General features: G+C 37.2%; 1 protein-coding gene across 1 annotated transcript; it reads left to right on the top strand.

The window, feature by feature from the left end:
* The first annotated feature begins 20,146 nt into the window (after positions 1-20,146).
* LOC120589801 (zinc finger protein 557-like) lies at positions 20,147-41,233 on the top strand. The gene is made up of 6 exons (XM_039847414.1): positions 20,147-20,596; positions 21,376-21,500; positions 23,514-23,602; positions 25,605-25,752; positions 26,043-26,142; positions 38,641-41,233. The coding sequence occupies exons 2-6, from the start codon at positions 21,410-21,412 to the stop codon at positions 38,669-38,671; spliced, it is 459 nt and encodes a 152-aa protein (XP_039703348.1). The 5' UTR covers positions 20,147-20,596; positions 21,376-21,409; the 3' UTR covers positions 38,672-41,233.
* Positions 41,234-63,247: the final 22,014 nt, after the last annotated feature.

The raw sequence follows: 63,247 nt of genomic DNA, 5'->3' as shown, positions 1-63,247 counted from the left end.
CTTTCTGCTAGTGTTCACCTGGTGTTGTCGAAAGGATGCCTATTTGATATCAAGGAGGAATTAGCCTCCCTGGGCCACCTTCTAATACTAGGTTTAGGGTTATAATATGCCGTGCCATCATGCCATTCCACTAGTCCTGAGCTCTCTCTTACTTCCCAGTCCACCTTCCTGTTTCTATTTGTCAGAGTTCTTGTTTGTTATTTCTACCATTTGTAGTGAACTCAGCAGGAAGGAATAGGGAGAGATCAGTCTGTGTCCTCTATGGACCCATTTATACTTAAAAAAATGAATGAGAGATCAAGAAGATATAATGACTGACAGATAAATGAATAATTGTAGTAGAAAAGTTTCACATAATCCTCTGAGAAACTGATGTATCAAGGAGAAAAAAGAAAGAAAAGCTATCAAGGTTTTAATAACAGACTTAAAAGGTTCAAGATAATCTAACCACAACTTGAAATTCAACAGAGAATATATATTATTTTCTAGCTCATGCCTTATTCAGAAAAATTGACCATATGCAGAAATGCTTCAATGCATTTCAAATAAATATCATACATCTATGTTACTACATATATTATAGATTATTGAAATATAATGCATGCTACATTTTTCATTTAACATTTTCTAGTAGCCATATTTAAAGTTTTTTTAAAAGCAAAATTCATTAAATAAAAATATTTAACTCAACATATCCAATTTATTTTTATTTTAACTTCTAATCAATATCAAACTTATTAATAATTTTATATTTTTGTACTGTCTTTAAAATCTGTTGTGTGTTTTACAGTGAGAGCGTGTCTCAATTCAGACTAGGCATATTTCACATATTCAGTATCCACATATGGCTATTGGCTACCATATTGTACAGCACAGATCTATGTTTTTAGACTATATGCAATAAAATCGGGATAAAAAATAAAAAGAGCCAAAGACTTCTATTTCTGAATAGTAAAAGCAACAAAACAAAAACTCAGTATCAAATAAATTTTGGATTAAAAAGAAAATAATGAAAGAAATAAGGAAATAATTGGAATTGAATCAAAATGAAAAAAAATTCATTCAAAATTTGTAGGACACAGCTAGAAGAATACTTAGAGGAAAAATTATCATTTTAAAAATTGGAAACAAATGAGCTAAGTAATCCAATCGAGGAGCTAAAAAGAGGAAAAAATTAAGACAAAGAAATAAGAAATATAGAAATAATAAAGGGAAAAAAATCAATGAAGTGGTAATGTCCCATCAAGATGGTGGAGTAGGTAAATGCTGTGCTTGCCTCCTTCCATGACCACATTAACATTACAACTAAATTATAGAACAATTAACCTGGAGAACCTACAAAAGACTAGCTGAACATAACTCCTATAACTAAGGACATAAAGAAGAGGGCACATTGAGACTGGTAGGAGGGCAAAGCCATGAAATGGCATGGCCCTGCACCCACATATGGCGGTTGAGCATTGGAGGCTACTTGGCTGCAGAGGACCCATTGGAAAGGCGAGGGGTCCCAGTTCCACACCAGGCTCCCTAACCCAGGTTCTGAATGCGGGGAAGAGAAGTCCTCACAAATTCTGGCTGTAAAAATCAGTGGGAATTCTGACCGTGAGGGTGAGACAAAAAGCAGCTGGAAACCCAAATATCCCCTTAAAGGGACAATGTACATACTCGCTCACCCATAGGCAATTGCCCTGGGGTCTGGTGGAAAGACAACAGCTTGGGAAATGCCAGAAACATACAGAAAAAGACTGAGTTGTGTGGCTTCAGGCTGAGGGCTGGAGGGACAGCTGCCATTATCCCTGTGTTGAGTCTTCCTCCTGGGCAGTCTACAGGCAGGTGCCATCTTGCCTGTGTTGAGCCCTCCCCTCAGCATGACCAAATTTGAGTTTGCACTGGCCTGGAGAAATCTGCTCGCTTGCCCTGGTGACTAACTGGGACCCAGCCCAACCCATTTCACAAATTGTTGGAGGCATATTTGTGGCTAGGCAACCAGCTCTGCCCTCTCAGCAGGAGACTCTTTCAACAATTAACAGGCCTCAGGTGGCAGGCAACCAACCCTGGCTCAAGCTGCAGTATTTCTTAAAACAAATCTCAGTTTTCTGTAGTCCTGAGGAGGGTGGCAGATAGCCTTGGTGTGATCTGAGACTTTTGCGAGTGGCCACAGGCTCAGCACTGGCATGGAATCCGAATTGGCACTAATCTAGGGAAGATGACTTACCCCAACCTGGTGACTTCCTGGGATCCTGCCTCACCCAAATCCCATACTGCCTGAGGCTCTCTCATCTACTGAACCTTATAAGCAGTGGGCAGGCAGCCTCAGGCCTTGGAGTGACCTGAGCCTGTAGCTAAGCTGTCTCAGGTCCAGTACTGGTGGCACTTGGCCTCAATTTGTAGCATGGCCTCTCCCACACGCCTTCAGGTCCAGCACAGGCAGACCAATCACAGGTCACTCTGTAGTCCCTACTAGGTAACTGCAGATGGGTGACAAGTAGTGGCTGACTTTGGCTGCATAGGAGCCCCTCCTAAGAGGCCCCCAAACCAAAACACTCAGAGGCTGGCATCAGAACACAACAGAGTGTGATTAGCACCACAGATGGCACACCTGTGGTCTCAGGGTGGTCTCAACAGGGACACAAGCCCACTCAGGTGAATCCCACTCCATGGGTCAACTCCACACAATAGCTCATACCCTGTGGGTGTGGCTAATCCTCACTGCCAGTCTGCCTGAGAGTCAGTCCCACCCACTGAAGTGCCAATTGCAATCAAGGCTTACCTACAGTAGGAGAACACACACAACCCACACAAGGGATACTACTGAAGCACCTGACACAAGTGATCAAGGAAACTGCGCCACTGGGCCACACAAGGCACCTACTACATAAGGCCATCTGCCAAGCCTGGGAGACATAGCACATCTACCTAATACACAGAAACAAACACAGAGAGGTAGTCAAAGTAAGAACACTAAGAAAAATGAAATGACAGGAGAAAACTCCAGAAAAAGGACTAAATGAAACAGAGATAAACAATCTACCAGAATCAGAATTCAAAACGCTGATTGCAAGGGTGTTCAATGAACTCAGGGTGCTCAGTGAGCAGATGAGCTCAATGAGAATTTCAACTCCACACAACAGCTCAAAAAAGAGATAGTAAGCATAAAAAAAAGGACATAGAAACCATTAAAAAAAAGCAGTCAGAAATAAAGACCACAATAACTGCAATGAAGAATACACTAGAAGGAATAAACAGTAGATTAGATGAAGCAGAGGATCAAATCAGCAATTTGCAATACAAAGTAGTGGAAAACAATCAGAACAGCAAAAAGAAAAAGAATAATAAAAAAAAAAATTTAGGGACCCCTGGGACAACATCAAGCTTAAAAACATTCTCATCATAGGGGTACCAGAAGGAGAAGAGAGAGAGTAAGTAATTGATAACCCTATTTGAAGAAATAATGATTGAAAACTTCCCTAACATACAAGCCCAGAAAGTACAGAGAGTCCCAAACAAGATGAACCTGAACAGGGCCACACCAAGACACATCATCATTAAAATGCCAAAGTTTAAAGGCAAAGAATCCTAAAAACAAAAGAAAGGCAGCTAGTGACTCACAAGGGAGCTTTTAAGACTGTCAACTGATTTCTCAGCAGAAACCTTGTACGCCAAAAGAGATTGGCATGAAATATTTAAAGTGATGAAAAACAAGGACCTATAACCAAGACTACTCTATCTAGCAAGGCTATCAATTAAAATTGAAAGTGAGATAAAGAGCTTCCCAGACAGGAAAATGCTAAGAAAATTCACCAATATTACAAGAAATGTTAAAAGAACTTTTTAAAAAGGAACAAGAGAGAAAAACATAAATATGAATAATAAAATAGTAATAACTATGTACCTATCAATAATCATTTTAAATGTAAATGGATTAAATACTCCAATGAAAAGATAGGGTAGCTGAATGGACAAGAAAACAAGGCTCATAAATATGCTGTCTATAAAAGACCCACCTCAGAGCAAAGATAGACACAGATTGAAAGTAAAGGGACGGAAAAAGATATTTCATGCAATGGAATGAAAAAAAAAAGCTAGGATAGCAATACTTATATTAGACAAAATAGACTTTAAAACAAAGGCTATAGTAAGAAACAGAAGGATATTACATAATGATAAAGGGATCAATCCAACAAAAGGGTATAACCCTAGTAAACATTTATGCACCCAACACAGGTGCATCTTAAGATATAAAGCAAATATTGACTGACATAAGGGAAAGACTGACAGCAATCAAATCTTAGTAGGAAACTTTAACACCCAATTGACACCAATAGACAGATATTTCAGATAGAAAAACAACAAGGAAACTGTGGCCTTATATGACACACAAGACCAGATGGATTTAAGTGTTACTTTTAGAACATTTTACTCCAAAGCAGCAGGATATACATTCTTTTCAGGTGCTCATGGCATATTTTCCAAGACAGACCACACATTAGGCCACAAAACAATCCTCAATAAGTTTAAGAAGATTAAAATCATATCAAGTATCTCCTCTGACCACAATGGTATGAAGCTAGAAATTGATTATAAGAAAAAAACTGAAAAATACAGTAACATATGGAAGCTAAGTAACATGCTACTAAACGATGAATGGGTTAACAATGAGATCAAGGAATAAATCAAAAGATAAGTTGAGACAAATAAAAAAGATAACACAAAGACTCAAAATCTATGGATACAGTGAAGGCAGTCCTAAGAGGGAAATTCATAGCAATATGGGCCTACCTCAAGAAACAAGAAAAATTTCAAATAAACAATCTAAACTTACACTTAAAGGAAGTAGGAAAAGAACAACAAACAAAGCCCAAAGTGAGTGGAAAGAGGAAATAATAAAGACCAGGTTAGAAATATATGAAATAGAGTTTAATAAAAACAATAAAAAATATCAATGAAACCAAGAGCTGGTTCTTTGAAAAGATATACAAATTGATAAATCTTTAACTAGACTCATCAGGGAAAAAAGAGAGAGGACCCAAATAAATAAAGTCAGAAAGAGGAGAAGTAACTACAAACTCCACAGAAATACAAAGGATTATATAAAAAAAATAGTACAAGCAATTATATGCCAACAAATTGGATGATCTGGAAAAAATGGACAAATTCCATGAAACTTACTCTCCCAAGACTGAGTGAAGAAGAAACAGAAAATCTGAACTGACCTATTACTACTAACAAATTCAAATCCATAATCAAAAAACTCCCAACAAAAAAAGTCCTGGACCAGATGGCCTTATAGGTGAATTTTACCAAACATTCAAAGAAGAATTAATACTTAATCTTCTCAAACTATTCCAAAAAATTCAAAAGGAGAGAAGGCCCAAGCCTTTTTTTTGAGGCCACCATTACCCCGATTCCAAAACCAGACAAAGACATTACAAAAAAATGTCATAGGCAGATACCCCTGATGAACAAATACACAAAATCCTCAACAAAATATCAGCAAACTGAATTCAGCGATACAGTGAAAGGATCATATACCATGATCAAGTAGGATTTATTTCTGGGATGCAAGGTCAGTTCAATATTCACGAATCTATTAATAGGATACACCACATTAACAAATTAAAAGATAAAAATCATATAATCATATCAATAGATTCAGAAAAAGTATTTGACAAAATCCAGTATTATTTTATGATAAAAAATCTCAGCACAGTGGAAATAGAGGGAACATAACTCAATACAATTAAAGGTCATATATGACAAACCCACAGCTAACATCATACTCAACAGAGAAAAGCTAAAAGCATTTGCCTTAAGATCAAGAATGAGAAAATGTTGTTTACTTTCACCACTATTATTCAACATAGTATTGGAAGTCCTAGCCACAGCAATCAGACATGAAAAAGAAATAAAAGTCATCGAAATTGGAAAGGAAGAAGTGACACTCTCATTATCTGCAGACGACATGATACTATATATGGAGAACCCTAAAAGTTCCACCAAAAAACTGTTAGAACTGATAAATGAATTCAGTCAAGTAGCAAGATACAAAATTAATATTCAGAATTAATATTATTGGTTAATAATATTGGTTGCATTTTTATATACTAATAATAAACTATCAGAAAGAGAAATTAAGAAAATAATTTCATTTACGATTTCAGCAAAACCAATAAAATACCTGAAAATAAATATAACCAAGGAGGTAAAAGATCTGTACTCGGACAATTATGTCATTGAAGAAAGAAATTGAAGAAGATACAAATAAATGGACGTATATACTGTGCTCATGGATAGGAAGAATTAACAATGTTAAAATGTCCATATCACCCAAAGCAATATACAGATTCAATGTAATCCCTATCAAAATAACAGTGGCATTTTTTTCAGAGAACTAGAACAAATCATCCAAAAATTTATATGGAGCCTTAAAAGACCCTGATATCCATGGCAATCTTGAAAAAGAACAAAGTTGGAGGTATCACACTATCTGATATCAAACTATACTACAAGGTTATAGTAATCAAAATGGCATGGTACTGCCATAAAAATAGACATATAGATCAATGCAATATAATAGCCCAGATATAAATCCATGCCTATATGGTCATTTAATCTATGACAGAAGGGTCGAGAATGTAAAATGGGGGCAAAGATAGTCTCTTCGATAAATGGTGTTGGGAAAACTGGACAGATACATGCAAAATAATGAAACTGGACCACCTTCTTACACCATATACAAGAATAAATTCAAAATGGATTAAAGACTTAATGTAAGATTCAAAACCATAAAACTTCTAGAAAAAAACATAAGCAGTAAACTCTCTGACATTGCTCTTAGTAATATTTTTTTCTGATATGTCTTCTTGGGCAAGAGAAACAAACAAAAAAATAAACAAATGGGACTACATCAAACTAAAAACTTTTGCACAACAAAATAAACCATCAGCAAAATGAAAAGACAACCTACTAAATGGGGGGAGACATTTGCCTATTGTCCATATAAGGGGTTAATATCCAAAATTTATAAAGAACACATACAACTCAACACCAAAAAAAGAAACAATCCAATTTAAAAAATGGGCAGAGGACCTGATAGGCATTTCTCCAAAGAGGACATATAAATGGCCAATAGACATATGAAAAGATGCTCAACATCACTAATCATCAGAGAGATGCAAATTAGAACCACAATGAAATATCACCTCACATCTGTCAGAATGGCTACGATCAATAAGTCAAAAAATAAATAAATAAATGAAAGAAGTGTTGGTGAAGATATGAAGAAAACAGAACCCTTGTGCACTGTTGGTGGAATTGAAAATTGGTAGAGCCACTATGGAAAACAGTTTGGAGGTTCCTCAGAAAATTAAAACCAGAACTACCTTATGAGTCAGCAATTGTACTTCTGGGTATTTACCTGAAGAAAACCTAGACACTAATTCCAAAAGCTATATGCATCCCTATGCTCACTGCAACATTTTTTACAATAGCCAAAATATGGAAGTAACCTAAGTGCCCATCAACAGACAACTGGATAAAGAAGGAGTGGTATGTATATACAATGAAATATTACTCAGCCATAAAAAATGAAATCTTACCATTTGCAATGACATGGCTGGATCTAGAGGGTATTATGCAAAGTGAAATAAATTAGAGAAACACAAATACCATTCGATTTCACTTATATGTAGAATCTAAAGAGCAAAATAAATGAACAAACAAAATGAAAACAGACACATATAGAGAGAACGAACTTGCGATTGCCAGATGGGAGGAGGTTTGGAGGGCTGAGTGAAAAAAGTGAAGGGAATAAAAAGTAGAAATTGGTAGTTATAAAACAGTCATGGGGATGTCTGGTACAGCATAGTCAATAATATAGTCAATAATATTGAAATAACTATGTAGAGTGCCAAGTGGGTAGTAGACTAATTGGGGTGATCACTTTGTAAGTTATATAAATGCCTAACCATTATGCTGTACACTTGAAACTAATATAAAATAATATTGAATGTCAACTCTAATTGAAATAAAAAATTTAAAAAAATCAATGAAGTAGTGTACACAAAAAGCAATAGAGAAGATTATCAAAACCAAAAGCTGGTTCAATTAATAGGTTAATAAGATAAACAACCCTCAAGTGAAAATAATGAACTTTAAAAAGAGAACAGATGAAGATATACAAAATACAGATTGCATACGCAGAAAAAATAGGGGTACAATGGAGATTATTAAACAGTAATATATTTGAAAACATAAAGGAGACAAATTTAGAAAAATAAAAAATGAGGAAAAAATGGTATAAAATGAAATTGAAAACTTCACTAGATCAATTACCATAAAGGAAATTGAGATAATAGACCACACTCCAAATTCTACCAAACTTTCAAGGAACAAATCTTCTCTATCTTAGATAAAATCAGAAAAATAAAAATAAAAAGCTGCAAATTTTGTTTCAGTAATTTAGCATGATCTTGGTTTTAAAATGGATAAAGACATTTCATGGAATAAGAAAATGAAAATTGTAGACCAATTTTATTATGGACATAGGTACAAAAATCCTAAATAAAATATTAGTCAACTAAATTTAACTGATATCATGATCGAGTAGAGTTTGACATCAGAAAATCTAGCTACGAAATTTGCTATATTAATCGATTCTAAAAGAGAAAAATAAAATGATTAATTCAACAGGAACAGAAAAATAATCTAATAAAGGTCAATATCTATTAATAATCATGTGAAAAAAGTTCAGATAACTTTCTTAACTTGATAAAATCTATATGGCAAAAACCTAGTGCAAATGTGAATTTTACAGAAGAGTTTAGGAATATTCTCTTTAAAACTGAGAATGAGACAAGAATGTTACCACTGCTGATGTTCAGTATAGTAGAGGAGGGTCTGTCAAATAAAATAAGGTGAGAGAGAGGAAGAGAGGGAGGGGAGAGTTAAAGAAAGAAGGGAGGGAAGCGAGAGAGAGAGAGACAGAGAGAGACAGAGAGAGAGACAGAGAGACAGGGACAGAGACAGAGACAGATGGGTTTAGCATGCTGGAAGAGATAAAACTTGAATGGCAATTACTTGAGAGGCAGTATAAAGTAGTGGTTAAGAACATAGCCCCTAGAGTCAGAAGACCTGGTTTGAAAGTCAAAATCTTGGCTCTACTGTTTGCTGCATGACCTCAAGCATGTTACTTAACCCCTCTCTATACCTCAGTTCACCTATTTATAGAGAGAGTACAATAATTAATACCTACTTCATAGGGTGGTTATGAAAATTGAATAAACTATATATATGTGAGGATTGAATGAGCTCAGATTAAATGAACTCATATATTTAATTCTTTGCTGACAATATAGTATGATATGATTATCTACATAGAAAAGCTTAAAGAATCAACAAATCATTAAAACTATAAAAAACAAAGTTTAACTAGGTCCATTTACTGATTTCAATAATATTCCTCTACACCAACTAACAAAGTAATATACCATTCAAAATATGTCTTAAGCTGGGTAGTGGTGGGTACATGGGTGTTGGTTTTATTATTAAATATTATGTATTTTTTTTTTACTGCCCCACATGAAAGCTTTTATATATTTTAAAATTATTTATTTATTTATTTTATTGAAGAACTGATTTAAAAATTTTCCCCTGTCTACCTATCCCCATCCCTTCCCCCCTACACTCTGTAACCACTAGTCCATTGTCCATGTCTATGAATTTCTGTTTGTATGTCCTGTTCATTTGTTGCTTTTAGGTTTATATCTCACATATAAGTGATATCATGTGAATTTCAACTTTTTCTGTCTGGCTTATTTCACTTAGTATGATTATTTCAAGGTCCATCCATGTTGTCACAAATGGCAGAATTTCATCTCTTCTTATGGCTGAGTAATATTCCATTGTATATGTGTACTAAAGCTTCTTCAGTCAATCATCTATTGTAGGACACTTTGGTTGCTTCCATGTCCTGGCCACTGTGAATAATGCTGCTATGAACATCGGTGTGCAAATATCTTTTCGGATATGAGTTTTCAAGTCTTTAGGGTAAATACCCACTAGAGGGATTGCTGGATCATATGGTAGATCAATTCTTAGTTTTTTGAGGAACCTCCATACTGTTTTCCATAGCGGCTGTACCAATTTGCAGTCCTACCAGCAGTGTATGAGGGTTCCTTTTTCTCCGCATCTTCTCCAACATTTGTTATTACTTGTCCTGTTGATTATAGCTATTCTAACAGGTGTGAGATGGTATTTCATTGTGGTTTTGATTAGCATTTCCCTAATAGCTAGAAATGTTGAACATCTTTTCAAATATTTTTTGGCCATTTGTATGTCCTCTAGGGAGAAGTGTCTGTTCAGGTCATCAGCCAATTTTTTGATTGGTTTATTTTTTTGTTGTTGTTATTGAGTCAAATGAGTTCTTTATATATTTTGGAAATTAGGCCCTTCTTGGAGGCGTTCTTACAAATATAGTTTCCCATTTGATGGTTGTCTCTTTACCTTGTTGACCATTTCTTTTGCTGAGCAGAAGCTTTTTAATTTGATGTAGTCTCATTCATTTATTTTTGCTTTTACTTCCCTCGCCTGTGAGGTCAAATTCATAAAATCCTGTTTAAGTCCAAGGTCCTTGAGTTTAGTTCCTATGTTTTCTTCTATGCATTTTGTGTCAGGTCTTACTTTCAGGTCCTTAATCCATCTTGAGTTAATTTTGGTGTGGTGATAGACAACAGTCTAGTTTCATTCTTTTGCAGGTGGCTTTCCAGTTTTCCCACACCATTTATGGAAGAGGCTTTCCTTTCTACACTATATCTTTTTGGCTTTTTTATCGAAATATATTTGCCCATGTAAATATGGGTTTACTTCTGGACTCTTGATTCTGTTCCACTGATCTGTGTGTCTGTTTTTCTGCCAATACCATGCTGTTTTGATTACTGTTGCTTTGTAATATAATTTGAAGTCAGGCAGAGTGATGCCTCCAGCCTCGTTCTTTTTTCTCAGGATGGCTTTGGCGATTTGGGGACTTTTGTGCTTCCATACAAATCTGATGATTTTTTGTTTCATTTCTTTGAAAAATGCCGATCAGATTTTGATGGGGATTGCATTTAATCTGTATAATGCTTTAGGTAATATGTTCTTTCTAACTATGTTGATTCTTCCAATCCAAGAACATGGAATATCTTTCCATTTCTTTGTATCTTCTTCGATTTTTTTTAAACTGTGTCTTGTAGTTTTCATCATATAAGTCCTTCACATGTTTCATTAAATTTATTCCTAGGAATTTTATTTTTTATTTGCAATTGCAAAAGGAATTATTTTTTCCACTTCTTGTTCTGACACTTCATTATTAGAGTATAGGAATGCTGTGGATTTTTGACTGTTGATTTTGTATGCAGAAACTTTACTGTATTTGTTTATTGTTTCTAGTAGTGTTTCTGTGGAGTCTTTAGGGTTTTCTATATAGAGAATCACGTCATCCACAAATAGTGACAGTTTCACTTCTTCATTTCCTATTTGGATGCCTTTTATATCTTTTTCTTGCATGATTACACTCGCTAAGACCTCCAATATTATATTGAATAAGAGTAGTGATAGTAGACAGCCTTGCCTTGTTCCTGATCTTAGAGGGAAGGTTTTTAGTTTTTCACCATTAAGTATAATGTTGGCTGAGGGTTTGTCATAAATGGCTTTTGTTATGTTAAGGTACTTTCCTTCTGTGCTAGTTTTGTTAAGTGTTTTGATCATAAATGGATGCTGTATTTTGTCGAAGGCTTTTTCTGCATCTATGGATATGATTATATGATTCTTATTTTTTAATTTGTTTATGTGGTATCTCACATTAATCGATTTGCGTATGTTGAACCATCCTGTGCCTCTGGGATGAAGCCCACTTGATCGTGGTGTGTAATGTTTTTAATATGTTGTATTTGGTTCAATAGTGTCTTATTTGGAATATCTACATCTGTGTTTTTGAGAGATATTGGTCTACTGTTTTCTTTTTTTGTGTTACCATTACCAGATTTTGTTATCACAGTGATATTGGCCTCATAAAATGTGTTGGGACATGTTGCATCCTCTTTAATTTTCTGGAAGAATTTGAGGAGAATAGATATTAAATCTTCTTTGAATGTTTGGTAGAATTCACTGGTGAAGCCATCTGACCCTGGACTTTTCCTTTTTGGTAGGTTTTTGATGATTGTTTTCATTTCCATACTGCTGATCTATCTATTTAGATTTTCCATTTCCTCTTGATTCAGTCTAGGAAGGTTGTATTTTTCTAAGTACTGGTCCATTTCTACTAGGTTATTAAATTTGGTGTTATATACTTTTTCACAGTATTCTTATATTATCTTTTGTATTTCTTCAGTGTCTGTCATCATTTCTCCTCTTTCATCCTTGATTTTGTTTATTTGTGTCCTTTCTGTTTTTTCTTAGTGAGTCTAGCCAGGGTTTTGTCAATTTTATTAACCTTCTCAAAGAACCAGCTCTTTGTTGCATTTATTTTTTCTATTTATTTTTGTTTTCAATTTCATTTATTTCTGCTTTAATTTTGATAATTTCTTTTCTTCTGCTGACTTTAGGCTTCATTTGTCCTTCCTTTTCTAGTTTTTTTAAGATGAAGCATTAAGTTGTTTATTTGGGCTCATTCCTGTTTTTTGAGGTAGGCCTGTAATGATAAGAACTTTCCTCTTATGACCGCTTTTGTCATGTCCCAAAAGTTTTGATATGTTGTACTATCATTATCATTTGTTTCTATGTATCTCTTGATCAAACTTTTTATTTCTTTTCTGACCCAGTTGTTCTTCAGTATTATGTTGTTTAATCTCCATGCGTTTGTGGTTCTTCCTGTTTTCTTTTTTGCCGCTGATCTCTAGTTTTAAAGCATTATGATCAGAGAATATGGTTGGTATGATTTCAACCCTCTTATATTTTGCTGAGGCTATCTCTGTATCCCAGTATGTGTTCAATTCTTGAGAATGTTCCATGTGCACTAGAGAAGAATGTATGATCAGCTGTTTTGGGATAGAAGGCTCTATAAATGTCAATTATGTCCAGTTGGTCTAATGTGTCATTTAAGGATGTTATTTCATTATTGATTTTCTGTTTGGATGGTCTGTCTGTATCCGACAGTGGAGTATTTAGATTCCCTCCTATGATAGTGTTTTGGTCTTTCTTCCTTTAGTTCTGTTAGTAATTGCTTTACATATTTCGGGGCTCCCTGATTGGGAGCATAGATATTAATAAGTTATGTCTTCTTGGTGCATATTTACCTTTATCATCATGAAGTGTTTCTCTGTATCTTTCTTTACATTTCTTATTTTGAAACCTATTTCGCTCGATATTAGTACTGCTATTCTCGCTTTTCTCTGAATGCCATTTGCTTGAAATATTATTTTCCTTTCTTTTACTGTGAGTCCATATTTGTCTCTGGAGCTGAGATGTGTCTCCTGGAGGCAGCATATGGTTGGGTTTTGTTTTCTGATCCAATCTGCAACTCTGTGCCTTTTTATTGGTGACTTCAGTCCATTTACATTTAGGGTGATTATTGAAATATGAGGTTTTCTTATAGCTGTTTTATCTTTTGCTTTTTGGTGGCTAGTTGTTTTCATTGCTTCCTTGTCCTTGTGTTTCTGTTTTCTTTATTTTGGTTGGATTTTGTGGGTTTTCCCTCTGGTCCTTCTTGTTTTATGTCATACACTTCAGTTCTGAATATTTGGTGTATGATTACCATTACGCATATGTAAAGGATAGTTGTATATATACAGTCGTCCTTTTTTTTGCACATGCCTTTTCTTCATTCCCCTTTTTGAATTTAGATCTTTGAATCCTCCCCTTTTCAGTCATTGTTATCTTAATTTGTCCCTATGTATGCTGAATGTTCATTATTCTCTTGCTATAGCAAAGCTCTTCTTAATGTGTAAGCTTATAATGCCCTGTTCCTAGTAAAGGTTGCACTCCTCTGCTTTATCAGCCTGCTAGTCACCTTACTCCTAATTATTATTATTATTTTTTTGTCATTTTATTTTAGGTGAGCTGACTTCTTTCAGTATTTCCTGTAATGCAGGCCTTGTAGTGGAGAATTCCCTCAATTTTTGTATGTTTGGAAATGTCTCAATTTCTCCTTCATATCTAAAGGAGAGATTAGCTGGATACATTATTCTTGGCTGGTCTTTCCTTTCATTTAATAGTTTGAATATTTGATTCTACTCCTTTCTGGCTTGTGAGCTCTGTGCTGTGATGTCCGAGGATGGGTTTTCCTTTATAGGTTACTGTCTTCTTCTCCCTGGTTTCTCTGAGAAATCTTTGTTGTTGATTTTTGATAATTTTTCTACAGTGTGTCTTGGTGAAGGCCTTTTTGGGTTGAGATAATTGGGTGTTCTGTTGACTTCTTGAGTTCCAAGCTCCAGTTCATTTCTTAGTTTTGGGAAATTCTCGTTAACTATTTGTCTGAAATTGTTTTCTAGTCCCTGCTCCTTTAACTCACCTTCTGTAATTATTCTTATGTTTCTTCTCCTTATGGTATCAGCTAGTTCTTGCATTTCTCTTTCATTATTTTTCACTCTTTTGTTTCTCTCTTCTTCCTTCTGATTTATTTCTAGATTTCTGTCATCGATATCTGATTCTTTCCTCCATTTGGTCAACTCTATTTGGTCAACTTCTTTCCTCCATTTGGTCAACTCTATTTCCCAGGCTTGCTATTTATTTTTCAACTCTTGCAGTGCGTTCTTCATCTCTAGAAGTTCTATTTGATTCTTTTTGAGGGTTTCAATCTTTTCACTTTGCTCATCTAGTTGTTTTTTCTATTCCTGAAATTGTTGAAATGGCTCTTTTCGGAATTCACTGAGTTTTTTCAGAAGTATCGTCCTGAATTGTTTGTCATTTAAATTGCATATTTCTATGTCTGTAAGCTTATTTTCTGGAGATTTTTATCTTTCTTTCTGAGATGGCTTGTCACCTTGGTTGTTCATGGTGTTTAATGGACTATTTCTTTGCTGGGGCATTAAATGGAAGTGTATCCTGATATTTTTTCCAGAAAGAAGATTTATTATATAATGGGATAGAATAGTCCCTGAGATTTAGTGATTACATGGTAAAGGCTAGCAGTTAGAAAAGATGTTTTGTTGAGAGACTTTACATAAAATCAGCAGGAGAACCCCTCTATGAGAGGTCCCTAGCCTGTTGTAAAGAAGGTATATTTCTTTTGCTTTCCAGTAGGTGGCATCTAAGCCTCTTGGATCTCTGCTTTATATAAAGTCTTAATAATGTCTTTTTAAAAAATTCTAGATGTTTAATCACGGTTGCTATCCTCAGTCAGTTCCTGTCAGTTTTAGCGACAGTTTTGGTAACGTTTGCTCAGATTCCCCTGGGACTCCACGGTGTTCTGTCTTGGAGAGTATGGGGGGAGGAGCCCTCTGGGTTGGGGAATGAGGGCTGCGGCTCCACCTTGGTTTTGCAACCCTGGTTGGTAAAAATTAACTGTTGTTTCTCTGACATCTCTACTTTTCTGCCATGTTTATTTCTCTGCCTTCTGTCCTAAAGACTGGGCACTACCTCTGGCCATGTGGAGCTCACAGTACTCCCAGGCAGGGCTGTTCAGGTAAGTCGCCACACCTTTTCCCCTCCCCCTCCTCCTATAGGGAGCTATGAGGCTGTGAGATGCAGCTTCTTTGTTTCTTCCAGTCCACCACCCAAACCCTGGGTTCTGACCTATGGTAGCTCTTATGCGCAGATCCCACGCTCAGATTTGCTGGTGTGCAGTGTGGTTGTTTTTGTTGAGTTTTAGATGTTCAGCTTATTATTGTTTCAAGGAGAGAGATCCAGGGACATCTCTCACTCTGCCATGTTTCTGAGGTTACTCTCACATTATATATTCTGTTGCATGTGTGATATGTATAACATACTAAAAAAATTGTTTTACTTTATTTTTTCTTTTTATTTCTAACAACATAGAAATAATTTGTGGAAGTCAGTGTTCCTATCATTTAGATAATTCTTTGCTTGACAAACTTCATTTTCCTAACACGTTATACATTCCATTTATTTTGGGGAGTGGAACTAATTAGTGAATAGGAGGAATAAAGAGATCATGATCCAAAGATATCTATCTATATAAATATATGCATGCATATAATATGAATATTAAAATTTATTAAATAGTTTTAGATCTTCCCAGTCTAAAGATATACTACCATTTTATATTATAATTGATAGTACAAAATTCCTGCTCTTGCCTTCTGTTCACGCATTTCTCCTTTCAAGGTCACCACAAGCATTTTTGGGATTGTGAAATGAGGCTCTTGAAGCTACACTGGCATCAACCAGACTTTGGGGTCTACCTTGTTCTTCTGTTCTTGCTCTGACTCCCCTCGACAACATTTACGGCCTGCTCAAATGTTGAAGGAGACTCACCATTGCCACTACTAAAGAAAGCCATCGACTTTTCTACCTTTTGGTACCCTCGTGCTGCCAGTCTTCATAGTATTAGAAGATTCTAGGTTCATGTAGAGGTGAAAAGGATGACTTTATCCTTGCCTCTGTCAGCTGGATGTAGAGGGGTTCTCCTGCTGATTTTATGTAAAGTCTCTCAACAAAACATCTTTTCTAACTGCTAGCCTTCACCACATAATCACTAAATCTCAGGGACTTTTCTCTCCCATTATATTTTATTCGGGCTCTTCTCTCTCCAAAGCTGTTTCCTTCCCTCTACTGTTAGCAAATAAAATTTCCTATGCAAGTTAATTAGCTAATATTTATTGAACATTTACTTTATGCCAAGAATTTTTCTAAGAGCTTTAGATGATCTCATTCATTCCTAATAACAAACTCCTAAGTTAGGTACTATTGTTATGGCTATTTTACAGATAAGAAAACCAAGACATAAAAAGATTAATTAATGGTAGAACCAAGATTCAAATGCAGTCTTTCAGATTCTATAACCTTGCTCTTAATCACTCTCAATAGCCTCTCATTACAAAAAAATAGTCTCCAGGAGTGAGGCAGCTCCTGGAGGGCTCTTTATATGAGCTGTAGCTCAACCAGACTAAGTGGTTTGATAAATTAAGAGTATGTATAATTACATTTCAATCAAACAAATGATAATCCTTTCTTAATTAGGCAGAATATAGTGAACATATCATGGGATTTGTGAATTAAATGGGACTTGGCTCTTTGTTTGAAAGTCATTTTTCCTTTGGTATGATTTTGGACAATTTACTGTAACTACCTGAGCCTCCATTTTTTTTTGTCTTTAAAAAGGAGTAATAATGCCTATCTTTAAAATAGTAATATTCTTCTTTGAGTAAATAAGACAATGTATATGAAGCAACCAGTTTGGTACACAAAGCACTTGGAAGGCATCCACTAAATATTAGTTTCTTTCTTCTTTCCCTATCCAGCAAATAAGAAAAGTAAGCCATCAGATATTGTGCTTCACTATACTGCTTCCAGATAGATTCTTCTGTAATATAGAGCTCAAGATGTTAAAGATGGTCCTACTCAAGATTCTAAATGCTGTATATAATAAAATAATTTTCTGCTCTAAGCTACCAGTGAAAATTAAAACTCAATCACATGTTATGCTAGTTGCTTACTGATTGTTTTCTTCTGGGTTGGGTATGCAAAGGTGATATATAGAATACAAAAAAAAATCTACAATGAAATATAATACTTTCTTTTGGCAAAATACTACAGAGCTACTGCTACCAAGGGCTTTAAAATTTAAGTAATAATTTTTGTGTAGTTATATTAAAATATATTTACTTAATAATATTAGTACCATAATTATATTTCAAGTTCATAAATACAAATATCATTTTTAAATGATTGATATAATGCCTAATTCTTAAACTCTAAGAATAAAAATAAACATGTCTTAGTTTGTTTAGACTGCTCTAACAAAATGCAACAGATTAGGTTGCTTAGGAACAATAGAAATTTATTTCTCACAGTCTTGGGGACTGGAAGTTCATGATCAGGGTGCCAGCATGGTCAGGTTCTGGTGACAATGCTCTTCTGGGTTGCAGACTGCTGACTTCTTGCTGTGTCCTCACCTGGTGGAAGTGCAAAAATTTTACGATACCAGTCACGAGCTCAACAAAAAGTATCTAGGAGTTAACCTAATAAAGAATGCACAGGGTAATACAAATAGTGTTTACTTCATACACAATATTGGTCAAAACAGAGGAGCTTACATTTAGAATGGAGATAGGGAGACAGTAAACAAATAAACACATAAGTATATGTCAAGTATCATTAAGAAATTATAAAGCTGAATAAGGGAGATAGTGAATGACATTATAGAGCTACCTAATTTTATATAGGGTGTTGAGGAAAGACACTGGTGTTAAAGATGACATTCAAACAGAGATTTGAAAAAGACAAGGAAATGAGAGCTCTGTAGATATCTTGGGATAGAGCTTGGTAGGTTGATGAATAGCCAGGAGGTTGGAATGGTTTGAGAGAGTGGCGTTGAGGGTAAAGTAGTGGTGGAGGATAAGGGAGAGAGGTTGGAGACCAGATCCCTAGAGCAATGATTTTCAAACTGTTTTGACCATGATCCACAGAAAAAATACTCATACACACGTTTTATACTGTAACCAGTGTGCACAGAACAGAAACAAAAGTTCATTGAAACAATACTTTTTCTTGTTACATGTAATGAACTCTAGAGTTTTTTCCTTCTTTTTTGTTCTATTTCATTCTCTTATTTCATTTTTAAAATAATGGCTGATTGTGTGGCACTAAACTGATTTATATGAATCGCTAACAGTATGAACTTTGGATTTAACTCTAAGTGGGAAGCCAATCAAAAATTCTGAGCATAAGAGAGGCTTTTTTTTAACTTAACTTTTGTTAAAATTTACTCTATGAAAATTTTCAAACATACACAAAAGTAGAGGACATAGCATAATGAACTCTCATTTATCTATCAGCCGCTGTCAACAACTATCAACAATTTGCCATTCCTGTTGCACCTAACCTATCACCCCACACACTTTAAATAAAAGGTTATATACTAAGGGCTTTGAAATTTTTTTGTGCTGGGGTAGGGGTAGGAGGAGTCCAGTTGAGAGGGTTTCCCTCCTAGTCATTGAACCTCAAATTGTAGAGGCCTTAGTTAGAATTTCTTCAGAAATTCTGGCACAAAGATTTCATGGTTGAAGTCTCACTTGTTTGAAGTTTTACTATCTTTTCAGTAGCATCTTTATGGATGCCAGAGCCTTCTGGCCAGAAAAGTGCTTAGAAAGACAGGATCCAGACCACAGGGGTGAAAACTGGATAGGCTGGATTTAGACAAAATTCTCCTCCTCAGAGGTATGGTGGGTGGTGGAGGTACCAGTAAGTCTGGGGCTGTCTTAGAAGTTACGTTATGCACCTTCCGATGCCTTCTGCTTCTAGATGTGATAAAGAGACCAACAACTCAACTGTCATCAGTCTTGTCCCAGTAGATCCGAACAGAACTACACCCTGATGTGGTGGAGGGTTGGCTGCAGAATGTACCCTCAAGGAGCTAAATTAACCGAGTCTCAATAGAAGACTGTCGTGGACAGGAAAGTGGCTAGCAAAGAGGAAATAACAAGTAAGAATAACGTGACACTTTTTTGGGGCAGTGAAGTAAATAAACATTGTGGTCTAAGAAAAGTCTTAGTTCATCACCCAAGGAGGGCCCCACTTCTCCATTATCAGAACTCTACACTTCGGTGATAGGAACCCAAACAGCCATCTAAGGACCACGTACGTTCTCTGAGCTGAGGGTGCAAATGCGTAGAACCCACTGAAGACCGTGCCACAGACTGTGAGAGCTCAGGGCATCAACCGGGATTCCTGGAAAGATTCAGAACCTCAAGCGTGGGACAGTTGTGTCCGGCTCTTAGAAGCAGTACTACAGCTCCGCTTATTGTGTGGAGAGTAACCAAGGTACAAGCTCACCAGCCTAGACGAGACCTCTAGAGCAGAGGTCTCCAGACCCGGGCCCCAGCTTAAAACTTTCAACAGTCCTTGATTAAACGCCCCCAATGGCTCCTCTCCACCTTCGCTGAGACAGTCAACGTTAACCTCTCTTTTCAGGGCCACCCAAGTGCTTGTCTCTTCTAGCAGAACAAGCCGGGCTTCTCAGAAGGTCTCAACCTCAGCCCGGCCGCTGCATTTTCAAGTCCAGGCATCGGTGTGAGCTGGACTACATTTCCCTAGAGCCTCCGCGCTCACTTTCGTTTCCTGCCCCTTTGTTCGGAAGCACTCTGAGCGCGGCGTGTCTGTGTCCTCGCGGTCCTTTCTTGCTGTGACCCGCCCATTCTGGACCCGGGAGGAGCACACGCTGTTCAGGAGTGTGTGTCTGTCCAGCAGGGAATTGTCAGATTTGGGGGCTCTCCCACTGGGTCTGTCCCCGGGCCCGCTGATCTGGCCATAATCCTTTCTGCTGGACTAGGGTGATACAAGATTGTGCGCTGACACCTTGACCCTACCCCTCTGCTGTGGGTTTTGTGTGTACCTGACATTGGTGTGTGAATGTTTAATGTACGAGAAAGCCCCGGTCCTTTACTGGGAAACAGGCTGAGGGCCTGCATAACCTGAAGCGCTTAGCCGAAAGGTGAAGCAGGTGAGGCCCAAGGCTCCCAGTGCTTGGGTTACATCAGAGACCAAAGCGCATGCGCCTGTGTGTCCTTGCGACCCACAGTGTGGTGGAACCATTGTGTAGACTTCTACAGTGTTAACGTGGGAGGGTGTGGATGTAAGAGATCCATTTGTGTATATCGTGAGAAAGTGGTATTGCTTAGTGATGTGACAGACAAGTTACTGAACTTTGTGCCTCTTATTCCTTATCTGTCAGAAGAGTTTTACCATAGGTAATGGTTGTGGAGTTTAAATGTAATTTTGATATGAAATAGTTGCCATGGTACCAGGCACCAAGTAAAGGTTCAATCAGTAGTAGTGATTATTAATAGTAGGCCTCCATCTCCTCATTTGTACATAAAAAGAAACAAACCCAGGGAGGAAAAGTAACTTGTTCTTTGTCACCCAGCCAATTGGCACATTGTAGTAATTAGAACCCAGGGGCTCTCACTCTCGGCAAGGTACTTTCTGCCAAGGCTACACTTGTGTATGCGGCTGGCATCTTGGTAACAGTATCTTTACCGTTGTCTGTGATTTTTCTGTGTTCCTGAGTGTCTCTGCAGGGCCCTGGGGTAAAGGTTATATAGAGACTTGCCTGTGTTCAGGGCTTCCTGAAGACTGAGTGACTGTGGAAGTCCTTAACTTTAGTCTTAGCTCAAAAGATATTGCTCCAGATCCCTGGTTATGGTTGTGAGTGGGGTCTCAGAGGATGAAAAAAATACGATGAAAAAGGGAAAAAATTCGATCTAGAATCTCTTGTCAAAGTTTCTAGAAGGATGATGGTAATTCCCCTGAAGACATGTGGAGGACTTGGATGAGGTTGCTATACCCAAATGGTGGTTCAAAGGCTGTGATTGTGGAGGCTTGGACCCTCAAACTCCAGAACAGAGGTAAGAAATACACATAAGAAAAAGTTCTGCCATTACCTAGGCATCTACAGTGTGCACGTGCAGTCTCGTAGTCTTTTTTCCTTTTTTTTTTTTTTTTTTTTTTAACGACAGCCTTGTATATTACGTGTGGGCAGCTCTGAGAGCTTAGGCAAGTCATTAGTTACCTCATTTGTAAAAAGCGATTTATTGGAAGTATCTGTACATTGTGAGTGCTCTATAAGTAGTAGTAATTTTACTAATATCATCATTCCCTTTTTACTTGAAGCTCTAAAAAAGTAAGAAATCTTACTCTTCATACTCTGTTACACTAGATACCTCTCCAAAGGGTGAAAGAGAGGGCAAGTCAAGTTCTTTGGAAAGAGAGAAGGAAATGAGCATGGAGAAGCTGATCAATTGTTTGGCATTATAGCACAAGGGAGAGTTCAGGCGCACAGCTGGGGCCTACATCAGCAGAGTCCATGACCTTGGTCTCACTTATGGCAGGGTTGGAAACTGCTTTTTGGTTTCCTTTCTGTTCCCTCTTAAGAAGTGTCTGCCTTAAGGAGATACAAAGGGATGGCCCAGATGAGGGGGGATTTCCATAGTCTATTTGTAGTCTGGTTTTCCTCAAACATCCTGCCTCAGCCCCTTCAATTTCCCAAGGCCTTGGAACTTAGGAGTTCCTATCTCTACGTTACCCTTCAGTGATTGTCACAGTTCAGTACAGGAAGCGGGTAGGCATATAGGGAATTTTGGGCTTAGGAGTATGATCGAACATTGATTATACCTTTTGTTTTCATAAAAAAAGGATAGAAAGAAAACCCCATAAAATCTTGGTTAGTGGTGATGTGCAGAAAATAGTAATAATTAACTGATAACTAAATGACCTTTAGCGAGCGCTTATTCTTTACCCTTTATATGCATCAATGTACAATGCTTTCCCCATTTTTCAAATGAAGAAACAAGCACAGAGGAATCTTGCTAATGGCCATGCAGAGCCAGGATTTAAAAGCAGGCTGCCAGCCCCACAGCTAGTGTTCTAGTGAGAAAAGATTGTAGGAGGCATAGATTTAAAAAAAAATGTGAAGCCTTGTACTGTTTATAATGCCTGAAGGCTTGAAATACCTACTTCTTTCCTAAACAAATCTACTGGGGACTTTAAGTATTGCTTTTGGTGGGTGAGGGAGGGGAAGAATTGAACAAATAATAAACTATAGAATATTAGGAAAACAATTATCTGTAGAAAAAAATAAATATAATTCTACCACCCAGAGATGAAGAAGTGCTCAAAGGTGTTACGATCATTTTTCTTCCTATAGGCAAAAAGTCAAAATGGCAAAGTAAATCATGAACAGAAGGTTGCTTGATGGGTGTGGAATCAGACAAAGGGAGTTAAGTGTATCATTAATTTATTTCCAATACTTTGGGCCTACTGTCTTGTCAGGCACACTCTGCTAGGTGCTTAGGATGCAGATGTGAATGAAATGACATTGCAGTTTAGTGGATTGTGTGTATGTGTGTGTGTGTGGTGGAGCCAGCCTAGGATGGCTGCAGACTTAGAGTGGGCCGAGAACACTCGTGATCTGGTGGCTGAAGAGCCCTGTGACCTTGACTGTTGGGAATGGGCACTGCTGCCCTTTGCCTCTGTGGCTCGTTTTCCTTGTTCTATGAAGTTGGATGGTTTCTCCATTTGTAAATAAAGGAGTTGAGGCTAGAGGTCTTTTAAACTTCTCTCCAACCTTAATAGTATGTGTGGATTTTTTTTTTTTTTGTCACAGGGATCATTCTCAGAACAAAGGCTCAAACATATCCTGAACCCAGTTAATGATCATACCTTTCCCTGACTAAATTTCCATTTAGTATACTCTCTGAGGTTGTCTTTTGAAGCTTCATTACTGACATTTCTGTGGAATCCTTCAAACCGTGTGACAGCCAAGGTCAGAGGCACATTTTGTGATAAGTGATTATTTCTAATCTACTAGGTCTGACATACATAATGACAAACTGGATTTCTTTATTACTCTTTCCTTCTAGCTTTGCCACCTAAGGACTCTGCCCTTTTCCAAAATGGGTATCTTGAGGAGGAGATCATGGCTACTTTTCTCCAGGCAGTGAAGTCCCAGGTAAGTTGAGGATTTTCATCTCATCTCTAAAATTTCATTTTAATTCTTGAAGCAAATAAACTTTTTCTTAGCATGAAGCATGTCAGCCCTATTAGCATCACCAGTTTTAAAAGATGGGATCAGGTGGGTGGGATGGACTGTCAACATAATGATGACTGTGTGTTCCTCAGTTGTGTGGAAGTAGCATAGAATAAGGGGGCTTGTCAGCTTCTCCCATCAATTGGCAGTAGGGGAGATGGGGAATTTGAGGCCCCTTTAGCAGATCATTGAGGAGGAGGACTGATAGAGCATGGTTGGATGAGGACCAAGCTTCCATTTGTTTATTTGAGACATTTAGCTTAGATATACAAAGGCATGAGACATGTCTTGCTTCTATCTGCTTAGGAATTAATTCCCTGGGGAGAAAAGACATGTACAAAATCTGTGTGGTACAAGTCAGCAAAATTATTGAGGGTCTACTTAATAATAAAGTGTTTTTGGAAAAAAAATATATGAATTCAGAGGAGAGTGAGCAAACGTGTCTGCCTGAGAGAGATTTGGAAGGCTTTATTCATTCAACCAGCATTTTTAAGGTACTCTCAGGCTAATGGAATAGTGAGATTTGAAATGGGCCCTAAAGGATGAGTGGATTTTTGATAAGAAAGATTTGCGGAGTCATTGATATTAATGGCTTAGGATTGAGGAGAAATACTGCTTTCTCTGAGACAGAAAAAAAGGAAGTACACTGAAATCATAGGTATACTGTCTTATAAAAACTTAAGAGGCTTCTGATCTGTTTGCTTCCAGTCTGTTCTATGTACTAATAATCATAGTCAAAGTTTGTTCCTAGATAAAATTCTCAAGCTTGGGATATTTTTAGTTTCTTACTTACCATGTATCTTTCTTATTGAAAATAATCTTAAGGCCCCTGAACATTAGCCTTGGATGGGAAGGCTATATATCCTTAATCTGATCTTTTTACAGGGCTAAGTCATTTTGTTTAGCTGAGAAGTTTTAATAGGCCTTTGTTGTTCAAAGCCTTTTTTAGACTTATTTCCTATTGTATGAGTTCTAGAAAGAGTTTGCTTTTCCAATCATGCAAAGCCCCAAATTTCTGGACTCTATATTCCATTTTTATTTTGGCTTGAAAATTAACAAATTCTTTTTTGAGCTCAACTCTTTTTTTCTTTGCCAAATAGATCCAGTAGCATCCTATACAAACTAGTATTCTGGCTCTTTCCAACCTGTTCCCCTATAGCTACAAGATTGATGAGCCAATGCCACCTGTATATTTTATGTTTTTGTTATGATACCTTCCAATTCAAGGTGCTAGTTTCTGAATTATTAGTGTTGGCTAACTTATAACTGGTCTAACCAATAGATCCAATATATATAATGGCCCCAATGCAATAGAAATTTATTTCTTGTTCTTATAACCCTATGACTGGGTCAGCAGATTGATAAGGTGGCCATTCAGGGCCTTAAGCTAGTTGAAGCTCTATTGTCTTAACCACATGGCCACCGAACTCCCTTTAGGTGTCATCTTCATACCAGCTAGCCAGAAACGGAAAGCAACATGGAGGAATATATGTGAGTCAGGTTTGGAAATGGCACACCTTACTCTGCTTGCATTCCATTGGTTAGAACTCAGTCATGTGGCCACATTTAATTGTAAAGGAGATTGGGAAATGTTTGCATACCTAGAAAAGAGGAAGAGTACTTTAGTGAGCAGTTAGCAGTTTCTGGTACTCTCTTCAAACATTTAGGTTGTTTAAAACTATTTTGCTGTTTTAAGTTATAAATAGATAAGAATCTTCATTTATAACTCTTTTCCCATATTTATGACCATTTTCTTATAATTTATTTCTGGTTATAAAATTACTATGTCAAAAAGGTATACATATCTTAAGATTCTTTAACATACAATAAAATCTTGCCTTTGACACTGTGACCATATTTGGATCGATTTCCTCCCCATCCCATTAATTTCTCCTAATTCTGCCTCATTTAACCTTTTCTTTAGAACCACATGTCAGTATTTCAGGGCTTTGTGTTATTCAAGGACATGGCTGTGAACTTCACTGAGGAAGAATGGAGAGAACTGGACTCTGCTCAGAGAGTCTTATACAGGGATGTAATGCTAGAGAACTATAGAAACCTGGTCTTTTTGGGTAAGGTTGGGTCCTCTCACCTCAGGTTGGCTTTTGGGATGCCTTTGCTTTCTAAAGATTCCTTTGCTCCTATTAGGGGAAAATGAGGCTTTGGTGGTTTTTTTTTGTCCCCAGAATCGAGATATCAGAACCTTAAGCTATTTCTTACCCTGTTGGTGTAGAAAATATTCACTCACTTTTGACAATGAGTTATCCTGTCTACTCGCTAAAATGCAACAGAGTTGGATGAAAATAGGGTGATCTTTGTCTTTTGAACTTACAATCACATTCTGTTTCTTTCCCTTGTGCAGGATTTCCATTTTTGAAACCTGATATCGTCTCGCAATTGGAACAAGTGGTAAACCCACAGATGCAGGAGGGAGAAGTGCTAAGCAGCAGCTGTACATATGAGTGAGAACAAGGCAGATAACATTTTTCAAAATATGAGTTAGGGTTTCTTCCTCAAATCTTCCAGGCCTATAGAAAATGTCGAGGTCCCCTCCAGTCTCATCTTCACTTGGACATATCAGAGTCCTGATAGCCTACCTTCCTACTTCTTCCCAGACTTGAGGAAGGGATGCTTCATCCTTAAAGTTATAATCTTAATGCTTGATCCAGAGATCATTGTGCCTTGCCCTTGGCATTTTATGAAGTCATTCCCTTCTTCTGTCAGCAACTGGAGACTCTCCTTCACTCACTTTGTCTTCATTGTACCTAGTTTTTTCCTACCTAAAAAGCATGAAGAGAATGAAGAATTTGAATGTAGTTTTAAGGAATATAATTTTACATTCAATTTTAAATATTTAAAATTGATAGAATTAGCTGAGTACATGTGGGAGGTGAGGGAGTAACAGACAAAGATAATTCCCAGGTTTCTGGTTTGGATGTGTAGGTGGATGGAAGTTCTCTTCCTTGAGATGGAGAACACAGGAAAAGTAATAGAGTCGGGGAGTAGAAGATGAGTTCCATTTTCCTAAATTGTTTGAGTGTCTACAGAAGTTTAAACCAGTGGTTCTCAACCAGGGACGATTTTGTCCCCAGGGCACATTTGGCAATGTCTGAAGACTCAGCGAGTACTGTGGGCATCTAGTGGGTAGAGGATAAGGATGCTACTAAACATCCTACAGTGCACAAGACTGCCCCTCACTCAAAGATTTGCTTGCCATCTTTGAGAAACTCTGGTCTAAATGAAGATGTCTGGAAGGTAGAAGAATATAAGGAGGATATGTCCAGTAAGTATTGGTGAAGGAAAGAGATTGTAACTGGTAGTACAGATTTGGGAATTATCTGAGAATATGGTAATTGAAGTCATGTGAGTGGATGAGATCACCAATAGAGCATGAAAAATTTCAAGAGAACCTAGAAGCCTAAAGAACATACACATTTAAATATCTGTCATTATATGTATATCTTGAGTAATTTTCAAAAGTAAACATGTAGAGAAAAAACTGGTGACAAATATAGTAAAATGATAATTATTTTTATTTTTAATAATGGGCAATGGCAGTAAAGGTATGTTATATAAATTTTTGTATTTTTAAAATTTATTAACATAAATAAATGAAAGAGAGTCCAAAAAGGATACTAAGAAAGGATGGCCAGAGTTAGTTAGAAACCAGGCCAAGTTAGTTGCTGCAGAAGTCAATAGAAGAGATTATTTCAAGAAGAAAGGGAGGGGCTCATAGTGTTATGTGCTAGAGAGAGCAAGTATAAAAGACCTGAAAGTGTCCATTGGACTTAACATTAATAGGTGTTCCTTTTTTTTGGGTAACCTAACAGTGGATTAGTTCCCCTGTTACCATTTCTGTCTTCTGATTAACTTCTATTGCCTTCTTTTAACTTTCATTTTCCTGCATTATATAAGGTTGTCAAATCCACATATTGAGATTACTTTGAAAATAGTCCTTAACTTACAAAGACATATGTGCTGTGTTTGTTTAACCCATGATGAGGTTGAAAGTATACTTATAATATCTCCAATTACAAAGTCCCAACATTACAACAATTAAAAAGTATGTCATGTGTAGTTTACCCATAATAAAGCTGAACTAGTACTAGTAGTAGGTCTAATCTGATCCTCCTAAAATTTCTGCATTCTCCTGAACATTGACCTTCTTTAAGCCTGTAATGACTGTGAGAAGGCCTTTAGTGATCGATTAGCCCTTATTCAACATCAGAGAACTCATATTGGAGAAAAACCCTACAAATGTGAAGAATGTGGTAAAGCCTTCAGTCAGAGCTCCACTCTCATGAAACAAAAAAATCCACACTGGAGAGAAACCTTACACCTGTAAAGATTGTGGAAAGGCCTTTAGCCAGAGTTCATTACTTACTCAACATCACAGGGCTCATACTGGAGAGAAACCATTTGAAAGTAACAAGTGTGGAAAAGCCTACAGTAAAAGTGCCCATCTTGCTCAGCATCAGAGGATTCACACTAGAGAGAAACCTTGTGAGTGTAATGAATGTGGTAGAGCTTTCAGGTATAGTTCAGCCCTAATTAGACATCAGAGACTTCACAGTGGAGAATCACTCTGAACATGTGGACAAATTCATTCAGACTTTTCATTCACTTAGTAAATACCAAAGAATCAAACTTTCACAGGTTATTACAATTATGATACTTTTTCATTTTAAAGAATAAAAATACCCGCCTCTATTTACTCCTGCAAAGTGTTAGCTGCCAGAATACCACAAATCCAAGTAAAGAAACATCCTAAATCTGGAATAGCCCAAGAGGCTCAAAACATCAGTCTTTATATGTGTGTGTGTGTGTGTGTGTGTGTGTGTTTATCCATACTTGAAAATAGCTAACGTCATCATGAAGTAATCCCCTCCATCCCTGGCCCCAGGAATAGGCTATTCCAACATGCCAAAGAATTCTAGTTGTTTAAATTGAGCTTGTTGCCCCTTGTATTGATTGTGATAGTACTACGTTCAAGCTAAATAGAGAAACTCACGGTTGTTTATATATCATAATACCACCTTCCTATAAATCTTTGCCCTAATATATAGTCATTCCTACCCCAGTGTATACCTGCTTTACCTTGTCCAGTTTTCTGTGCTCATCTCACAGAGGCAGTATGGTATGTATCCCAATTAATAGGCTAGTTGTTGAGACTGATGACACTTCACACCAAGAGAATTTCAAAGTATTACTCATACAAAGGACTTCTGAGAAGAGCAGGGTTGGTGCAAACCAATCTGGAATGGCAATAGCAAAGAGCAGGTTGGGCCATTTTAGTGGCTAGGATGTGGGGCTAGAGAAGTCACCATGCATGGGTTTGTGGGGTTCAATCTTGCAAGATTCAAACTCCATTGGCAAGAGCCCGGGAGGTATACACATATTTCCTTATCTAAAGTACCAAATGTATGGAGTTGGGGAGGAAGGGGAGAAGCTCAAATGCTAGCAATGACCAGATATCAGAAATGGAGTCAGACTCTTTATACATTCATTTTTCTCAGAAAATCTTTGTTCACTTATTTCAAAATAACTTTTTAATGTTACTGTGTTTTTTTCTTTCAAAGAATCTATTTTGCTTTTATCATCTTCCCCATCTTTTGGTTCACAACCTTCTCAGGAGCTTCCCATTGTAATCTGAAACATGCCCCAGTATGAGAGGGAGAAACCAAAGAAAGAGGCAGCCACTCAAGATTGGTTGGTGGCAGTTTTAATGAGCAAGGGAACTTAAGAGGCTTATCTTGGGCAATTGCAAGATGATAATTTTCTGCACCTGCCCACCAATCTTTAAGGTTTATATAGAGGCCTTAACAAGGTTCAGTTCTATATTCCATGCAGATAGTCTCAACACCACATTTCGATCTCAAGGTTTTATCCTTGGGGTAGATTCCGGGAATGGGGAAGACAAGTGGAACACACATTCCAAGGACTGGAGGGGGTGGAAAGCCACCTATTGCCTAGGTGCAGCTCAGGGGTCATGTCTTCTTGGTGACCTCCCCCAACATCTTCCTAGGATCTTCTTTTACCTTTTCCCCAAGGCCGAAGTTATAAGTATCACTTCTCAGAAAGTAAACGTTATTTACCCTGGAAACTGACAGTCTTACATGGTACTGTTTTATGCAACTCTGACAGGAGAGTCGGGAGAAGATTGAGCCAATACTTGTAGAAAACATTTTAGAAAAATATATATTGCCTATGACTTTCTATTAAAGTACCATCAGATTAACTTACCTGGGGTTGTCTGATAAAAATTCTTGTACATGACCTTAAGAAATTTTATGTGCGCTTAATGAAGCCAGGTATTTACTGGTCACACCTTGACTTTTTACATATATGCAGTTTATATTTCTTTTAAGTTATCCTAAGGTTAAATTGATCTTAAGTTTCTTTTTTTTAGGTTTCCATGAATTATGTACCCTTACTTTTTTCTTTGTTGTTGGCATTTTCAGTTACCCAAGAGAATTATTGTATAGAATTGGAGTCTCTTGATTATCATTTCAGATTTACTCGTCAGAACTGCTTTATATTTTTCTCACTAAAAGGGCTTCTCTGACCTCTTCCTGATTACCAATTTTCTTACCATTCTCTTCTATTTAAAACATTTATACAGTGTTAGGTCCAGCTTAAAGTTCAACAGGGCTTGAGTTTCATAGCTGAAAAGCCCAACTTAAGGTAGAGAAGAAAGGATTTTAGTTCTGAAAATCAGCTGTAAGACAAAATGCTTTGAAGAAATAGTGAAATAATTTTTGAATACCTGAAATCCTACTAACTTTGAAATTGAAAGCAGTGGAAAAGTTATCTATAACAGTGTCCATAATTAGAATCATACCTCTTAAAATAATGTTTATTAACAACTTAAGTAATAAAGTCACAAACTTTGTCTTCCCTGGAGTCAGCTTTGTTTGTAGATAAACCTTAGCTCTTCCTTCAGAGGCCTCATCCATGATAACCTGGTTTAGAATTAAAAACTCAGGACAGGTGTCCTTGAACAAAAGACCTGTCCTAGAATGGGTCGGTAGCATGAATTTGTGGATTGTATTGTAGTGAATAGGTTTAATTCTATTGTAGTCTAAATATAGTTCAGATTCTGAACTATTAAGATTTCTAGGACATGATGGTGACAAGATATTTGAAATCAGAACAGTTTCAGAAATTTTATGACTCAGACTATCTCTTCTTTTAATATGTGCCTTTAGTAGTAGGATCTATGCTTTACACTTTAATGTTTCTAACAGGATCATCTTAATGCTTTCTATACTTGCCCTCTTGTTTGAGAATATAATCCCTCTCCTTTTACTACTTAAGCTAAAACTGTGTGTTTGTTTGGTTAAGGCAAGGTCTTGGGGGTGGCGATTGTGAATTTTGGAGTTTAATTTAAGGCTTTATATAATACATTTTTTGATATTTTCATCTCTTTTTGGAAGGTAATATGGATTCTTCAGTTTTTATTTTATTATATATTTTTTATGATAACATTGATTAATGAAATCCAATGTTTCAGCTGTACACTTTAACAGTAAGGCATATATATATTTACACTATGTTCATCTCCCATAGTTATATTTCTTTCTGTCACTACATACTTGACACCCTTTATCCTGTCTATCGGCCCCTACTCCGACCCTCTATCCTCTGGTACCACTAGTCTATAGTCCGTGTCCATGAGTCTCTGTTTGTTTATCCTGTTCATTTGTTGCTTTTAGGTTTATATCACACATATAAGTGATATCATGTGGTTTTCTACCTTTTCTGTCTGGCTTATTTCGCTTAGCATGATTATCTCGAGGTCCATTCATGTTGTCGCAAATGGCATATTTCATCTCTTCTTATAGCTGAGTGATATTCCATTGTATATATGTGCCACATCCTCTTTAGCCAATCATCAATCATAGGACACTTCAGTTGTTTCCATGTTCTGGCCACTGTGAATAGTGCTGCTATGAATATCAGTGTGCAAATATCTTTTCGGATATGGGTTTTCAAGTCTTTGGGGGTAAATACCCAGTAGAGGAATTACTGGATCATATGGTAGATCAATTCTTAGTTTTTTGAGGAACCTCCATACTGTTTTCCATAGTGGCTGTACCACTTTGCAGTCCCACTAGCAGTGTATGAGGGTTCCTTTTTCTCTGCATCCTCTCCAACATTTGTTATTACTTGTCCTGTTGATTATAGCTATTCTAACAGGTGTGAGATGGTATCTCATTGTGGTTTTAATTTGCATTTCCCTAATAGCTAGTGATGTTGAACATCTTTTCAAATATTTATCGGCCATTTGTATGTCCTCTAGGGAGAAGTGTCTGTTCAGGTCATCTGCCCATTTGTTGACTGGATCGTTTGTTTTATTTTGTTGTTATTGAGTCATATGAGTTCTTTGTATATTTTGGATATTAGGCCTTTATCAGAGGTGTTGCTTGCAAATATATTTTCCTATTCAGATGGTTGTCTCTTTACCTTGTTGACAGTTTCTTTTGCTGAGCAGGAGCTTTTTAGCTTGATGTATTTAGCTTCATTTATTTTTGCTTTTACTTCCTGGTTTTTGAGGTCAAATTCATAAAATCCTGTTTAAGTCTAAGGTCCTTGAGTTTAGTTCCTATGTTTTCTTTTATGTATTTTATTGTTTCAGGTCTTACATTCAGGTACTTAATCCATTTTGAGTGAATTTTGGTGTGGCGATAGACAACAGTCTAGTTTTATTCTTTTGCAGGTGGCTTTCTAGTTTTCTCAGCACCAATTATTGAAGAGGCTTTCCTTTCTCCACTGTATGTTTTTGGCTTTTTTGTCAAAATTCTTTTCCCATATAAATATGGGTTTACTTCTGGACTCTCGATTCTGTTCCACTGGTCCATGTGTCTGTTTTACTGCCAACACCATGCCGTGTTGATTACTGTCACTTTGTAGTATAATTTGAAGTCGGGCAGAGTGATGCCTCCAGCCTCATTCTTTTCTCTCAGGATGGCTTTGGCAGTTCGGGGTCTTTTGTGCTTCCATACAAACCTGATGATTTTTTTATTCTATTTCTCTAAAAAATGCCAATGGGATTTTGATGGGGATTGCATTAAATCTGTATAATGCTTTAGGTAATATGGTCCTTTTAACTATGTTGATTCTTCCAGTCCAAGAACACAGAATATCTTTCCATTTTTTTGTATCTTCTTCTTTTTCTTTTAATAGGGTCTTGTAGTTTTCATTATATAGGTGCTTCACATGTTTTGTTAAATTTATTCCTAGGTATTTTATTCCTTTTATTGCAATTGCAAAAGGAATTAGTTTTTCCACTTCTTTTTCTGCATCTATTGAAATGATCATATGATTCTTATTTTTAAATTTGTTTATGTGGTGTATCACATAAATTGATGTGCGCATGTTGAACCACTCCTGTCCCCTTAGGATGAAGTCTACTTGATCGTGGTGTATAATCTTTTTAATATGTTCTTTATTCGATTCGCTAGTATCTTATTGAGGATTTTTGCATCTGTGTTCATCAGAGATATTGGTCTGTAGTTTACTTTTTTTGTGATACTAGGTTTTGGTATCAGAGTAATATTGGCCTCATAAAATGAGTTGAGATGTATTGCCTCCTCCTTGATTTCTTTGGAAGAGTTTGAGGAGAATAGGTATTAAATCTTCTTTGAATGTTTGGTAGAATTGACTGGTGAAGCCATCTGGTCCTGGACTTTTACTTTTTGGTAGGTTTTTGATGATTGTTTCTATTTCCATACTGTTGATCAGTCTATTTAGATTTTCCTGTTCTTCTTGATTCAGTCTAGGAAGATTGTATTTTTCTAAGTACTGGTCCATTTCTTCTAGGTTATTAAATTTGGTGTTATATATTTTTCATAGTATTCTTATATGATCCTTTGTATTTTTGCGATGTATTTTTCCTCTTTCATCTCTGATTTTGTTTCTTTGTGTCCTTTCTGTTTTTTCTTAGTGAGTCTAGCCAAGGGTTTGTCAATTTTATTAACCTTCTCAAAGAACCAGCACTTTGTTGCATTTATTTTTTTTATTTTTTTGTTTTGTTTTTCAATTTCATTTATTTCTGCTCTAATTTTGATAATTTCTTTCCTTCTGTTGACTTTAGGCCTCATTTGTTCTTCCTTTCCTAGTTTTTTAAGATGAAGCGTTAGGTTGTTTATCTGGGCTCGTTCTTGTTTTTGGAGATAGGCCTGTAATGATATGAACTTTCCTCTTATGACTGCTTTTGCCATGTCTCAAAAGTTTTGATATGTTGTACTATCATTATCATTTGTATCTATATATCTCTTGATCTCTCTTTTTATTTCTTCTCTGTCCCAGTTATTTTCAGTAGTATGTTGTTTAATCTCCATATGTTTGTTGTTCTTCCTGTTTTCTTTTTTGCCACTGATCTCTAGTTTCAAAGCATTATGATCAGAGAATATGATTGGTATGATTTCAACCCTCTTATATTTTGTCGAGGCTATCTCTGTGTCACAGTATGTGTTTGATTCTTGAGAATGTTCCATGTGCACTAGAGAAGAATATATAATCAGCTGTTTTGGGATGGAAGACTCTGTAAATGTCATTTATGTCCAGTTGATCTAATGTGTCATTTAAGGATGTTATTTCCTTATTGTTTTTCTATTTGGATGATCTGTCCATATCTGACAGTGGGGTATTTAGGTCCCCTCCTATGATAGTGTTTTGGTTCATTTCTCCCTTTAGTTCTGTTAGTAATTGCTTTACATGTATCAGGGCTCCCTGATTGGGAGCATAGATATTAATAAGTTATATCTTCTTGGTGCATGATTCCCTTTATCATTATGAAGGGTCCCTCAGTATTTTCTTTATCTTTTTTATTTGGAAGTCTATTTCTTCTAATATCAGTACTGCTACTCCTGCTTTCCTCCGAATGCCATTTGTTTGAGATATCATTTTCCACCCTTTCACTTTGAGTCTATATTTGTCTTTGGAGCTGAGGTGTATCTCCTGGAGGCAGCATATGGTTGGGTTTTGTTTTTTATTCATTCTGCAACTCTGTGCCTTTTTATTGGCGAGTTCCATCCATTTACATTTAGGATGATTATTGAAATATGAGGTTTTCTTATAACCATTTTACCTTTTGCTTTCTGGTAGCTTGTTGTTTCCATTGCTTCCTTGTCCTTGTGTTTCCGTTTTCTTTTTTTTGGTTGGCTTTTGCAGGTTTTGCCTCTGGTTCTTCTTATTTTATATTATATACTTCATTTCTGAATCTTTGGTGTGTGGTTACCATTATGAATGTGTAAAGGATAGTCGACCATTTTCTTCTGTGCATGCCTTATCTCCATTCCCATTTTTGAATTTGGATCTTTGAATTCTACCCTTTTCAGTCATTGTTGTCTCAATTTGTCCCCATGTATGCTGAACGTTTATTATTATCTTGCTATAGCAATTCTCTTATTATTTAAGCTTATAACGCCCTATTCTTATTAAGGTTTGCACTCCTCTGCTTCTATTGGCCTAATAGTCACCTTACTCCTAATTATGCATTTTTCTTTTTTTGTCATTTTGTTTTAGGTGAGCTGACCCCTTTTAGTATTTCCTGTAGTGCAGGCCTCATAGTGGAGAATTCCCTCAATTTTTGTATGTCTGGAAAGGTCTTAATTTCTCCTTCATATCTAAAGGAGAGCTTAGCTGGATACATTATTCTATGCTGGTAGTTCCTTTCACTTAATAGTTTGAATATTTGATTCCATTCCTTTCTGGCTTGTAAGGTCTGTGCTAAGTCTGACGATAATCTTATTGGTTTTCCTTTATAGGTTACCATCTTCTCCCTGGCTGCACTGAGAATTCTGTCTTTGTCTTTGATTTATGATAATTTTAATACAATGTGTCTTGGTGAAGGCCTTTTTGGTTTGAGATAATTGGGTGTTCTGTTGACTTCTTGAATTCTACACTCCAGCTCATTCCTTAGATTTGGGAATTTCTTGTCAAGTATTTGTCTGAAAATGCTTTCTAATCCTGCTCTTTTTCCTCACCTTCAATAATGCCCATTATTCTTATGTTTACTCTCCTGATGGTATCAGCTAGTTCTTGTATTTCTCTTCTAATATTTTTCATTCTTCAGTTTCTCTCTTCTGATTTATTTCTGGATTTCTGTCTTTAATATCACTGATCCTTTCCTCTATTTGGTCCACTCTATTTCCCAAGCTTGCTATTTCATATTTCGAGTCTTGCAGTGTGTTCTTTATTTCCAGAAGTTTTATTTGCTTCTCTTTGAGGGGTTCAGTCTCTTTGCTCTGCTCATCCAGGTGTTTTTTCAATTCCTGAAATTGTTGAAGTGACTCGTTTTGGAAGTCACTGAGTTTTTTCAGAAGTACCATCCTGAATTCTCTGTCATTTAAGTTGCACATTTCTATTTTTGTAAGCTTATTTTCTTGAGGTTTTTCTCTTTCTTTCTGTTTTGCCTAGTCACCTTGGTTGTTCATGGTGTTTAATGGACTATTTCTTTGCTGGGGCATTATGGAAGTGTATTCTGCTGTTTTCCCAGAAAGAAGGTTTATTATATAAAGGTCTCTCTTTAGCCTATTGCAAAGATGGCACTTTTCTTTTGGTTTCCAGTAAGTGTTGTCTAAGCTTCTTGGATTTATGCTTTATATAAAGTCTTAAAAATGCTTTTTTATTTTCTTATAGATCACACTCACTACCCTCTTTCTCAGTACCTGTCAGTGTCAGCAACAGTTTTGGTAGTGTTTGCTCAGATTCCCCTGAGGCTCTGTGGTGTTCGCTCTCAGAGGATATGGGGGGAGGGGCCTTCTGATTTGGGGGTTGGGGGTTGCAGCTCTGCCTTGGTTTTGCAGCCCCAGCTGGTGAAAATCAGCTGTTGTGTCTCTGCCACTCCAATTCTCTGCCCTCTGCTTGATTACTGGGCCCTGCTGCTGGCCAGTGATATGGAGCTCACAAACTCTCCCAGGCAGGGCTGTTCAGGGAATTCGCCGCACCTTCTCCCCTCCCGCTCCTCCTATGTGTAGCTGCTGTGGCTGTGAGAGGCAGCTTCTTTATTTCTCCCAGTCCACCACCCCACAGCCAGGAGTTCTAACCTCTGGTAGCTCTTGTGCTCAGATCCCACGCTCAGACGTGCTGTTGTGCAGTTTGGTTGTTTTTGTTGAGTTTTAGATGTTCAGCTTATTGTTGTTTCAAGGGGAGAGATCTGGGGATGTCTCTCACTTTGCCATATTTCTCCAAACCTCCTAGATTCTTCAGTTTTTAAATAGTGCCAATCAAAGTTTCCAATTATGTTTAAAACTGCTTGTTTGATTGACTTGTGTTCAGTGAAGGGAAAATTAATTTACATGTTACATCTCAAATTCTTCCAAGAAGCTTGCATAGTTTTCACAGTTATGATGAGCCCATTGTATGATGACCTCAGGCTTCATGGGAGGATTTCAAGAAGAGATCTTTGTTGGTTAAAACAGGGCTTTCTCCCTTTTTTTTTTCTTTTTTTTTTAGTTTTTTAGTTTTTTTTTTTTAATCCATAGGCAGTCGTCACATTTTCACTCTTTTCAGTTTGCAACTTAGTCTCCTTTAGGAACCAATTTAAAATATCACCTCTTCCTTGACCACCATAGTTGAAAATAATCTCCTCTTTTGAAAACCTGTGCTACTCATTATTTATATCCCTCATATATGCCTATAAAACATAATTTTAGTTCAATCTCAATATCTGGTTTATCCCAACGTTAACATAGTTCCCCCCATGAGGAGAGTAACTATTTTGCTTAGATTTTTTATTGTTGTTGATTTTAAACAAAATAATACTTTCATATAATTTAACCCTTTTCCAGTTTATTAAAAAAAGTACCACTCTCTGCGGTGTTAATTTAACATCACACACAGGAATGCTACACTTTCCAGAATTTGACATTTTCAGCAATCTAGAATTACTATATCTTGTAAATGGACATACCACTACTAAAAACAGAATGCTATAAATAGAATAATGTCATTTGTTTCCAAAGGTTGGTATACTAGAGTGATGTGAAAATAATAATAAAAGCAAGATATTTTGTGGCAAACTTTGAGGGTAAGGTTAAGACTGTAACCCGCAAATTATCTTGGGGTAAACATTGCAGCTACAAGTGCTGACAGTGAGAATTCTTGGGACAAATGGGAAATAGGTTAAAAATTTTGTATAAAATAGAGTTTTTTTTTGTGAAGTCATCCCTCTAGTGCTTTTGATGCTCATATATTAGTCGATTTCCGGATATATTTTGCCAAGAGTCATGCATACAAAATGTAGTTTGAGATAAACATCTTGGGGGAAATCATATCATACTTAACATTTTACTTAATAAAAATTCTACCTTATGGCCAAAGATCCCCCTTCAAAAAAGCCAACAGATAAATTAGTGATATTAAAAATACTATAAAATTTTATTTTGCATAGTTGCATAACTTTCTATTTATACATTCATACACGAAAACACAATAATATGTGTTATCAGAGTTATACACAAAACTTTATACACGAAAACACAATAATATGTGTTATCAGAGTTATACACAAAACTTTGTATTTTATGGGCTAATTAAGGGATTCCTAAGGGCGATATCAATAATATCCTATTTTCACCTTATGTGCTGATTATAGAAGCTAACTTTGTGTAAGAATTTGACTCCAAAGAATTCAGAGGCACAGCCAAAAGCCAATTCATCCTAGTGGGGAGGTTGCTATGATACAGCAACATGGACAATTGAGAAACATTTCTGTTTAGTCCAGGTCAAAAAAATGTTTCCTAAAATAAACCTGGCCTTAGGTATCTGAAAAATTACCTCAGTTTATAAAGCAAACTTAGTTTAATCTCTTTTAGTAAATATAAGAAAAGCCACCTGATTTGAAAAGCCATTTGAAATGCAACTTGAAAAGTAGGCATTGATATTCCATGTCTTTCATTTTTATGAGCATGAAGTAAGGCAGAATTCAATATACAGACTTTTTTTTTTTTTAGCTCTCCAAACCCTTTCAGAAGATTTCCCTGACATAAACAACAGCAGCAGCAACAACAATAATAGCTAATACCTATAAAGCATTTATTATGTGCTAGACACTGTGCAGGAATCTTTCTATTCGTCAACTCATTCATTCCTCCCAACAATGCTCTAGGATAGGCAGTCATTCCTATTTTACAGACAGTGCAACCAAGGTTCAGAAAAGTTGAGTCACTGACCTCAATAAGCAATGTGGAGCTGAGTTTTAAACCCAGGTAGTCCAGCTTGAGAGTCCTTGTACTTAACCTTTTGCTATACTGCCTCTTTGCACATGTGCATGACTCTGAGATAAGTGTGTGAGGTCGGCTGCTGAGCACGCCAATCACTGGGGCATGTGGTAACTTAATGGAGCTACCTATAGGGATGGTGGAAGCATAAGTGACTGCTGGGGACTACAGATGTCAAAACTTGCTTTCTTCCATGTTAGACAACCTGGAAAGTCTGGGGGAGGACAATATGTCAAGAATAGAGGGTTTCTATATTGACTCAGAGGTAAAGTTCTGAGAACAGTCTTCACATTCCCTGGATAATGTCTTCTTAGGGAATTGCTAAAACTAGAATACTGGAAAGTCTGAGAGTGGTTTTACTTGGGTAGAACAACCTCAATTTACCTACCATTCCCTTTTAGAGAGGCCAGCATTTTGGCAATTCCCACATAGTCTTTAAGATTCATAATTGTGAGAGGGGCAGAGTCTTCTGAGAGCAGAAGACAGATGTGGGGCTGATGGTCCTTCTTGAAGAGGACTTTCTGAAACATGCCCCAGCCTCCTTTGTAGTGGATGATGGACATCGTAATAAGCACACCTGAGAAGGAATTCAGAAGCTTCTCTTTGGAGTAAATTAAAGAGGCCAGAAGAAAGAGGAAATTAGGAAAAGAAAGAGCAAATTCTTGAGATTTGTTTCCTTTTATTTCTTGTAATTTTAGGAGTATAGAATGTACTTCCTGAGATATTTTGAAATTATTCCTCTTAATCTAGTACTGTGTAGACTTAGTCATTACCCCCTGTTTACAATGAGGAGAATCAGGTCTCCAATAGAGGGGGAGAGGGCTTGAAAATCACAGGTGAGTTAGAGGTTTGGTGTCCTTTCCTTCAAAGCTGATTCGAGTAGAGGCAGTCTCAAGACTTTTCCTTTAATGCCTTGGTTTGCTCCCTCTTTATGAATATACTTGTCTTTTCCCTCACGAAAGGCTTTTTGTCTTGTAAGTTGGCCACAGGGTGCCCAACTTCCCTGCTGCTTTGAGAGGATATTTCTTTTTTATATCCTTAGCTTGTTTTCCTCATAGACTAGGAATAAGATTGCAGGTGGTTATTTTTCACTTTTAAAATGTGTCCTCTGGTTTGCTTTCCAGGGAATCCTCACATTCACTATTTCATCAGTGTCTTTCTTGTTTTTTGTTCTGGGCTAAGCCCACCTTTCTCTCTGTAGCCTCTTATTCATGAATTAGATGGGGGCATTTGAAAACCTTTACCCCGCTTAGGTGATAAAGACACAGAAATGAATCATCTTTCTCCTGCTTTTCATCTTTTGGCCTATACCCTCTTTAAGATTGGCAGGACGGCAGGAGGGACGCTGAGGGTCGTCATGGAGACCAAATGCAGTTTGGGGCGGGGGGCAGAGTGAAGAAACGCCACCGTTGATGATTGGCTAGGAAGCTACACCGTTGCTCCGGAGATTCTCCTCTGCTAGCGCACTGCTTTCAGTCCGAAAGCTCTGGCCCCGTGGCAGGCCTGGTGAGTGTCGTTGGGTAGCTACGGGAATACAATCCCGGGGCCAAGCTATGGTAATCGTCGACTTCAGGGCTGGAACTGATTCCCATGCGGCCCCGCATCCTGGCTCTTTGGTCACCTCCGGAACCCCACTGCGAGGCAGGCTCGAGGCGCCATGGCATTGTGACCGCTGCGGCACAGGACCTGGCCGCAGTCGCTTGGACAGCACGCAGCCCCACGACTCCGCATGCGGAGGACCGGCGTGGCCCGCCGGCTGTGGGGCGATCGAGACCTGCGGTGTCCACCGCGGAAGCTCAGATACGCGAGGCTCCCGCCCTGCGCAGCGCTTTCTAGGAGTGAGTGAGTCACGGCCTGATCCGCAGACTCTCCATCCAGGGAGGAAGATAGAGTGCATTTTCCTCATCAGTGCGGGAGAGGTGGACTCCAGAGAGTTGGCACCTTAGGATTCATAGCTTGCGGCACGCTTGAGAGGGCACCCGACTCTCGGTCCAGAGCTCTTGGCTTTGGAACCTACACAGGAACAAATCCCAGACGGTATTGTCCCTGGCCATGGAGGCCTCCTTTGGATGGTGTCTCAAATCGATGTGTAGGAATTCCTAACAAGGTAGACTGGGTGCAATCCTGGTCCCACCTGACTCCTTTTCCTGTCTCAGGACTCCCCTTTGGTATGGAGGAGATTGTATTGGCAAAGTTCCCCAAATGTGGATGCAGTTCTCCCCTAATTTTGTATATTTGCCCAGCTATGTGCTATAGAATTTCATTCCTCTCGACCAAGGTATTTAACTTCTCAGAGAGAATAAAGACAACCTTTTTTTCCCCTTTACCCCAGTTTTTTTTTTTTGATATATATATATAGGCCAATTCTTTTGATGACAATAGGAATATTATCAGTAGGGCAGGAAAATGTTTCCAGATATTTTTGGTATGCAAAATAATTGTCAAATATTTTAGTCTTTAGTATGAATTAATATGTTCTCTAATTTTTTTTTCGAAACTTCTCTCTCACAACTTCATCCTTTAATGAAAATAAAATGATTTATATAACCATTAGGAATTTTCTAATAGAAACATTGAACTAGGGTTAAAGGATCCATTTCAAAAGGAAAAGAGCTCACCATGAACTCTAAGACTCATCTATTAAATGTCTAACTCTACAAAACATTTTGCATTTGAGGAAGTCAGATTCCATGGAGGAGTTTTTTATTTTAGAAAATGGTCCTCATTCCCCGTCGCCCCTTCTCTCTCTCTCTCCCTCTCTCATTCTTTGGGTATGTGTGGTGAGAAGGATAAATCAATATGAAGACTCACCTGTTTAACTTCTCCAAAGCTGCTGTTGCTCCTTTGGCATTGGGGCAGAAAATGGAACAGCTGCTTGTGACTTACCAGAGAATCTCTGAGGGAAGACCAGGCAACCATGAGGGTGGGAACTATGCTGGGCGAAGAGTGTGTTCATCTTGTACTCTTCAAGGAGGATAGAACTGGTGAGGTATGATAATATCGATGGCAAGTTTCTTTCACCTTATTTAGACACTAAAGGACAAATTTCCTGATTTTTTTTTTAAGAACATAATAAAACTAGCCTAATTCTGATGTAAAAAAGGGGTTTCAATCAGGGAAATCTGTTGATGTTTTATGGTCTTCATTGCAGATATGGAGTGTCTCTCAGAGAGGCACTTGTAAAACTCTGTATATCCAGTGGTACGCTGGCGAATTATCAACAACCAGTTCTCTTAGTTGGGGGGGAGGTAACCCCTGATTTGTAGTATTTGCCATTTTATATTGGTGTGAATACTCCCATTATGGCTGATTTCAAACTACCAACAGCATTGAACTTAGAGTTGGGAAGAAATGGGCACAGTTAGCAGACCTTTCTTAAGAAACTTAGAGTTGGGAAGAAATGAGACCCACTTGGGGACCTTTCTTAAGAAAAATAGATATTCATCACATTCTGTTAATTTCGCCTAGTTACCATGAGGAAAAAAGGCAACATTTCGTAGGCAATTTGAGTACCTTGAAATTTTCCTGAGGGTTTCCATAACCTATACTCCCAAAGATGACTTTTTAACTAATCCAGTTAGCAGGACCACTGTTAAAGGATTTCTAGGAGTGACATTCTCACCATAGTCTATGTGAGTAGTGTTTCCTGCAGCAGAGAGGACAGACTTAAAGAAAGGTATTGGAAAGAATTGTGGGGAATGTCTATTTGGAAAAGACTGTGAAGATAAGAACGGGTTAGAAATGCATAAGAACACTCTAGGAAAGATGCAGAGAATCCTTTTGTTCAAGAGACAGGTTTCAGGCAACTGATAGTTGCCCTCATGAAAACCCCTAAGTTGGACAAGTTCCAGGAATGTAATTTTAACATTAAGTTTAAAATCAAATATTGCTGCTTAGCTTCTAAATATGAGGAAATGCTCAGCCATTATATATTGTTTATTATGTATAATATATGTGTCATTATATATGTATGTATGTGTATATCTCTTGGGCATTTTATATATATCTCAATTGTATATCAGCTATACAACTATATGTAGCTATATCTGTACATATATAGATACAAAACTCATATTAGAGAGAAGCCATATAATGAGGTGAGTAATGGAAGGAACTTCAGTAACCAGTGAAACCTGATTTGATATAAACTAATCCATACTTGAAATAAACTATCTTAAATGTGGGAGAATCTTGAATTTCAACAAGAGAAACCATTCTCCTGAATATAATGATGCTGATGGGGAAGTGACCATACACAGACCTCTTCTTGTAATGGAATCCCAGGGTAACACCCTTGATTGTATTCTGTACATGACTATAGGTAGTGCAAACAGTAGCCAGTTCTTTCCTATTTTTCCACCATTTGTCAACCCAGAGTCTCTTCTTTTTCTTTCCAAGGAAACTGTGTTCTACGTAGATGTTATTGAAGTCCTTTGGGGGCCCTTCACGATAACAGCATTTCTTCAAAGTGATATCCACATTTTCTAGAATGTCAACAGTCTGATCTCTGAGAATGGTCTTCATCCTAGTAGTAGATGCAGCAAAGAGCAATACCCTTTATTCTTCATCAGATAATTCACACTGAAAAAAAAAATAAAAAGCTTACAAATGCTGTGACTGTGAGAGAACCTGTCACCACTGAACTTTTAGTCTACATATGAGGATTCACCCTGGACAGACCACATAAATACAGCAAAACCTGTCTTAAACTTAATTAGCATCAATAGTGCGTATATTATGCATGATATTAATATAGTGAAAGTGGAAGATAGACAGTATTTATTTACATATCATTGATGTCAAATGATGCAAACTGGCAAAAAAACACAAATGTATTGTGAAGCCGTGGCTTAGAATTCTATCCTTATTCAGCATCACCATTTTTATAGGACTCCAATCCTGGAATTTAAATAAATACATACATAAAAAGACTTCAGTAACACCAAACTTACTGGAGAAAAACTTGTATTGCAATAGGTATGGCAAGGACTATATCATTTCTAATCATCTCTAATCATAGATTTTAGAATTGAAAGGGAACTTTAAGCCTTTTATTTTATTTTACAAACAAGGTCTGGAGAGGTTAAATAATATGCCCAAGCCATTTATTTTAGATAGTCAATAGCAGAACTGAATTTCCATGGACTTTTTTCCCATCAAAATACCCCTTTGTTGTGTGTAGACTATAGAGCAAGGATCCTCAATACCCTAGGCTGTGGACTGGTACGAATCTGTGGCCTGTTAGGAACTGGGCTGCACAGCAGGAGGTGAGCAGCAGGTGAGCTAACAAAGCTTTATATTTGCAGCCACTCCCCAGTGCCAGCTTCACTACCTCAGCTCCACCTCACATCATCAGGGATTAGATTCGCATAGGAGCACCAGTCCCTGGTGCCAAAAAGGTTGAGGACTGCTGCCATAGAGGAGTAATACTAGGAGTATAAGGGGTAGAAGGATCCTTCCAAATGGTAGAAATTAGCAAGCTGAATGAGAGACAGGAAGGAACTGACTTACTATTTAGTGGCAGTTACTGACTGGAGCACTGTGATGAGGCCAAACCATAGAGTGCAATGAATTCCTGCTATGGGCCTGGGAGTGGAGTGTGGGGCATGTGTGCCAGGATTTGCCATCCTCATTTCTTCTCGAGGCAATTGGGGATTCATTCACTGGATAAGAATGGAGTTTCTTGTTACTGAATTTAAACCTCAGAATATTGCAAAGCTGTGAAAAGAATTCTGTGCAACCATGAGTTAGAGATCACTCATTCCAATTGACATTATAACTTCTCTTGTAAAGAGTTTCCCAGTGTGATATTTTTGTGAGTGAATGAACACATTTTGTTTATGTACTTTGTACTCACAAGACTTATTAGATCAGTGGTCTCAACCAGGAGCATTTTTGCCCCCAGGGGTTAATTGCTAATGTCTGGAGACATTTTTGGTTGTCACGACTTGGGGAGAGGATGTCACTGGCATCTAGATGGTAGAGGCAAAGGATACAGCAATACACAGGACAGCCTCCATAACGAAGAACTCACTCAAAATGGCAATAGGTCTGACGTTGAGAAACCCTTTCATAGGCAATTTACCATGGCAGTATATGACCACTAGGTGGCAGTCAGGCCTGCTGTTGAGATGTTAAGATCAAAGGAGTTTACCAGGAGCTTAAATTCTGAACACAATACCACACACAATAATAATACACACACACACACACACACACACACACTTCATTGTTTTTAAATTTGTAGAAGTGAAATATTCTTTGCAACAGATTCAAATGATGTAGAAGTATATAAAGTAAAAAAAAAACAGTTCCTTTGTTGCCTCCTACTTTTTACAATTATGTTTTTACAATTCCTACTTTTTACAATTATGTTAGATATGGATCTGTTCAGATTCTTTCTTATTTATGTGTGTAAGTGTATATATGTATATGCGTGTGTATGTATATACCACATATGACTATCATACTGTTTGTTTTGCAACTCACTTTAATTCTCAATGTTGTACTGTGGAGATCTTTACAAGTAACTTAGAGCTACCTCATTTTTTTTAACGGATTCATAGTTTTTTGATGTTTAGATGTACTATAATTTATTTATATGTATTCTTACTGATGGGCATTTGTTTTCTTTTCATTTTTTTTGCTGATACAAGCAACTGTGTGGTCATGATATTTCTATAGGATAGATTTCTGGAATTGTGAGAGTTGGGTCAGAGTGTATGTACATTTAGAATCTGGATAAACTGGCAGTATAAATTTGTACTCTAATAGTATAGGAGAGTACCTGTTTCCCGATACTCTTGCCTACATTGGATACTGTCAATATTTTACCATTTTTAGTTTATATTTTACTATAAAATATAATTTTATTTATATTTTTATATAATTTTATATTCTTAATGAGGTTGAATATCTTTTCATATGTCTTTGTTTTCATATGTTTATCAGCCCATGAATTGCCTATTTATTTCCTGTTTTTAAATTAGTTTGTTTTCTTTTTATCAATTTTAAGTAGCTTTTTATGCATTTTGCTTATTAGTACTTGTTTCTAAAGTTTACTTTTGAATAAGGGGTGAGTTAGGGTTAAAACTTAATATTTTAAAATTTGGATCTTTATCTTTAGAGCTATGGAGCCATGGAAGGATTTTAACCAGAGGAATAACATGATCAGATTTATATTTTATACAGCTTTCTTGGGCTTCTGTTTCCAGCCATGGAGTAACTGGTACCAGACTAACTCTCCTACCATAAACTTCTAGAAAACTTGACAAAACGTGAGATAGATATTTTCAGGCAATGAATGATAGGCAGCACAAAACTACTGATCCCTGGCTGAAAGAAAAACTCATGAGCTGAGCCCCAATCATCACCTAACTTTCTGTCAAGGAGCAACTTCCCAACCATGACACATAGAGCTGGACTTAAGCAGAGTGCAGTTAAGATGAGGAGGCAGAAATCAGGATGCAGAGCAACTGAAGCAGCTAGAAACTGTGGGGTGAGGCGCAGTGAGGAGGGAATTGTGTAAACAGGGGGCTCCAGATGTACATGTACAGGTTCCCTGCAAGTCTGAGGCTTACAGATGAGCTAAACATGAGCTGGGAGAGATCACACAAGCTTCACAAAATAGCACCTACTATGGGGTTGAGAGCGGAACAGAGATACTAGAAGTCAAGTAATGCTATAAGAAGTGCAGTTCTTGGACATTGAAGTTCTGGCCCTGACAGAGCAGTGGCAGTTATCACCTTATTAACACCCCTAGCATCCAATTGTCCTAGCAGAAAGGCCTTAGGAGCAAGAACCACACCCTAGAATAAAATCTTCTCTAGAGTCCCCTTATCAAAGTTTAAAACCAAGTCCTGACAAGCTCTGCATGGGAAGCAGTATTTAGAGACTGCCTTCTACCTAGTTGAAGGAAGCTTGGGAAACACAGTAGAACTTCTATAGATCTACACTAACAAAGTATAAAACCAAGCCTATACAAGTTTAGGATGATTGGCCAGTAATTATACTGCCTCCTAAAATAGGAATAGTACTCTTCATAGAAAGGTAAGTGAATCCAGAATTTCAAGTAGTGTTTAGCCTTACAAATATCTAGACAAAGAAACAAGATATTGTGATTCATGACCCCCACCAAAAAAGAAATCAATAGAAAACCTAACCTGAGGTCATCCAGTTGTTGGGCTTAGCAGATGAAGACTTTAAAGCAGCTATCATAAATATTTTATAGAATTAAAGAAGAATAATTAAAAATTAAAGGAAAGTTAGACCTTAATGAATGAGCTTGTGGAGAAACTTGGCTAAAAAATGAAACCATAAAAAGATTGAAATAAAGACTCTGGAATTGAAAAGCAAATTAACTGAAAGAAAAAATGTACTGGAAAGGCCTAGCTACAGATTGGAAATGATGAGAGCCAATAAACTTGGAGACGGATCAATCTGAGAAATAGAGAGGAAAGAGGTTAAAGAAAATTGAACAGAGCCTCAGAGACATGAGGGACAATATCAAACAGTTTGATATATATTTATTTGAAGTACCAGAAAGAGAAGAGAGTGAAATTGGGACAGAAAAAATATTTGAAGAAATAATGGCTGAAAATTTTCCAAATTTGATAAAAAATACCTGCTTATAGACCTAAGAAGCTCAATAAATCCCAGCCAGATCCATCCATCCATCCATCCATCCATCCATCCATCCATCTATTGCTGTCTCTGTCTTCTATCTATAGAACTACACCTAGGTACATCACAATTAAACCTCCGAAAACCAAAGATAAAGAAAAATAATTAATAGTAGCCAGAGAAAATAGATATATTCAGGAGACAAGGAAAAGAATCATCCACTCACTTCTCAGGGACTGTGGAGGCAAGAAGAAAAAGGGAAAATATCTTTAAGGTTTTGAAAAAGCAACTGTCACCCTAGAATTCCATATACATAAAAAATATTCTTTAAAATGAAGATGAAATAAAGACATTTTCAGACAAATAAAAACTGAGAATTTGTTGCTAAACAAACCACACACACACACAAAATAATAAAAGAGGTCCTTCATGCTGAATGCAATGTTACTAAGCAAAAACTTGAGAACTAGAGGAAGGAATGAAGAGCACCAGAAATGGTAAAAAAAAAAATGAGTAAATATGATAGGCTATATTTTCTTTTTAAAAAGATATTTAAAGCAAAAATGATAACTGTAAGGTGGGGGCTTATAATGAATGTATGACAATTGCACAAATGATAAAGTAAGGCTAACTAGAATTAAATATTAGCTAGGTTGTTAACATCTGTGAAATGTGAAGAATCAGCTGTAAAGTGTGTATTATGTGAAATGAAGTAGGAAGTAAGAAATGTTATGTGAAGTGTCAAGAGTGAAGAGAAAAGTGGTATGATATTAACTCTAAATAGATCCTGATATAATAGGGGCACATATTATTAATGCTGGAGCAACCACCAAAAATATAATAGGAGATATAAATTGGATACTAATAGAGTAAGTAAAATTGAACACTGAAAATATTGAATTAACTCCAAGAGAGGCAGAAGAGTAGAAATGAAGAAAATACAGAAGGGATGAAAGAAAAACGAATAGTAAGAAGGTAGAGTTAAAATCAACCAAGTCAATAATTATATTAACTGTAAATGGATTGAACATCTTAATCAAAAGAGAGATCATTCAACAACTGGTGCTGGATCAGTTGGAGGGTCATATGCCAAACAACAACAGCAACAAAAACCTAAACATTTTAAACTTTACACAAATATAATTCAAAATGGATCTTAGATTTAAATGTAAATGTAAAACTATAAAACATAAAAAAATCTATGTGACTTTGGGTTTGGTAATGGTTCTAGATACAATAGCAAAAGCAAAATCCATGAAAAAAATTTAGGAGTTGGGCTTTATTCAAATTTAAAACTTTTGGTATATATGATACTGTTAGGAGAATGAAAAGTCACAGACTTGGAGAATGTATCATATACCTGATGAACTTATATCGAAATATAAGATTAAAGGACTCTTAAAACTCAACAATAAGAAAACAATGCAATGTAAAAATGGACAAAAATCTGGCCACTTTATCCAAAAGATATACAAATGGCCAACAAGCATATGAAAAGATGCCCAACATCATTTTTTATGAGAGAAATGCAAATGATAAAAACAATGAGATACTGTTACACATCTATTAGAATGGCTAAAATCCAAAAAACTGACAATACCATTTGCTGGTGAAGATGTGAAGTAACAGGAACACTTACTTATTGCTAGTGGGCATGCGAAATGGAACAGTTTAGAAGACATTTTGACAGACGATACTGTTTTGATTTGTGCTAAGGCCCCAGGAGTTTTATCTACCGTTGTTTCTGCATCATCAGTGAAAAAGACAAATAATACTCTAGTATTATTATGACAGTAGTGTTGACCTCATAAACCCCCCGAAAGGGTCTCAGTGAGCCCCAGGAGTCCAGACCACATTTTTAGAACCACTGGGTTAATGGCAGGCCCTTGTGTAGACTTTATGCTTGTTACACTTATAAATAAAATCTATTTGCCTTCTTTCACCCCATTTCTACCTCCCCAACCAAAAGTAGAGATCATTACACTGGATTAAAAACAATACTCACTTATATGATGCCTATAAGAGATGCATTTTAAATATCAAGACCCAGGTAGGTTGTATACAAGGATGGGAAATAAATAATACCTGATAGCTCCAAACTGGAAACAACCCAAATGCACATCAACAGGTAAATGAACAAACACATTATGGTGTAGTCAAAGAATGAAATTATACTCAGCAATAAAAATGAATCTCATTATTTTGCTGAATGAATAACAAGCTAGACAGAAAGGAGTACCTACTATATATTTCTATTTATATGAAATTCTAGAACCAGGAAAACTAATCTATGTATAATGATTTAAAAAATCAGATTTGCAGTTGCCTGGGACCAGGGATAGCCGAGAGATTGTCTGTAAAAGGACTTAAAGAAACATTCTGCGGTGCAAATGTTTTAAGATATTCTATATCTTAATTGGGTAGTGTTTACATGAATGTATACATTTTTCATAATTCATTGACCTGTGCACTTAAAATGTGTAAATTTTATTGCATGTACATTATACCTCAATAGAGATGATTTTAAAGAAAGCTTTCTCTGGGTGCAATATGGAGAATGGATTGGAAGGAATAATAAGGGGATAATAGGTATTCTAGTTAGGAGGCTATTGCCACAATACAAGTGGGAGACAATGGTGGCTTGTAGTATAATAATGGCAATGGAAATATAAAAGGTAAAGGTTCTGGAGATATTTGAAATGTAACATGGTGACAGAATGGATGTAGGGGATGAAGGTGAGGGAGGGTAGGGATATTCCCTGGGTTTCTGGTTTTTAAATATGGTTGGGTGCTAGCAGCAATCTATGAGAAAAGAACCATGAGGGCTGGGTTTGTCGTGGTGGGATCTGGAAAGGTCATAAGTTTAATTCTGGATGTGTTATGTTCTAGGTGCCTATGAGGAAGTCAAGTTTTTATATTTAGAAAGTAGTTGGGTATAAAGATCTGAAAGTCTAGGCTGGAGATGTTACTTTGTGAGATTTGTACCTATGGTAACTGAAATCTTAAGAATGGAGGAACTCATCTAGGGAAGAGAATAAATTGGGAAGAGGAGTCTTGGGTTGAGCTTCAAAGAGCTTCTCACCTTTACCAGGTAGAAGGAGAAGAGCAAGAAAAGCAGACTGAAAAGTAATGGCCATAGCGATGAAGGCAACTAGGAGAATGTGGTTTCACTTGAATGTTATCCATCTATTATCAAGTTTTCTAATACATTATCTTGTTTTAAAATTTAGAATCTTACAATAACCCTGAGAGTTAGACAAAACAATTACCACTTGGTGAAAAAACTTGAGGCTCAGAAGGCAAATGACATCTATAAGAGGCTGATAAATGGCTGAGCTAGAATGCAAACCCAAGTGTTCTGACTAAATCCTGGTGGATCTGCTTGTGAAGACAACCAATGAACTGCCATAGGAGAAATGTCAACAGACTAATTCATTTTTTAAAGTTACTGTTTTATGGTATGTATATTACAAGTTCTTATTTTAAAAATTAGAAAATATGAGAACACAAAAAAGTAACTACCTGCAATAATTTCATGCAGATCTCTTCCTGCTGTATACATGTATACGCATATACATTTAAAGCTATTCTTTTTGATTTAATTAGTCTCATAGTGAACAATCCAATTTATAACCTTCTTTTAGAAACTTAATATATCATGATTTTTTCCTCATGCCATTAAATAATGAAAAACTGGTTTTGAATGAGTTGTTTGGCAGAATCTTAGAAATGCAAATAGAACAACTTGCCAGAAGTAAACTAGTCATGTTGGGTAGATGACTTGCAATATTACCCAACTTCCTATGTCTTTTTATATACTTTTTATTGAAGCCAAAACATATGCATTCACTTTTTAGGATGAATAGTGGTTCAGGAGCTAAAGTCTCCACAACACATATTTGTAACCCCCACTGCTCTTGTGTAACCTTGGAGGGCGTATGTTGTATGCTCAGCCTGTTGTGAGCATTCTGTCCTGCTCAGCCAGGACAGAATGAACATGCTTTCCCCAGGTCCCCAATATGAAGGCACACCATATTTCAAAAATGAAGCTATAAAAGCCCTTACTCTAAATTGAGGGAAACAAAACCAATAGGTGAATATGGGTGTCAGGATAAGTACCAAGCAGGGTAAGGTTTCAAACCTGAAACAGATCCAGAAGCCATATATACAAATCCAGAGTGGGAGAGGGAACACACGCTCTAGAGGTCAAAAGAAGCAATATTTCCTGGTTCTTGGTCAGGGCAGCAGATATAAGGCACATCATTACCTTCATACTGTGACAGCAACCACTCAGGAAGCTTTTCTGGTTTACATTTTCTTAGGATGTCGTCTGTCAGCCTTGAGATGCTAGAACTCATAGGTTATGTTGGAGAGATAGCAAGTAAGTCTATACAGAACAGGAAGTATGTGTGGTCAGGAGTCACAGCAGGTCCTCTTTTATCTCTATTTGGATTTCTTTAGTATGAATTTTTTCCTACATTTGTCTTCACTCACATTTTATATTTATCCAGGCTTTTCATCATTTTTGTTTCCCTCCAACTCTCATATCTACTATCTCTATCTTTTGTGTATTATGAATTCCCCAACCAGCTGTGGCCAAACCCAGTCCTGAATCTACATTTTCAACTCATCCAAGCCTAGGTTCCCCAGGACTATGTCCAGCCCTGGGCCTGTGCTCCTATGGGCTTTTCCTTCCCACCTCTCTGCCACAAGAAGGTATAAGGAGCTTGGAATAGAAAGAAGATGGGATCACCTGTGCTGCCTCTTCAACATTACAACTGATATATCATCCTAACAATGTATGAAATCCATCTATACCACCCTCTCTGAATTACAGCTTCCATTATATATGAGCCTATTTTTGCTTTCACAAATGATTTAGAATCGGATGTTCAACTATGTTCTTAAGCCCCATTTTAGTGGATGTGTTGCTTTGGTTGGCCTGTGTTCACCACGGAGGAACCAATTAGGTGAGGCTTTAGTCAAATGCTTTGCTCCTCCTTTGTGGTCACAGGGGGATGTACAACCAGTACTGTATCCTGGCCTGATCATAGTGCTATATTCCGCTGGACATGGTGACTGACCCAGTGATGGGCAAGCAGAGGAAGCAGGATTGATTAGAGTACTTCATGACAATTGCTATATGGAGACTGGTAGGGAGAAGGTCTCTTCTCTCTTCAGATTTCAAGCTGTGAGGGTATACAGATTGGGCCTGATGTTTGATGTCTTCTCTGCCACATGGAGAAAGTGTATCATACTTCTCAACTGGAACAGTAAGGACATTTATCATCTTATATGACCTGAAGCCTGGAAACAAGCAGTTTTAGAGTTAAACAACTCAATGATGTCATAGAGGCTCTTTCCATTCTTTTGTTCCATCTCCCTTAGCTTCCTGACTTGGTCCTTATGTTGGTCCTCATGACTGAAGGATAGTTGCCACAGTCTGAAAAGCAGAGACAGCAGCTAAGTTAGAGTGGAATTCCAGAAATATTGTAACTATAGCTGTCAGAATGGAATTCCAGAGATATTGTAACTATAGGATTGGCTACTGTCCTCTTTGTGGGCAGGGCCTATGTCAGATCCTGCTACTTATTTTGTGACCTCTATGCTATCTCTCATTAAGCATGTAATAGATGCAGAATGAACACTTGATGAATGAATGAACCAATCCTGGGTGGAGATGAAACAGGAAATATTTTCCAGTTCACCTATTGGGCCAGGCCTGACTCTGGGGCAGACAAATGGAGAGCACTTTTCACAGGAGGGCACTTAAGTGTTTGGGAAAGAATTAAATGAGGCAAAGATGTTTCAAGAGAAAGAGGAAATGCCAGTTCATTGGGGGAGTTTTGTTCCCATTTTCTCCTCTCCTGAGAAGATTTACCTGAAGAAAAGGTAGGGGCTGCTTCTCCACTACCAGCCAAGTCAAAAGAAACTTCCACAAATCTGCCATTGAGTGACAACCTCCTTCTCCACTGAGATAAAATGTATCTAGGAGTAGCTCTGTCCTCCCTTAGGATGAGCAAGAAGGCCACCATACAGTTTACCTGGGACTTCTCCTGGCTTTGGAGTCGTGAATGTGTGTTTAAATCCTGACTCCATCATATATCAAATATATGGCTTTGGGCAAGTTACCAAATCTCATTAAGTGACAATTTTTTTTTTATCCATTAAAAACTGTTATCATAGAGATACCACATATTCACTGCTTAGCATAGTCCCTGGCACAGAATAAGTACTTAGCTATACGATGATGGTCATAGTGGTGGTGGCAGTGGCTATGGCAAGTTTCAAAGACAGTTCTGCTCTGCAGCTCAGGAAGACGCATGAAGAAAAATCACAGCTTTGTGTTTGTAGTACTCTGTGATTGGGAGGTTAGGCTGAAGTGTTCTGAGAACTCAACCATGGGAAAAGTATAATTTTAGAACCTGAAGGATTCAAAACAGAACGTATACAATATATGTTAAGTAGTAGGAAAGACAGAGGTGAGTATGAACTAAGAAATTCAAAGGAATCCCAACAAAGTCATGTTAAGGAATCTAGGACTCTTGTGAAAATTGGTGGGAATCAGTACAAATAGACACTTGGTTTTGAAGCAGCCATGTCTGAAATTGCAGTTGGCTTTGGGTCTGGTCCCCCACAACCATGTCCCAGTAGAATTCATTTTAACAAATATTTATTAGGCACCTACTGTGTGCTTTACATAACTTACAAAACATCATATTATTGGAATAGATGATATGTTCTTGGAGCAGTGGGGAAAATCAATAATTATGGAGTAATTAGGGAAAAGGGAGCAGAACTTGAGGATTGATATTTGGAGGGAAGAGAGAGAGAAATTGAGGCAGAAATGATCCCTTAGCTTGAGCTTCAAGTCTAGGATAATGAATTTCTTCAAGAGTCAGAGAAGAGGCTGGAGGAGAAAGGACTGGGGACGAGACAGAAAGGTTAGGCCTCCGAACAACTTGGACTGCTGGTGGCAGCCTGTTTAACCACAGTTTGCATTCTGCTAAATTCTCATGTCATAATAACTCATGATGATACCTAGTCAGTTGAAGAGGACATGTACCATGTAATTGAATCCCCTCAGCAATCCTGGGTGGTGAGTGCTATTATTATCTCTATTTGGGAAAACTTAGAAAAGGTAAGGAACTTGTCCAAGGTCACCACTGAGGTTTTGAACCAAATGGTCTCATTGCAGAGCATGTACTGTATAGTTCAGAAATTGTCAGTTTCCTTATTGAGGAAAGGGCACAGGGATGCAAACGTGGAGTGGGCTATGTTTCCACATGTGTGGTCAAATCAGATGTAGGAAGCCTGAACCCACCATTTTTTCCAAAAGGAATGATAGGAGTTAAACTTGGTTAAGAAGGTAGAAAACTTTGAAAGCCTAGCTGGGATAAGACGTAGAGCAGTCTATAGTGTTTGATCAGAGAGAAAGTTCCATTGACTGTGACTAGCAGGATTTTGCCTGTAAGTGAAAAGGGCTTCTGTGTAGTGAGGAAAACAAACATCTGACATAAGTCCAATGGTGTTTATAATGAGCTTTGTGATCTAGGTTTCTTGTCAATTTTCATCCCTTCTTGAAATAAAGCCAATAGCAACTTGAGGTGCAGTATTGCGTTGTCAGTCAGGATGTTTCAGGTTATTTTCAGACCAACCCAAACAATTTTATCTATCTATCTATCTATCTATCTATCTATCTATCTATCTATCATCTATCTATCTATCTATCTATCTATCTATCTATCTATCTATCTATCTTTTATCTTTAATGTCTTTTATAGAAATTTTTATTTTCTGGTCTTTGGCCCCATACAGGATTACATGTTGCAGTTGGATGTCATGATTTTTTTTTTTAATTAAAATAAATTTTTATTATACTGACATTGGTTAATGAAATCCAGTGACTTTCAGGTGTACAATTCAGTAAGGCATATATATATATACATTCCATTGTGTGTTCACTGTTAGATTTCTTTCTGTCACCACATATTTGACCCCTTTTATCCCATCTACTCCCTCCCCCTTACCCCTACTCTCGTAACCACTAGTCTATTGTCCATGTCCACGAGTGTCTGCTTATTTGTCCTGTTCATTTGTTGCTTTTAGGTTTATATCCCACATATAAGTGATATCATGTGGTTTTCAACTTTTTCTGTCTGGCTTATTTCAATTAGCATGATTATCTCAAGGTCCATCCATGTTGTCACAAATGGCAGTATTTCATCTCTTCTTATGTCTGAGTAATATTCCATTGTATATATATGTACCACAGCTTCTTTACACAATCATTTTTCGTACAACACTTCGGTTGCTTCCATATCCTGGCCACTGTGAGTAATGCTGCTATGAACATCGGTGTGCAAATATATTTTTGGATATGGGTTTTTAAATCTTTGGGGGTAAATTCCTAGTAGAAGGATTGCTGGATCATATGGTAGATCAATTCTTAGCTTTCTGAGGAAATTCATATTGTTTTCCATAGTGGCTGCACCACTTTGCAGTCCTACCAGCAGTGTATAAGGGTTCCTTTTTCTCTGCATCCTCTCCAACATTTGTTATTACTTGTCTTGTTGATAACAGCTATTTTAACAGGTATGAGAAGGTATCTCATTGTGGTTTTGATTTGCCTTTCCCCAATAGCTAGCGATGTTGAATATCTTTTCATATGATTGTTGGCCATTTGTATGTCTTCTTGGGAGAAGTGTCTGTTCATTTTTTGATTGGATCATTTGTTTCTTTTTCTTTTTTTTTAGTTGTTACTGAGTTGTATGAGTTCTTCATATTAGGCCTTTATTGGAGGCATTGCTTGCAAACATATTTTCTCATTTGGGTGGTTGCCTCTTTACCATGTCGACAGTTTCTTTTGCTGTGCAGAAGCTTTTTAGTTGCATGTAGTCCCATTCATTTATTTTTGCTTTTACTTTCCTTGCCTTTGAGGTCAAATTCATAAAATCCTGTTTAAGTCTAAGGTCCTTGAGTTTAGTTCCCATGTTTTCTTCTATGCATTTTATTGATTCTGGTCTTATATTCAGGTCCTTAATCCATTTTGAGTGAATTTTGGTGTGTGATGATAGACAACAGTCTAGTTTCATTCTTTTGCAGGTGGCTTTCCAGTTTTCCCAGCACCATTTATAGAAGAGGCTTTCCTTTCTCCACTGTATGTTTTTGGCTCTTTTGTCAAAAATCATTTGCTCGTATAAACATGGGTTTATTTCCAGAATCTCGATTCTGTTTCACTGGTCCGTGTGTCTGTTTCCTGCCAATATTAGGCTGTTTTGATTATTGTCACTTTGTAGTATTATTTGAAGTCAGGCAGAGTGATGCCTCCAGCCTCGTTTTTTTTTTTCTCAAGATAGCTTTGACAATTTGGGGACTTTTGTGCTTCCATGCAAATCTGATGATGTTTTGTTTTATTTCTTTACAAAATGCCAATGGCATTTTGATGGGGATTGCATTAAATCTGTATAATGCTTTACATAATAAGGTCATTTTAACTATGTTGATTCTTCCAATTCAAGAACATGGAATATTTTACCATTTCTCTGTATTTTCTTCAATTTCTTTTAATAAGGTCTGGTAGTTTTCAACACATAGGTCCTTAACATGTTTCATTAAATTTATTCCTAGATATTTTATTCTTTTTGTTGCAATTGTAAAAGGAATAATTTTTCTACTTCTTTTTATGACAATTCATTATTAGAGTATAGGACCACTATAGATTTTTGGGCATCGATTTTGTATCCAGAGACTGTACTGTATTTGTTTATTGTTTCTAGTAGTGTTCTTGTGGAGTCTTTAGGGTTTTCTGTATAGAGAATCATGCCATCCACAAATAGTGACAGTTTGACTTCTTTGTTTCCTATTTGGATGCCTTTTATATCTTTCTCTTGTCTGATTGCACTTGCTAGGACCTCCAATGTTATATTGAATAAGAGTGGCGATAGTGGACAGCCTTGCCTTGTTCCCGATCTTAAGAGAAGGTTTTTAGTTTTTCACCATTAAGTATAATGTTGGCTGAGGGTTTGTCATATATGGCTTTTATTATGTTAAGGTACTTTTCTTCTTTACCGATTTTATTAAGCGTTTTGATTATAAATCGATGCTGTATCTTGTCAAAGGCTTTTCTGCATCTATTGATATGATCATATGATTCTTATTTTTAAATTTGTTTATGTGGTGTATCGCATTAATCGATTTGTGTATGTTGAACCTTCCCTGTGCCCCTGGGATGAAGCCCACCTGACGTGGTATATAATCTTTTAAATATGTTGCTATATTCATTTCGCTAGTATCTTATTTAGGATTTTTGCATCTGTGTCTATGAGAGATATTGATCTGTAGGGTTTTTTTGTGTGTTATCTTTACCAGGTTTTGGTATCAGGGTAATAACGGCCTTGTAAAATGAGTTAGGAAGTATTGTCTCCTCTTTAATTTTCTGGAAGAGTTTGAAGAGAATAGATGTTAAATTTTCTTTGAATGTTTGGTAAAATTCACTGAAAAAGTCATCTGGTCCTGGACTTTTACTTTTTGGTAGGTTTTTGATGGTTGTTTCAATTTCCATACTGCTGATTGGCCTATTTAGATTTTCTAGCTCTTTAAAATTTTTTTTTTATTATTTTTTTAATTGAAGAAATGATTTAATTCCCCTCTCCCCTTGCCTCTCCCTCCTTTCCCCTACCCTCTGGTAACCACTAGTCTATTGTTCATGTCCATGAGTCTCTGTTTGTTTGTCCTGTTCATTTGTTTCTTTTAGGTTTATATCTCACATATAAGTGATATCATGTGATTTTCAACTTTTTCTGTCTGAATTATTTTGCTAGAATGATAATCTCGAGGTCTATCCATGTTGTTGCAAATGGCAGTATTTCATCTCTTCTTATAGTTGAGTAATATTCCATTGGATATATGTATCAGAGCTTCCTTAGCCAATCATTTATCGTGGGACACTTCGGTTGCTTCCATGTTCTGGCCACTGTGAATAATGTTGCTATGAACATCGGTGTGCAAATATCTTTTTGGATATGAGTTTCTAGTTCTTCTTGATTCAGTCTAGGAAGGTTGTATCTTTCTAAGTACTCGTCCATTTCTTCTAGGTTGTTAAATTTAGTGTTATATACTTTTTCATAGTATTCTTATATTATCCTTTGTATTAATGTAGTGTCTGTCATCATTTCTTCTCTTTCATCCCTGATTTTTTTGTGTGTGTCCTTTCTCTTTTTTCTTTAGTGTGTCTAGCCAGGAGATGGTCAATTTTATTGACCTTGTCAAAGAGCTGACTCTTCGTTGCATTAAAAAAAAATTTTTTTTTTGTTTTCAATTTCATTCAATTCTGCCCTAATTTTGATTATTTCTTTCCTTCTGCTGACTAGGTTTCATTTGTTTTTCCTTTTATAGGCTTTTTAAGATGAAGCATTAGATTGTTTATTTGGGCTTGTTCTTATTTTTTGAGGTAGGCCTGTAATGATATGAACTTCCTGTTAGGACTGCTTTTGTTGTGTCCCAAATGTTTTGATACATTGTACTATCATTATCGTTCGTTTTTATGTGTCTTTTGATCTCTCTCTCTATTTCTTCTCTGACCCAGTTATTCTTCAGTAGCATGTTGTTTAATCTCCATGCATTTGTGGTTCTTCCTGATTTCTTTCTGCAGTTTATCTCTAGTTTCAAAGCATTATTACCAGAGAATATGGTTGGTATGATTTCAACCCTCTTATATTTGTTGAAGCTATCTCTGTGTCCTAGTATTTGGTCAATTCTTGAGAATGTTTCTTGTGTCCTAGAGAAGAATGTATAAGCAGCTGTTTTGGAATGGAAAGCTCTGTAAATGTCAATTATGTCCAGTTGGTCTAATGTGTCATTTAATGATGTTATTTCCTTATTGAATATCTGTTTGAATGATCTGTCTATATCCGACAGTGGAGTATTAGTTCCCCTACTATGTTAGTGTTTTGGTCTGTTTCTCCCTTTAGTTCTGTTAGTAATTGCTTTATGTATTTCAGGGCTCCCTGATTGGGAGCATAGGTGTTATGTCTTCTTGGTGCATGATTCCCTTTCACATTATGAAGTGTCCCTCAGTATCTTTCTTTACCTTTATTTTGAAGTCTGTTTCATCTGATATTAGTACCACTACTCCTGCTTTCCTCTGAATGCCATTTGCTTGAAATATCCTTCTCTACTCTCTCATTTTGAGTCTCTATTTGTCTTTGGAGCTGAGATGTGTCTCCTGGAGGCAGCATATGGTTGGTTTTTGTTTTTCGATCCATTCTGCAACTCTGTGCTTTATTATTGGTGAGTTCAGTCCATTTACATTTAGAGTTATTATTGAAATATGAGGTTTTCTTATAGCCATTTTATCTTTTGCTTTCTGGTAACTTGGTGTTTCCTTTGCTTCCTTGTTTTTGTGTTTCTTTTTTTTTGTTTGTTTATTTTGATTGGCTTTTGTGGGTTTTCCCTCTGGTTCTTGTTTTATGTTATATACTTCTGTTTTGAATCTTTGGTGTGTGGTTACCATTATGAATATGTAAAGGATAGTTATATATATACAGTCATCCATTTTCTTCTGCACGTTCCTTATCTTCATTCCTCTTTGCAAGTTTGGATCTTTGAATTCTTCCCTTTTCAGTCATTGTTATCTCAATTTGTCCCCATGTATGCTGAACGTTCATTACTCTTGCTATAGCAGTTCTCTTACTATTTAAGCTTATAATGCCCTGTTCTTAGTAAGCATTGCACTCCTCTGCTTCTATTTCCCTGATAGTCACTTTACTCCTAATTATATGTATTTTTTTTTGTCATTTTGTTTTAGGTGAACTGACCTTTTTCAGTATTTCCTATAGTGCAGGACTCATAGTGGAGAATTCCCTCAATTTGTGTATGTCTGGAAAGGTCTTAATTTCTTCTTCATATCTAAAGGAGAGCCTTGCTGGATATATTATTTTAGGCTGGTAGTTCCTTTCACTCAATAGTTTAAATATAATTCCATTCCTTTCTGGCTTGTAAGGTTTGCATTGAGAAGTCCGATGATAATCTAATGGGTTTTCCTTTATAAAGTACCCTTTTATTCTCCCTGGCTGCCCTGAGAATTCTGTCTTTGTCTTTGATTTATGATAATTTTAATACAATGTGTCTTGGTGAAGGCCTTTTTGGGTTGAGATAATTGGGTGTTCTGTTGACTTCTTGAATTCCAAGCTCCAGCTCATTCCTTAGATTTGGGTAATTCCTGTCCACTATTTGTCTGACCATGCTTTCTAGTTCCTGCTTCTTTTCCATACCTTCAATAATGCCCATTATTCTTATGTTTTCTCTCCTGATGATATCAGCTAGTTCTTGCATTTCTTTTATTATTTTTGAATCTTCAGTTTCTCTCTTCTTCCTTCTGAATTATTTCTATATTTTTGTCTTCGATATTACTGATCCTTTTCTCCATTTGGTCCACTCTATTTCTCAAGCTTGCTATTTCATTTTTCAACTCTTGCAGTGTGTTCTTCATCTGCAGTTCTATTTGGTTCTTTTTGAGGTTTTCAGTCTCCTTACTCCGCTCATGTAGTTGTTTTTTCAGTTCCTAACATTGTTCAAATGATTTGTTTTGGATCTCATCTAGTTCTTTCAGAAGTTCCATCCTGAATTCTCTGTCATTTACGTTACATATTTCTATGTCTGTAAGCATATTTTCTGGAGATTTTTCTCTTTCTTTCTGAGATGGCTTGTCACCTTGGTTATTCATGGTGTTTAATGGACTATTTCTTCACCTGGGCATTAGTGGAAGAGTATTCTGCTGTTTTCCCAGAAAGAAGATTCATTATATAGAGGTCTGTCTTTAGCCTGAAGCAAAGAAGATGCTTTTCTTTTGGTTGCAATAGGTGGCGTCTAAGGCTCTTTTGGTTGCAATAGGTGGCGTCTAAGGCTCTTTATATAAAGCCTTAATAATGCCTTTTTAATTTTCTTGTAGATATTTAATTACACTGGCTATCCTCAGTTTCAGTCCCTCTCAGTTTCACCGACATCTCGGCAGCATTTGCTCAGATTCCCCTGGGGCTCTGTGGTGATTGGTCTTGGAGAGTATGGGGGTAGCAGCCCCCTGTGTTGGTAGTTTGGGGCTGCGGCTCAGCCTCAGCTTTGCAACCGTGGCCACTAAAAACCAACTGTTGTTTCTGTGCGGTCCCGTCCTGCTTCTCTGTTTTCTGCCCTGATGACTTTGCCCTACCGCTGGCTTGTGATACTCACAGCATTTCCAGGTAGGGCTATTCAGGGAATTCACCACACCTTCTCCCCTCCCCTTCCTCTTGCATGAAGCTCCAGAGGCTGCGAGCGGCAATATCTTTTTTTCTCCCATTTCTCGCCCAACACTAGAGATTCTGATCTGTTAGTTCTTATGTGCAGACCCCATGCTCAGACATGCTGGTGTGCAGTTTGGGTGTTTTTTGTTGAGTTTTAGATGTTCAACTTATTGTTCTTTCAAGAGGAGAGATCTGAGGATGTCTCTCACTCTGCCATCTTTCCCCTGAAACTTGTAGGTATTGCAGGCATCTTCTGAGGGCAAGACCTTGCCTTGGCTTTTCTGGCCTTGCAAGACATAGTCTTGATATTTTCTTTTAATGCAGCTGTCTTTTTGTTGGCAGTCTTAGAATCTTCTGTTGTCTCATCATTTGGTCTTTCCCCCTTTTTCTAAGAAGCTCTCCAGTGATGTTTGTTTTTTACTCCTTTTGGCTAGGGTTAGCTTGTGGGCTTAGCAAAACTGTGACTGAGACAAGTCCACAGTGCGGGAAAGAGACGCAGATGGAAGTGGTAAATAAAATAATGGGCAGGCCATGCACAGAATAAAATAAGTGTTGGATTCTGATTGTGACCAGATGCAGCTGTACAACTGAAGTACATCAACTCACTTGCCACTATAAAGCCTGCCACCATATGCAGCTTATTTGCCACTCACTGATAGGGTTTTGATATGACTCTGCAAACAATTTATTTATTATGGTCTCTGTGCAGTCAAATCTCTCTGCTCATGTTAATCTGTATTTGCTGCTACTCCCCAGTGCTAGCATCACCACTTCAGCTCCACCTCAGATTGTCAGGCATTGGATTCCCATAAGGAACACACAACTTCCTTATGAGATCCCCTGTATGCACAGTTCACAATAGGGTTTGTGTTCCTAGTAGAAACTGTAGTAGAAACTGTAGGCCCATCCTGGGTAGCATCCCAGGCTCTGAGTCAGCCTCTTGGGTTCCAGTCCCAGCTAGCTCAGAACTCAGTGTCTTTGGGCAAGTTATTTAACTTCGGTAAGCCTCAGTTTCCTCATCTACTAAGTAGGAATAGTAACAGCAACTCTGTCTTTGGGTTGTGAAAATATGTAGGGCCTTCACATTGATATTGATATTAGTATTATCAACACTTTACCCCTTTGAGCTTCATCAAACTTGACATACAGATATATGTCAGCCAGCTCAGGGTTGTAAATTTTTTGGATTGCTCTAAATTTTGTATTTGTGCTGCCCATACCAACTCATGGTCCATGGTTTACCATCCTCTGCTTGAGCTGGTGAAAGAAGGTTCTGGAGCTCTTCGAAGCTTCATCTTCTTGCAGAGGCCCCATTTCTCTTCTCTCCTTGGGAAAATCCTCCTTGCCTGTCTGTGTAGTGCCTGGTAGTGCTTCCCCAGGACACCAGGCATAGTTCTCTTTGTACACTACACACAGGCTCCTGTGTGGCCCAGAGGCCA

This window comes from Pteropus medius, unplaced genomic scaffold (assembly GCF_902729225.1).
Source record: "Pteropus medius unplaced genomic scaffold, Ma_sr-lr_union100, whole genome shotgun sequence".
Classification (NCBI taxonomy): domain Eukaryota; kingdom Metazoa; phylum Chordata; class Mammalia; order Chiroptera; family Pteropodidae; genus Pteropus; species Pteropus medius.
This window is presented reverse-complemented; position numbering and strand designations above follow the sequence as displayed.

Coding starts and splice junctions, on each gene's coding strand:
- LOC120589801 (XM_039847414.1), top strand. CDS start 21,410: ATGTGGAGGACTTGGATGAGGTTGCTATACCCAAATGGTGGTTCAAAG. Junction 23,603..25,604: donor TCCAGGCAGTGAAGTCCCAG/GTAAGTTGAGGA, acceptor CCTTTTCTTTAG/AACCACATGTCAGTATTTCA. Junction 25,753..26,042: donor TAGAAACCTGGTCTTTTTGG/GTAAGGTTGGGT, acceptor TCCCTTGTGCAG/GATTTCCATTTTTGAAACCT.